We start from the raw sequence: 72,089 nt of genomic DNA on the forward strand, positions 1-72,089 counted from the left end.
TAAGGTAGTAAAGGGAGAACTATTGCAATTGTGTTTCTGGTTCGTCCGGTCAAGCACCTCAGCAGAGAAAGCCGAAAACTAACTATCATGATGCGGCGAGAGCTGGTCAGCAATTCGGTGACTTACTAAATCTCTAGTGATTTCTTCCATATTACATGAAGGACCGGCTCTTTCTAGTCACGCGCTTAAGGCATCCAAGTCCGGATAGCCGCATACGCACCAGGGGCTACCTTACAGTCCAATTTTCAAACTCCTATGGCTAAGTGAAAGTGCTAAAGCCGCATAGTCTGATTGCCTGGTTCACTACGTAAATCACCTCCTTTACGGACCAAGACGTTGGGTCAAGAGTGATTACATGTTATTCCGAACACCCTCGTAGTATCTACGTGGGGGCTGAAGCCGATGACTGGCAAACTTTCAGAATAATAATATGCGGTCGCACAGGAGGAATAGTTCAGATAAATGCATAAAATATATTACACTGCCTAGGTTTATAATACATTGTCTGGGTAGCCCGCATACATTTACTAGAACATGATATCCTTCGAGCATTGACCCTCTATCAAATGGGCACCCTCAAGGACATCTTCAATATAGCGCTCCGGCTTGTGATGGTCCTTGCGTCGGGCGGACCCTCAACCGCCACGACGGCAGCCTTCATCTTCGCCCAGTGCATCTTGACACGGGCAAAGGCCATCCGCGCACCTTCTATGCACACCGAGTGCTTCACTGCCTCTACTCGGGGCAAGGCGTCGCCAAGCCGCTTGACTAGGCCGAAGTAGCTGCTCGGAATGGGTCCGGCTGGCCATAGCCGGACTATGATGTCCTTCATGGCCAAACCAGACATCCTGTGCAGCTCCGCCAGCTGCATCATCTGGTTGTTTAGCAGCGTCGGCCGCTCCGGCGCTAGGTACTACGACCAGAAGAGCTTCTTCGTCGCGTTCACTTCTTGGGCCTGGAAATATTGGGCGGCATCGGCAGCACTCCTCGGGAGATCCGCAAAGGTGTCTGGAGTACTCCATAGTAGATTTAGCAAAGCATATCTTCGACTGCCAAATATATTCTATAAAAGAAAAGGCTTACCAGACGCTATCTGTTCAGCTTGCTTGACCTCCTCGCGAGCCGCTCGAGACTCGGTCCGCGCCTCCTTTGCCTCTTGAAGAGCCTTGGTGAGTCTAGTCGCTTGGGCCTTATTACTCTCCTCCGAGGACTCACACTTGTTGGCGGAATCCTGGAGCGCTTGCTCCACTTCGGTCACCCTCTCCTCATACTGGTGGTGGGCGTCATGTTCGTCCTTTAAATTCATAGCCTCTTTGTCTGTGGCCGCTTTGCTCGCCCTCGCCTGCTCCTTGGCTTTGGCAAGAGTACTCTTGAGGGTCTCGAACTCAGTCGCGGTGCCTACAATCATACACATAGTAGCACATGAGCTTAAACTCGGAGTTTGCATTACAATTCTGGCTTGTAAGGGGTCTTTGTAAAAAGCATACCTTGGGCGTCATCGAACCACTTGTTAATACGGTCGATCTCATCATCAGCCAGCTTTAGTTTCCGTTGGAGTTCGGAAACTTCTGTGTCCTTGGCTGAAGCTGCTAACAATGAAGCATGTTTATCAAAATAGACAAGTATGTTATCTTCGGAATATTTGATCCTCTGTCCGGCCTCTTTTTCAAAAATCCGAACAGAGTCTCAAGGGCTACTATCTATACACAGGCATATTTTTTACTCATGCAAAGGCGGCTAAGAATATTATATCACATACCTCAAAGCCTATTAGCAGACTGGTGAAAGCTTTGTTCAGCCTGCTTTTTGCAGACTGAACTTTCTCAAGCACTGTACTATCAGGGTACGGTGTTCTTCCACGACGGAAGCACGTTGAAGTGCTTCCCTCAATGTGTCCGGCGCCTCCGGATTGATGGAGGTCGCCGGTGGAGTCGGTGCTCCCCCCTCCCTTACAGGGGGTTGCTCATTCAGTTCCGGAGCCATGTGGGTCTCCAGGTGTGTATTCGGCTGGGGGCCGGACTAGTCCGGGCCCGCGTCATGAGTTTCCATGAGCGTTGTGCCCCCCATGTTTTTGGAAGCCGAGGCATTACCCTCTGGTGCCGTTTCAGTAGCCTTCCGCACCTCTCCCTGGCCCGCAGAGGTCCTTTGGGACAACACCTCAGTGTCATCCGCGGCATGTGGCGGAGAGGCTCGCGGAGCCATCTCGCTCTCCATCATGTCCGGCGCCAAAGCGTTCCTCGAAGACGATGATTGTTGGGGGAGATCACGGGCCGGACTAAAATACATAAATTATATGTTATCCTACAATTTTTAAAAAGCCGGACATATGTATAGTATCTTTGAATACTTACGATTTGGCCAGGGGCTTCGCCCTGGGGCGCCACTGGGGGATGGCTTCGGCATCCGAGTCCGAGCCATCCGAGAGGGATATCTTCCCCCTTTTGGATGCCTCCGCTTCTGGATCAGCAGAGGCCGCCCTCTTCTTCTTGTTCACCTTGAGGGGAGAATTTCTCTCTTCCTCCTCCTCTTCTTCGTCTTCGTCTCCCTCATGGGAGGAAAAAGCTTCGGTATCTCCGGACACCCCGTCCGAAGTACCTTTACGGCGGAGGCCACTTCTGGCCTCCTTGCCCTTCTTCTTGGCCTTCTATTCCGGCGCCTGGTATGGCACCGGGACTAGCATCCTCGTTAGAAGAGGAATGGCTGGGTATTCGGGTAGCACAGCCAGACATTGGATCCGCTCCGCCTTCTTTGTCCAGCCTTGAGGAAGGAATGGAAGGATCAACATACTCCTTAGATTTACAAGTTGAGGTTATGTTTGGAAATCAGAAAACTTACTGGAGTGGCCGGATGAGCGCAGTCGAGGCCGAGATCTTTGGTCGTTTCCGGCCACGACATCTGGGCCTTGAAAAGTAGCTTCCAGGTCTCTTCGTGCGTCGTGCCAAAGAATCGCTGCAGGGTCCGAGGGCCGGCCGGATTGAACTCCCACATATGGTGAGTCCGGCGCTGGCTGGGGAGAATCCGGCGAAAAAGCATCACCTGGATCACATCAGCAAGACTGGTGTTCTTCTCTATCATACTCTTGACACACTTCTGTAGCATCATCACCTCGTCGGACGACGCCCAATCTAGGCCCTTGTTAATCCACGACGTAAGCCGCATTGGAGGCCAGGATTTGAACTCAGGAGTGGCGGCCCATTTGACGTCGCGAGGTTCCGTGATGTAGAACCACTCCTATTGCCATCCCTTCATGGTCTGCAGAAGGCCCCCTTGGGCCAGGTGACGTTGGGGAGCTTGCTCACCATGGCGCTGCCACACTCCGCATGTTGACCATCGACCACTTTCGGCTTCACGTTGAAGACTTTGAGCCATAGGCCGAAGTGGGGGAAATGCGGAGGAGTGCCTCAGACACGACGATGAACGTCGAAATGTCGAGGAAGGATTTGGGGCTAGATCATGGAAATCTAGCCCATAATATAACATGAGGCTATGGACAAAAGGGTGGAGGGGGAACCCTAGCCCACGGAGAAAGTGGGGGATGAACACTACCCTCTCATTAGGCTCCGGAGTGGGGATGATATGCTTTTTGGCAGGGAGCCAGTGGGCGATGTCCGCGGCCAAGTACCCCGCTTCCCGGAGTTCCTTGATGTTCCCCTCCGTGACGGAGGAAGCCATCCACTTGCCCTGCACACCAGATCCGGACATGGCTGGAGTGTTTGGTGGGGACGGAAAAGATCAAAACTTGGGCGCTGGAGCTCGAGGGTGGATGGGCTGAGGAAGAAGAAGGTGTGGGGTAAAAAGATGGATCATTATCCTCTTGTAAAGGCAGTGAATATCAGGCGACCCCCTCACGAGCCTTAAAACTCGCCTATTCCCAAGGTGTCGTGCAAACGGTACGATTGGATTACCCAAACCCGTATTGATGAGAATCCCGCAATAAGGGGACACGATCACTGCTTTGACAAGACGTGTCAACGAAGACCGCGCCTCGAAACACGAAGCGGGATGCTAAAAAACGGTTCGAAATAATAATAAGGCCAGGCGTAACGTCTCGCCGAAAAAGCTGTCAGTAGACATGACTTATTTTGTTTAAGTATTTTGCCCTTGTGGTTCAAGGTTGTAATTGTTATACGGAGCAGGATATAGTTCTCTTGTGCAACTGCTTTGGAGTATTCAGAGGAGGAAGCTGCCTTGCAATGCCGAAGACAATCTGCGCGCCGGACACATCGTCATTGAAGCCTGGTTTAGGGGCTACTGAGGGAGTCCTAGATTAGGGGGTCCCCGGGCGTCCAGGCTATGTGACATGGGCCAGACTAGAGGGTCGTGAAGATACAAGATAGAAGGCCTTTCCCCGTGTCCGGATGGGACTCTCCTTTGCGTGGATGGCAAGTTTGGCGTTCGGATGTATAGTTTCCTTCTCGGTAAACCGACTCTGTACAACCCTAGGCCCCTCCATTGTCTATATAACCTAGAGGGTTTAGTCCATAGAGGCTAAGACAAATCATACAGGCTAGACATCTAGGGTTTAGCCATTACGATCTCGAGGTAGATCAACTCTTGTAACCCCTATACTCATCAAAGTCAATCAAGCAGGAAGTAGGGTATTACCTCCATTAAGAGGGCACGGACCTGGGTAAACAGTCCCCTGCCTCCTGTTACTTTCAACCCTCAGACGCACAGTTCGGGACCCCCTACCCGAGATCGGCCGATTTTGACACCGACACTCGCTGTGCTGGCGGTCGAGCCTGAACTGAAGCGTGGCCGTGACCGCGACGAGCCCGTCAAGGATGGTCGCCCATTCTGTGTCTTCCACAACATGCACAGTCACAACACCGACGACTGCCAGGAGCTCACGGCGCTGTGGGACGAGTGCTTGGGCTGCCACCCTAAGCGCAGCGACTATGCTTTGGCTGCAGAGGTGGCTGCGACGAAGGCCGCTGGGACAACCGAAACCCTCATCAAGCCTGGCGTGACTAGCCTCGCGAGGGTGGCTAGCGCGATTAGCCTCGTGACGGCCCCTGGCGAGATCAGACTCGCAAGGCCCGTCCTCACGGCAATGCTGGCCTCCCTCCGCTGCCGCCACCACCCAGGAGGAACAATGACAACCATCAAGATGATGGGGCTAGGGGCAATCAGGAGCCTCACGCGATTGCCTGCATCCTCGGCAGTGAACAGGCACCCGCCTCAACCCGCATCTTCAAGCAGTTCTCCCATGAGGTGAATGTGTCCCCTCATGTGGTCGTAGTACGCCATAACCTTTGACTCACACCTCAGGTGCGCGGCCACTGCAGGCGCGCTCCCCATGATGTGCACACCCACCATCAGCAACGTCTCCTTCACCAAGACCCTCATCGATGGTGGCGCTGGCCTCAATATGCTCTCTTGTCGAGACCTTCGAGACTCTTCAAGTTCCCTATGACCAGCTCATGCCCATCAGGCTGTTCTTGGGGTGACTGACATCTCCACCACTCCCTTGGGCCAGGTGCGCCTTCCCGTCACCTTCGGCAAGCGTGACAACTACCACATCGATCTCATCAACTTCGACGTGCCCCACATCGGCCTGTTGTACAACGCCATCTTAGGGTACCCTGCCCTCGCCAAGTTCATGGCAGCTACCCATAATGGCTACAACGTCCTCAAGATGCCGGGATGCAGTGGCGTCTTCATGGTCGCTTGTGATGAGAAAGATGTGATCTGCTCCCCCGAGCATGCCTACCGGGTTGCAGCGGCCGAAAACTCCGACGATGAGGGTGGCATCCTACCTCCCGAGGTTACCCCGCGAAGAAGAAGCAGCTCCTCCCCAAGAGCCGCCCGGAGGCCAAGAAACACGCCGGCGACGCCTCAGGCTCCGTGCCCGCTACCGGGGTCCCTCTTCCTCCCGCATAAGAAGGCGCACCCGGCGCCTCCCTCGGGACGGGCTTGGGGGCTTCCATCTGGAGAGCCTCTGACCTGACCAGTGCGATGAGGGAGGTGCTCGGGCACCACTTGGAGGTGTGTCTTGACCCGCACCCCCACAAGCAAGGAGGTCGGCGCAAGATACCAGGAGCACGAGAGTTCATCACCAAGGTGACCGAGGAACTTCAGGAAGCTCAAGCCATGCGTGGCAAGCGCCGCCCCGCACGTCCCGCCAGTGCAGCTGCCACCCCGGCATAGGCGACGGGCCGCGGGTCTGCGTTGATGCTCCGGGCCTCAACAGGGTCGCTTCGCAGCACCTCTTCTAGCCGTCGCGCGTCAGCCGGGGCGAGGGCTTCCCCTGCAACTATGTCTGCATGCCGTTTGTCCTGCTGCACGTTGGCACCTCATACCAGCGCCTGGCATAGTGCGCTATGGCGTCTCACGAGGCCCGACACTTGGTGGTTAAGTCTCAGGAGGCCCCGGACCCTCGTGAGCCCGTCGGGCGTTGCGAGCCTCCTAAGCCTCCGGAGTCGTCTGGCTCATAAGGATCATGCCTCCATGGCATACTTCACTGACTACCTTGACGCTTCCACAACACCGGTGCCATGTGACTCTTTGGTTTGTTCAATTGAGGGCGCCCCCTGGGCTGCATTATCCTCAAGCTGTTAAGGGCCCGCCCCTGCAGCCATATCGTCTTGCTCATGTATCAGAACTGGCCATGCCTTGATGAAATTTTCCCGGTAATTTAACCTGTGTGCCCGGTGCTTCGTCACCATGAATGTCGTCGTGCCCTCGCAATCCCGCCCTCGACTGCCTCATGATTAAGGGCTGGCACGGCGTCTCTGTTCGAGTCCGTCCTTGCAGCGTTGTTAAATCCAAGCGATCGAGATCTATCTTGCAGGCCAGCTCCCGTGCACGTCACCTCCTGGGGTCCTTGGTGCCTTGTCCTCACATGAGCTAATCGTGAGTGGGTGAGTGAGGGCGCGAGTCCCGGTTCGTACAACCGCAATCCGGCGCCTCACTGCCGCGGGAGCCACGCACCGGGTGTTCTTCCTTAGATTGTCGCATGAGAAGACTTGGCACGACGTCTGTGCTCGGGTCCGTCCCTGCAGCGTTGATAAACCCAAGCGACCGAGCTCTGTCTAGCGGGCTGGCCCCGTACACGTCACCTCCTATGGGTCCTTTGTGTTTGGCCTTCTCATGCGATGACCTCTGGACGTTCGCTCGGCGCAGGCTGCCCTCATCACTCAGGTTACATAAGCATGCCTCGCGCCCAAGACTAGGCATAACCCGCCTTGAGGTAGGACCTCCTGAGCCCCACGCTGGCTCACGAGTATCCAGATACACCCCCTCAAAGTTCTACCATGCCAGCCACGCGTACGAACGAAACAGGGTGGTACATGCCCAGAGACTCTAGCACAGAGCTCCTTACCCACGCCCAGTTGAAGCCCCATACTCAGCGCTGGCAGATACAATCGCAATACGACCATGCCCACGCCCAGTGGAAGCCCCATGCTTCGCACTGGTGGATAAACAACTGAGGGTGCCCTACGGGTAGCATTAACCTCAGGATGGCCTCTTGGCTCTCCAGGCGACACTGCTCGCAGCCTTCCCCTGGGCTGCATGCGGCCGGGGGCTAGACACGGTGCCTACACTCAGGCCAAGCCTTGGCTTACAGACCTAGCCCCCGCATGCCACCTCATCATATTCCTGGTGTTTGGTCTTCTCGCGTCCCCCCAGGCGTAGACTGACGAGAAAAAGGTATGAGGGGCCTCGGGTTAACCTCGTTGTCGCCCAAGTTTCCTTCACGCGGGCCGCTCGCACGTTAAGGCAGACCCTTGAGTATCGCGACTCAGGGGCCTCACTAGTCACGTAGCCCCTGGCCCCTTGGCTTTGTCCAGGTATCATGACCTGAGATCCCAACAGGGGTCGAGCTATGCTCGGGGTTGGGCCCTGCTAATGCAGAGCACAAAGGCAAGCGGGAAGAAACCAAGCACGAAAAGGAAATGACCGAGTTCAAACAGTTATTACAGGCACCAAATGTATCGCAAATTAAAGCAAAGTCTTACGCCTCCACGAGGCACGATTAGTCGTTGCAGGATAAACACTAGGAGGAATGACCATTGATGCCATTGCCGTCATCACCACCGCCCGCTTCAGTCTCGACAGGCCCATCTTCGATGTCGCTGTCGTAGCCGCCGCCGCTCATGTCGGCTGCGGCAGATCTATCGTCGGTGCAGGTGAACTTCCCAAGTAGCATGGCCATGTGGCCCTACACATGTTCCGCCATATCGGCGCGGAACTCGCGAGGAACGGGGCCTATCACCATGCCGAAGTCGAAGCTGGCGTCGCTGAGGTAAAGGTGGTTGAAGACGCGCATCGCATCCACGGAGAAGAGATCATGACACTCCTCCGCCAGGAGGCGTTCACCTTGGCACCGATGCCTTCGAGCTCCGCGGTTAGCCTGGAGGACAACTCTGCATAGCCGTCCTCGGGGGTCGCGAGCGGACCCTCGAATCCTCCCCTGTAGATCGACTTCAGCGCTTGGCAAGCCCTAAGCTCGAGAGAAGAGAAGGCGCCGCGGTCCGCCACCACCTTCGTGTCGGCATCAGCAAGGATCTTCTTCTCCCGGGCGTCTAGCTGAGCCGTCGCCTCGGAAACATGCTTGGTGTGGGATGATTGGGCCTCGACAACCTCCTTTTGCAGCTTGTCCTAGCGCTCATGGTCTCTGGCCTGCTCGACAACCACCTTCGATAGCACGGAGTCACGGTCCGCAAGCTTTGCCTCGCAAGCCTTGAGGTCATCCTCCCGCTGCTGGAGTAGCTGCGAGCGCGTGGCCTGTTCCTCCCGAAGCGCCTTCAGTCTGGCCTCCGCCTCGCTGCAGCGCTTGTTGGCCGCCGCTGCTTTAGCCAGTGCATCGTCGCGAGCCACCCTTGCATTGGCGGCCTCTTCCCTGCTCACCCTAGCAGTGGCCTCGGACTGGCTCCAGGCCTCCTTGGTTGCCTTCACAAACTGGATCCATGCTGAGGACAGCCCCAAGCGGTCCCTCTCGAGACGCTTGTCAGTGTCTCGGAGGTTCACCTCGAACCGGCCGAGCATGGTGTAAGCATCAGCCAAGGCCCCGTGCCTGATCAGGGCACCGCAGTTCGCAAGCACGAGGACCTGGCAAGGGAGCGGCGCTGGCATGTCAGTTGGGATCATGGCCAATTAGGCCGTGGTATGATCAACTTGGGGCGCCAGGGGCTCCGGGTCCTTCTCCGCACGGCCCAGCTCCTGCGACATGGCAAAAGCGACCGACGCCTCGCCTGGTGGGTTACGTGGATCGGCACTACCTGAGGCTGCGGCAGCGCACCCTGAGTCGGACTCGGCCAGGGGGGATGGGGCGTCGTTCCCTCGCCCATGACTGGGGTGCGGTAGCCGCGGCAAGAAGCGCTACTCGGCGAGCCCCCGGGTCCTGGTTGGCCGGCCCTTCGGGCGGCGCCGGTGAAGCACCGGGAGGAGGAGGCACGCTAGTATGCCCTGGTGCACTACTGCCCATGCGCCCGAGAGTTACGTTGGGCCGGCGTGGCGCGCCCCCTCGCCCGCCAAGGCCGCGACCGAGCGTGGAGGCCGACCTCAGGACGATGGGCACCTTCGCGTCGGTAGTCGACTTCTTCTTCTCTACGCCGTTGCCCCTGTTCAGTGCAATGAGGGGCTATATGAGCGGATGGACTGCGAATGCGCGATCAGGAGGTAAGGCAAGGATACTTACTGTATGATGAGGGGCTATATGAGCGGACGGACTATGAATGCGCGATCAGGAGGTAAGGCAAGGATACATACTGGTCTGGTACAGCCCACTTTCTTTTCTTCTCCTCGAAGGCCAACGCGCCCCCGCTCCTCTTCGGCGTGGCCCTGGGCTCGCACCGGGGGCTGATAGGGTGGCTCCCACCGGGTCCTGCAGCAGCACCACCATCTAAAGAGACAAGGGTGTCCCCCTGGTGGGTCTTGGTTGGCGAAGCCGTGACCCCCTCGCCGGAGGTTGCCGCAACCGATGACTGCCCGTCCTGCAGCGATGAGCCGGTCTCCTCGGCTACCTTAGTAGGACGTGCGGGGCCTTCCGGAGGGGGGTACAGCTGCTCCCTCGCCCGAGGCCGCCTGGTCGGACGCTCACGCGATCGGGGGACCAAACTCCGCTCTCCTGGACACCCTGATGGAGCATGGGGAATCCGTGGCTGGGAGGTCATTAGCGTCAGCTTCGTCGTCCTCGTAGTCAAGGAGATGCCGGCGTCGCGACAATGGGACTCCTCCTCAAGGTCGTCATCCTCCATTTCCTCTGAGTCCTCGTCGCTGCCACTATCACCGGGGTAGAGCACCACGAGCGATCCAGGGTGGTTGGTCGGCTCAAGTCCCCACTCGTTGAAGATGGGCATGGCCTCAAGCAGCTCCTCCCTGTCGTCGTGGCTCTACAGTGGGGCAGCAATGTCTAGGATGTCCTCTGGGCTCACGCCGAGCAAGGCGACCAAGGCCACGTCCAGTTCCTCGCCCGTCAGGCTAGGGACACGTAGCCTCACCGCATCCTCCACGCTCGTGTACTCCCACAGGGGCATTGTATGCGACTTGAGCAGTGCTATGCGGTGCGCCAGGAATTCCTTCATGATACTTGCCCTTGTCAGCAGCTTTGCCTTCATTTCCGAGGCTATCTTCTTCAGGACGGGCCTCGCCTGGGAATCGGTGAGCTTCACGAAGCCCCACTAGGGGATTGCTCGGGCAGCGCCGTCGGAAGCTCTAAGCGCGGGTCGATGCCGCGGGAGTCCAGGAAGACCCAGCGCCGTCGGAAACCTTCCGCCTTCTTCCCCATCTTCAGGAGTGTGTTCCCTCTGGACATGGCGATGAAGGAGATGCACTCGGACGCATGGGTCCGAACGGTGAACCACAGGCTGAAGAAGTGGCGGAAGAGCGCTGCCGAGGGATTCACACCCACGAAAGCCTCGTAATAGAAGGCAAAGACGGACAAGAGAAGAATGGAGTTGGGCTGGAGGTCAAGGGCATGGATCTTGTAGTGCACCAGGATGGCGAAGAAGAACACAGAGAAAGGCGGGACCAGCCCGGCGAAGACGCTGTGAAGGAAGAAGGGGTAGGCGGACTTCGTGAGGCTGCTTCACGTAGCGGAACCGAGCCAGATCAAGGTCTCACCCCACTCGCTCATGTCGCCCGCCGTCAGTGGGATCACCGGGCCGAAGTCCTCCTCCTTGGCGATGTTGGAGGCTGCGAGCGTCGGCGCAAGGGGGAGGAGCTCGCGACCTAGGTTGCGGGCTTTGATTTCTCGCCGGACGCCATCGGAGGAAACGGACGCACCAGCGGGGGAGAAGCAAAGTTCGTGCTATCTGGATCTGGAGGAGCTTCTCGCGAGAGAAAGGGGATCGCGGCAGGTTGAGGAAGAAGTAAGGTGGGGAGCAATGATGGCTCGCAGCGCGTGCACCAGGCTTTTTGTCAGCCTGGGCAGTTGCCAAAACGACGTGGGGAAGTGGAGGCGACTGTGTCCCGTCTTGTGCCACGTGTCAAGCCTGCACCGCAAGTGATTGGGGCCCGCGTAGCTTCAACCTTCCTTTGTTTCCTTCGGCTCAAAGCCAGGCCGAGCGCGCCATGGGACTGGGGGCTACTATCCGTGTTCTGCTATCGGGGGTACCCAGCCCTACCTGCCTAAGGCCCAGCGCGTGGCTCCATCGATGGCCCAGCGCGGCCCAACTCCAAGACTCCATGAACAAGACCCTCGCGAGGGCCCCCGCCTCATGAGGCGAACGATGTCAAGGCCTTCCAAGGAGCGCCCCCAAGGCAGCCTCCAGAGGAGCGGATATCTCTAGGTAAGCACCCCACCTCGCGAAGCGCACGGTGACGTGAGATGTGATGACCAAGGTCAGGAAGGCACCAGCGGGCACAAGAGAGGATTGTTTCCTCTTTAGTGCTAAGGAGGCAAGGACGTACACGGGTTCCTAAGGAATCCCCCAAAGGTTTCCATTCCGGTGCAACAAGACCAAGACCGCTGGCTCGGCAGGACGCAGGTCATCACCGAGCCCACATCTGCGTCATGATGAGAAGCTTTGCACGCGAAGACCACCTTTAGTCAGGATAGGTGTACTCTTGTCCCCCTTCAAAATTGGCCACTATGGTATCCCTTCCCACCTAAGACATGAGGGAAGAGGACCAAGGCCACTATAAATATAGACTAGTTTCCATCGTAGAGAGGGATAGAACCTGGAGAGATCCTTTAGCCATTGAGCTCTCCCAGGGCAGCCCACACTTGTACTAGTTCATACTCATCCTCCTCGCAAGGCAATCCACCCCAAAGAAGCAGTAGGGTTTTACACCGCAAGGCGACCCGAACCTGGGTAAACCACCGTGTGCATTTGCTTCCCTCCTCACACGAGCTCGACGAGGCATCGCCACGAGGTAGCGAGCGGCAAGTAGTGTCTCATTGAGGTTCTTCGTGCACACCCCAGAGTTCGAACCTTGTTTGGGTCCGCGGAGCCCTGATTTAGACAGAGACTAATCGAAAGTGTCCACAAAAGTTTGCTAGTTGCGTAGCTCTTAATCGAGTGAGCGGACGAGGTGCATTGATGCTATCAATTATCTTCTGAGTCTGAACATCATTAGCAACATGCGAATAAACAGGGCGAAGACTTTGCTGTTGCCGATCATTGTCCTCATCTTCACCATTGTCCTCAGTCTCAGAATTGTCTTCATGTTGAACAAGGGTTGGAATCACAACTTCTTCATCGCCTTGTTCCTCAATGGGTATGATTTCTCCAGTACCCATTAGCTTGTTAGCTTCACTAGCTGGAAACTTCAGCTAGCACATTTGGCAGGTGCTCTCTTTGTAAGCCGTTAGTCTCATCGAACCGCACATCTACAGTTTCAACCACTTTATAGTGAAAGAGGTTGAAGACCCTGTAGATGTGTGAATGCTTTCTGTAACCAAGCATAAAACCTCCATGTGCTTTCAGTGCAAATTTGGAAGTGTGATGTGGATCCCTTCTCCAACACCTAGCACCGAAGACTTTGAAATAACTTACATTTGGCTTCTTACCAGTGAGTAATTCATAACATGTCTTCTTGAAGAACTTGTGAAGATATACTATGTTCATGATGTGGCATGCAGTAGTAGTAAGGGTAGAATAGTGAGTTGGGCCAAATAAGTCCATGTGTAGCAGTTCGAAGGGACTAGAGGTCATCATGATTGTCTTCGAGGGATGTTTTCCCTAGTCATCTTTCCAGCTTTGCAAGCACCACACAGATGGTCCTTCTTGAACTTGACGCCCTCGATGCCCATGATGTGCTTTTTCTTCACAAGAGTGTGCAATTTCCTCATGCCCGCATGTCCTAGCCTTTGATGCCAAAGCCAGCACTCTGAAGCTTTTGCTAGAAGACATACGACAAGATGTGGTCCTACGGAGAAATCTACCATATATAGATCACCTCTTCGATAACCTTTGAAGACATGAGATTTGTAAAAGGCCATTAGCACAAGACATCGATATTTTCCCAATATCATAATCATGTATAGATCACAAAGCATTGAGATAGACATTAGATTGTCTCCAAGGGATTTAACAAGCATCACTTTATCCATGTGTTGATCCTTTGAGATAGCGACCCTACCTAGACCCTATACCTTGCTTTTACCAGTGTCCGCAAATGTGATATGGCTTTTTGTAGATGGTCGAAGAGTAGATTTCATGAGAAGACTTCGATCACCAGTCATGTGGTTAGTGCATCCACTATCCATGATCCATTCAGTAGCTTTCAAAGTTGTACCCTACAGAGCAGTTAGTAGGATAGTCTTCACCAAGAGTGTTGTGAAGAACAAACATGTATCGATAGAGGCGTTCATCAGGGGTAAGAACAGTTGAGGATATGGTAGGACGGTCATCAAGAAAACCATGGGCAAAATAAATGGTAAGACCATTTTGACATTTTATATTGCGCCCAACAAGATTTTTCAGGTCCCCCGCATTGTCTTCACAAGTCAATGATTTTAGGCTGGAGACCCGACCCTCTAAGAGTAGTTAATTCTTCTTAACCACCCACATCTCGAGGGGTGGCTTAGAAGTAATGAGTCTAAGTGCAACATCTGAGAATTTTGACTTTCAAGCCCTACCAAATAGTTTCGCAGTAGGTGAATAGTACTCAAGTGAATAAGCAGAAAAGTTCTTCAATTTGTGAACATAGTGGTTCGAAGAAACATGCCCATATTCATGAGCCTGATGATAGTTTTCCTACAAAACATGGGCGTTAGGGTGACCATTTGAGGTCCTTTGTCTGTATGAAGCCTTTGGGCCATATGAAGCCTTTGGTCTGGGGTTTGTCTTCCTCCTTGGTGGTGTCATGATGACATTCACAGGAAGCTTTTCAAGACGACTTTTAGGAACCTAGATCTTCTTCATTGATGGCCCATTCCTGCAATTAGTTCCAATAAACCTGGCAAACACTTCACCATTCTAATTTCTGAACAGTTTATAGTTAGAGTCAAAGGCCTCGTCAATGGTGATAGGATTAGCACATTTAAAACCAGATAAGGTGGATGGATCCATAGAAGGGCCCTTTGCAGCAACCCATGTGGTGTTGGGGTACTGGTCAGGTTTCCAGTAGGAGCCATCGACATTCATTTTCCGCTCGAAACCAACACCCTCTTTACTAGGATTTCGGTTCAGAATCTGCTTCCTGAGGACATCACACAGAGTTTGATGCCCTTTGAGGCTTTTGTACATGTCTGTTTCAAGCAGTGTCTTCAACCTGGCATTATCATCAACAATAGTGGTGGCATCCTCAGAAGAGGGGTTAGTTACCACATCAGCAATTGAAGATATTGTAACTTCAGAAGCATTTGACCATTCAGCAGTAGAGATAGCATTATCACGCTCAAGACATTTTAAGCAAGGTGGCACAAACTCTTCCTCAGCAGAACTGATCTGTTGAGCGAGTAGTGAATCATTTTCCTTTTGAAGATTATCATGAGACGCTCTGAGTTTTTCTAGATCTTCTTCCTTTGAAGGTAATCATAGGAAAGCTTCTCATGATCAGCTGAGAGGGTATCATGACAACTTTCAGTTTCTCATACTTAACCTGAAGATTTTTTATGTCTTCAATTAAGGACTGACTTCGATTCATTTCCTCGTCCAATAGATCGCTTTTGTCTAACCGTTTTTGAATATTTTCCATAGCAGTTTGTTGCTCAGTTGCAATTTTAGCAAGAGTTTTATAGCTGGGTTTGGATTCACATCCAGAGTCATCTTCACTAGAGGTCTAAAAGTAAGCATCGTGTGAGTTTACCTTAGCACCTCTTGCCATGAAGTAGTAGGTAGGAGCAGAGTCGTTGTCATCATTAGCTTTAGCGTCGGCGACGTGACCATTGTCTTCACTGTTGAAGACGGGCTTGGAGATGAATGCCGAAGCTGATTTTGACGACGACACCGAAGACAATGGTCACGTCACCGATGCTGAAGCCAATGATAACGACAACTCTACTCCTACCTAGTACTTCATGGCAAGAGGTGCTTGTAACATCCCAAATTTTTAATTTGGAATGTTATACATTAGATCATCATGCATATCATATTTTATTGCATTTTGATTTGCGATCCTAGAAATTTCACGCAACTCAAGGACCCACGGAGAGAGTTGAGGATTTCGTTATTTTCATATTTGGGTTTTCTCAAATTTTGGAAATAGGATCATTTGTTTTAATTATTTTTCTCCCGAAAATATTTCATATCAAAATATATGAGAGAGGATAAAATGACTTCTCCACAAATAATGAAATATTGGAGGAAAAAGATTAAAAACAAATATTTGATTTTATTTGGATTTTATTCGAATTAGGAAAAATATGCGTTTTTCAAAATTGCATTTTAGGCCAAAATAAATGTTCATCTTCTCCGGCTTATTTTTAGAGGACGGGAAAAATTTATTTCGAGATTTTTGGAGTCTATTTAGTATTTCTTTTCTTACTTTTTCTACACGTCCGAATTTTTTTTTATAAAAAAAGTCAACCACCTTACGGGCCGTGTCCGACCCGGACACCTCAGCCCGGCCGGCCTTTAAAGCCGCGGCCCGAGCCCCACCTCAGCCCAAGTCGCCGCCGCCCCGAAACCCTAGCCGCCGCTGCCGCCGCCCCGCGCCGCCCGCCGCCTGACCCGCCACCCGCCGGAGCCCCGCCGCCGCCCGCCAGAGCCCCGCCGCCTCTTGCCCGACGCCGCCACCTGCCGGAGCCGCTCGCCGCCGCTGCCGTCACGCGAACCGAGGTAGCCGCCGGTTTTTTCTTGAAAAACCGTTCGGTTTTATTTCGAAACCGAGATGCGTTTTCTTATATTAGATCTTTTTTTTTCCGGTTTAGTTAAATAGCGAACGCCCGTTCGTTCGTTCGTTTTAACGAATGGTTTTCGTTTTTTTACAGACAGCGAACGTTCGATCGTTAGCCTGTTCGTCAGTTTTTCTTTTCTCGGATTTTTCGCGATTATTTTCGATCGTGATTTCCGATCTGTTTTTCGTTTTAGTATAACTTTTCGCTCGTTTATCGGAATCAGGCGATTCAAGCGCCTAGAGTTTCGTCTCGAAATTCTCTTTCCGTTTAACCAACTCAAACAAGTTTTTGCTACAGTAAAATTTGACTTAGATCCAGATTAGTAAACGAAGCTTGTTTCTTTCGCCGTTTGACCTTCGTTGCTTCGTTTGAATTGATTCTTTTTGCAAACCGGAGTTCTTAAGTTGAACTTTCTGGTTCGATCTCTTATTTTGAGTTTTATTTCGTGCACCCTTGCATGATTGCTTATGTATGTATTGTTTGTTTGCGATAGAGTACCCGGAGTGCGAAGCGTGCTACTACGAATCTCTAGGTTTCACGGATCATCAGCAAGGCAAGTAACACTTTGATCATACTTTTCATCACCCAGTTTTATTGCATTAGATCAATCCTCAAACAGTTGCATGATTAGGATCTGATTAATATGTGGGTTTTGGGAAGTAGATGAGGTAGTACCTATTGTCCTGTTTACTATCAAACCATTGGGAGTTACTTCTACGTTTGCTTATATTGCTATGCTATGCTCGTAGACGTGGATTGGGTTTGAGTGAATTCTTCATGACAGATGTGAGATTATTAATTTATGGTTCAACTTAAGGTGGCTACTTTAATTTACATCTGGGTGGATTGAGGCACCTGGAGAAATCAGTGTTGTCTGTATTTTTGGATATCCCGGAGTACCCGTGTGATCATCCTATGGACCGCCACCCAGACTCAAAGAGATCATGAGATTATTCATGCTAGAAACTTCCGTGTGCAGCCACAAGCTATTATGGGCTCTAGCATAGTTGAGTAGGTTACATGACCTCTTGAAGAGGTGGGCTAGCAGATGTAGGGGAAAGTAGGTGTAACTGTCCACCCGGAGTAAAGAGTAGTGTTTCTGAAAGACTGTGTCTCGGTCATCCATTTCTCAAACACTGTGTAGTGCGAGAAATCAAGCGGAGGCGATCGAGTCTTGTGGGGAAAAGTGCACAAACCTCTGCAGAGTGTACAAACTAATCATGATTAGCCGTGTCCCCGGTTATGGACATCTTGAGTATCTAGTTCTTGGATTATCATGTGAATCTCATCATCATGTTACTTAATTTAATTTGATTGGGTTAATCACGTTCTTAATTGGGATTGAGTTGGAGGTATCTTCTCAATGTTTAACAACCACCATGATAGTTAAATAAAATTTATTCCTTTGTGGTAGGAAAAAGTTGGCTTTTCGCAAAACTGTAACCATAGAGTTTTCCACCAGCCAAATATGCATGTAGTGATAGCATTATTCTGTTCATTACTCTCTATGTGTTACTTTGCCAGCATATTCCATGTGCTGACCCGTTTTCGGGCTGCAACGTATCATGTTGCAGGCTTTTCAGACGACGAGTAAGGAGCCTTAGGTCGTGGTCTTATACTCAGTGATGCCATTGGAGTTGATGGACTCACTTTATCTTCCAAGCCTTCCGCTGTTATCGTATTTTAGATGGCCTTAAGCCATATTTATTGTATTGAGTTCTCTTGAACTATTCGATGTAATAAGTGTGAGATTGCTTCTCTATTATAAATCCTTCAAAGTACTGTGCGTGTCAGCATTACCGATCCAGGGATGACACTGATGCACGGAGACTAGACTGTTTGAGGTCTGGTCGCTACAGTGCTAAGGTAAACTCACGTGATGCTTACTTTTAGACTTCTAGTGAAGATGCCTTTGAATGTGAATCCAAATCCAGCTATAAAACTCTTGTTAAAATTCCAACTGATCAACAAACAACTATGGAAAAGATTCAAATATTTCTAGACAAGAGCGATGACCTGTTGGATGAGGAAATGAATCAAACTCAGTCCTTAATCAAAGACATAAAAAATCTTTGAGTTAAGTATGAGGAACTTGCAAGTCGTCATCAAACCCTATCAGCTGATCATGAGAAACTCTCCTATGATTATGTTCAAAGTAAGCAAGATCTAGAGAAACTGAGAGCGTCTCATGAAGATCTTCAAAAGGAAAATAACACTACTTGCTCAACAGATCAGTTCCGCTCAGGAAGAGTTTGTGCCTCCTTGCTTAAAATGTCTTGAGCGTGATAATGCTATCTCTACTGCTGAATGTTCAAATGCTTCTGAAGTTGCAATATCTTGAACTGCTGATGTGGTAACTAACCCCTCTTCTTAGGATACCACTACTATTGCTGATGAGAATACCAGGTTGAAGACATTTCTTGAAACAGGCATGTATAAAAGCCTCAAAGGGCATCAGACTCTATGTGATGTCCTCAAGAAGCAGAATCTCAACCGAAATCCTAGGAAAGAGGGTATTGATTTTGAGAGGAAAATGAATGTTGATGGATCCTACTAGAAGCCTGATCAGTACCCCAACACCACATGGGTTGCTGCAAAGGGCCCTTCATTGGACCCATCCACCTTATCTGGTTTCACTTCTGCTAACCCTATTATCACTAGTAGAATGCCCATGCGTTGCCACTGGCCTTTTGTTGTATATAAATCTTAGTGAGTTTTGTAGCCCTTCCAACGACATCGCCTCAACATACTTGTCGATGGATTCTTTTTGAACGTTGACATAATCCATCTCCATCTTTCATATTCCGCAAAATAAATATATATATATGAACACAACTTTTGTATTATCATGCGCAATAAATATATAAAGAACAATTATTTGTATACACCTTTTTTGATTGTGTAAAACACGATGATTTTTCAACCCGATCCATCAGCTTTGTCAATCAATAGCATATGTTTTCAAAGCATCATCGGAAGCCATCAATTTTGGTCTGTGTAAACATATAAACAATGTTCAAATAAAAAAACTGACATACAATATATATTCATTGGTCAAATGCTAAATGTGAGTAGGTTATCGGTTATAGTCGGAGTGAGTGGCATTATCATTTTTAGTAGAGTGAATCACATTCCAATTTGAATAAACTATAAGCTCACTTATATATCACTTGTTGATGATATCTCTAGAAATGACTTGTTTAAGGTATCTAATATTTTTCACAATATAAAAGTATTTCTCTCATACCAAACAAATGCCCCCCCCCCCCAAAAGGAAAATGCCGCTCCTTTTCTTCTTATTTAAAAAAGGTAATTCACTCTCTCATTCTCTCACTACATGGCAAAACACTCACACTCACACTCACACCTCATTCCCCCGACCTACTCTCCTTGTTGATATCATTGCAATCTTTCCCCGCCATGATGTTCAGTCCACACCTTCCTCTCAGCGCCGTCACCCTTCCCGACCATGGCATCCCCTCCCCTCCTCACCCCTCTACGACATCCAATGTCAATTCCTAGTGCCAAGGAATGCACACCATCATAGCCGAGGGTGACCACCACGACGTTTTTGCTACCTGATATGCAAAATGGTATATATCATGCTATCCTTTGGCATATACATTTCTAAAATAACTATTGTCGATTTCAACATCAAAAGAAATAGGAAAATTTATAATGTTGCTTATATTCATTATTATATCAAGATTGGATGCTTGCATTTCCATCCTGAAGATAGCTAATATCTTATTTATAAGTATGCTTGCATTTCCACCCTCAAGATTGCTAATATGTTATTTAGAAGGATGCTTACCTTTGCTGCTCACCAATGGACAGATCAATAAATTTGTTCTTTGCATGTTGAGTTTCTTAGATATTCAAAATTGAACGTTTGTGTGTCCTTATGTTCACTTCCCAGCATCATATGCAAACTTGTTGCAACTGAGAAATATGTAAATAGATTGAAAAAGGTGGATGAACAACCTGCAAATTTGAATTCTCTAGTTGAATAACCATGCATTGCCATGGACTGAAAAAACATAGCGATCGAATAATTGACTCAATGCAGAAATGTGTTAGACAAGATGGCACGTGGTTTCCATCCATACAGTACTAGACCGATTCTCTCTCTGTTTCTTGTCATTTCTTCGTAACCATCATCTCCTCGCAAGAAGACCAAACAAAATATAATCTTCTCCCCACCCTCCTCCCGCTTTACAGAGCCTTGATTAACTAAAATGTCCCTTTTCCCCATTTCTTAAACTCGTCACACGCTACTTGCTCCATTCTCCCCGTGGCCATGCAACCATGCCTACCTCTGACCATGAAAATCAATCAATCATTAAAATTCATAATTTGATTATACCTTTTGCAAGATAAATAAAATCCATGTCAAGTAAAATATAATTAAAAACATGTCATTTGTGCACTATACCAGTGATACATTATCATACGGGCCATTTTAGAGTACTCGTACCATGAATAAAGAAGGCACACAACATCTGGCACTATCATGAAATCATACTTGCACACTTTACCGCCAGTAGGAAGATAAACAAGGTGGACATCAGATTTAAAAAGCATGATTAGGAAGCAAGGCAAACTCTTTTCCAGGTTCAGAAAGAAAAAGACCAAGTGCAAGAATTGGAACAGATAAGAAGCTTACCAGGGTATGATGCCATTGGGCTAGATGTCATGCAGCCAATAGAGCTCCCTCCCTCTCTCGCACGAATGTTTATCCCAACAAAGGATCATGAACTCCCTAGATACACTATCTGAGGCTCATTCCCTTTGCTTGAGGCACTATCATAGGAACAACTTCAGAGTAGGTCAAAGTGCGATGTACATTGTTGCATGGCAGAAGAGCAATCATGAAAATCAGCGCAAATATGCTAAGGGTTATTTCGATGGGCACTCACTTGCTAGAGCGGGAACGCCATGTACCTCCCACAATATTGAATTTGCTATTTTTTTTCTCAAAATAGAACTTTTTGAATAGTAGGACATTATAGAATCAATAGTATCTCAACAGCATTACTTATGCATGCACGTCTATTGTTGGAATAAGCCACGGCGTCTGCTGCGGCCGGGCTCGTCGGATGCGTCAGGTGCACGTGGGACGTGTGGGATGCAGCGCCGTGGTGAGTGTGCGTGCTGGTGGAACTGGGCACCTGTTCGTGGCCGTGCCCGGCCTGTAGGTGTACGTAGTTTGAGTTAGACTCCAGTTTGTTAGTTTCACGCGACATGCAAGTCTGTTAGTGCTGATTGGTCAAGGTAGTGGTTGAGTCCCCTTGATCTGGAGAGATTCCAGGAAGAGGTGGACGTGCCGTAGTGCATGGATTAGGACTAGTGGGTTAGTGGCCGTGAGTGCCAGCTAGTTAGCGCATGAGGCAAACCTCTCATGTGTATACAAGCATTGCATTCAGTTAGTGAAAAGGTAGGGCCGTGAGGGCTGAAGCAAAATCAATGTAGTCATTGTGGCACACCAGGGAGAGAAAGCCTCGTTGCAAAGCTAGTTGGGTTCTTCCTGGGTGCGTGTGTGTGTAGAGTTTCATGTGTTCTTGTGTTCTTGAGAGAAACCATGAGAGAAGAGAGTTGTGGGAGGCAGCATAAGGAAGAAGAAGCGGCGCTGTGCAAGGAGATGGCGCCAACAATTGGCATCAGAGCGACCAGGTTCGAGGGGCGGTAGTGTCGTGCGGCGACGTCCGCGGCGCGCGCGGCGAGGGCGGCGGACATGGAGGCATCGGCTGCGGTGCACGGCGAGTCCGCGGTGATGCTGTGTGATGCCGTGCACGCAACGAGCGGCGGCGGTCGCGGAGGACCTGCGTGGTGGCGCAGAGGCCACGGCGGCTCGGCGCGACGACCGTGGAGGCCTAGTGGCGCATGGCATGGAGATGCGGCGCGTCGGCAGAGGCCGCGGCGGTGAGGTACTACGTCATGAAGCAACGTCCGGAAAGACTTGCGTTTGAGCACGATGGCCTCGACGGCGTTTGTCGCCGACGGACGCCAGGCGTGTGTCGCCGGTGGGGAAAGAGCTCGGTGTATGTTGTGGAGGTGTGACGGAACATGGTGCGACCAGCGTCAGTGCGCCAAGTCGGGTCCATGGCGGTACGATCGGCGTCAGTGCGCCAGGTCGGGTCCGCGGGCTGGGTCACGATCGTGGCGACGACATCGACATGAGCTACTCCGGCGACGACGAGGCTGTGGCTTAGGGGGTGTGTGTTGGAATAAGCCACGGCGTCTGATGCAGTCGGGCTCATCGGAAACGTCAGGTGCGCGTGGGACGTGCGGGACGCAGCGCCGTGGCGAATGTGCGTGCTGGTGGAACTGGGCATCGGTTCGTGGCTGTGCCAAGCCTGTAGGTGTACGTAGTTTGAGTTAGACTCCGGTTTGTTAGTTGCATGCGACATGCAAGTATGTCAGTGCTGATTGGTCAAGGTAGTTGTTGAGTCCCCTTGATCTGGAGAGATTCCAGGAAGAGGTGGACGTGCCGTAGTGCATGGATTAGGACTAGTGGGTTAGTGGCCGTGATTGCCGGCTAGTTAGCGCATGAGGCAAACCTCTCCTGTGTATATAAGCATTGCATTTAGTTAATGAAAAGGTAGGGCCGTGAGGGCTGAGGCAAAATCAATGTAGTCATTGTGGCACATTAGGGAGAGAAAGCCTCGTTGCAAACCTAGTTGGGTTCTTCCTTGGTGCGTGTGTGTATAGAGTTTCATGTGTTGTTGTGTTCTTGAGAGAAACCATGAGATAAGAGAGTTGTGCGAGGGAGCACAAGGAAGAAGAAGCGGCGATGCGCAAGGAGGCGGCGCCAACATCTATTAGACCAATAATGCTTTGACATAGAATAATCATTACAACCCTTTCACTTGTGGTCATTTTACCAGGATTATAGTAATTCTAAAACATAAAAATACAAGTTTTATCTACAAAAACAATTAACTAATGATTCAAACAAGCACGGGTATTCCCAATTACATTAATCTCATGGAAAATGGTACAAGAAAAACTTTAGAAAATTTGATATGGCAAAGGAACGTTCAATGAAGTTGTAGAGGAAATAAGCTATTTCAGTTAGTGCACGGTATGACCTTGACATAAGAATATTTATTTAGTTTCAACATCAGTGAATTAACTGTAGGCATACCAGCTCCATCCTTTTTATTGCTTTTAATTCACAGTAAAGCTTGCAATACTGAGAAGAAGAAAAGCAAGCAAGCAGCCACGCCTTAATTTATTAGTAGGACCTCAGTACCGCACTTAGAAGCTTGCATAATGCGATGAAGAAAGTCAGCGAGCATGTTGTAGGTACAAGAAGCAAGCAAATAGCCAGCTTTATTAATTAGTAGTCCTCGATCTCTTAGAGTAATTCAATTGTAGCTGGAAGACACAAGACCAATTACATGCAGGCTGCATCTCCGTGGTTGCAGAAACATTTGCAACTTTCTCCCTTGAACATCATTCACAGATTTGCAGCTGTCGGCATTGTCCTTATTTACATATTTCTCTCTCGAACATCATAGGGACGTTTAACTATCTTCTCAAGGTACGGCTGAATTAATGGGACTGGCAGATTGCAAGAACATACTGTTGGTGCTCCATTTGGTTGAATAGCAGCCCGCCCATTAGAGGATAAAAATGACCGTTCCCTGACCAAACAATCTCTGGAGACAACGGTGAGAGATGGTGGCTTGGCAATTCAAGTACCATTTGGTCGTTCCTTCGTAGGCCTCGCCGGTCTGGCACAAGCAACAACTCATCATTGCTGCTGAGCTCGGCAACGCTTCCTCTAGCCGCCTACGCACCCTCCTGACCTTGAGTAGTATATGAGAGCCTTTTCCCACATTAATATATCTGAAACTGAGCCCAACAGAGAATGCGATTTTCAGCAGAGAATCTACAATGGCAATATAGTTTGAGAAAATAGACATCGTACTCGCCAATTATATTAAGAAATAATAAACTATACAACATTTACCTTATGCTTGGAAAGAGCCTTTCCAATCATCTTTATTGGTCGTATGGCTCTAGTAAAGAAGAATCAAACTTTCATATCCAGGTATGTAGAGGTGATTTGAGCATACCTTTCAAGAAAGCACAAAAAATCTTGAAAACCCTGTAACTTTTTGCATATGGAAAGAGGATGTTATCAATATATGATAGCCCTAAGCAGAACTAGTGATAAAACATATATCAAGTTAATCTTCACATGGATATTAGTCTGTTACTGAATTATGGGGTGAAAAGGTGCAATTCTAAGAAAGCATGGTCGCCCGAACGCCATTCAAAATCAACAAAAAATGACTACAAACTGTGCTCTAAAAGCAACTGGGCAACACTCTAACTAAACTATACTCTTAGTAGCCTTGAACCAACTCTTGACACTCACACTTCTCTAAAAGACTGAAACTGAATAACCCTCCTAGTTAACTTCACTCTAATTTGTTACTACTTACCACTATTGAATGCTAACTCTTCCTACTTCCTATATTAATCAGTGCACCATTGTCTCCGCAAAAAAAATCAGTATACCATTGCTCAAATCACACAGTATTCGCACCAAAATTGCTTATGCAGTGTACATGGAAGTGGTCACTAAACTCCTAATTTACTAAAATGGTTGCATTCAATGCAACTTCAAACTTAAGGTATGATCCGAGCGGCATTCCTTGGCTCTCAATCAACTCCATTATCCTCTTCCTCTCCTTGCGGGCCAAATCCTCCACCAGTGCCGCACCAGTGCTCACTGATACGTCTCTAACGTATCTATAATTTTTGATTGCTTCATGCTATATTATCTTCTGTTTTGGACATTATTGGGCTTTATTATCCACTTTTATATTATTTTTGGGACTAACCTATTAACGGAGGCCCAGCCCAGAATTGCTGTTTTTTGCCTATTTCAGAGTTTCACAGAAAAAGAATATCAAACGGAGTCCAAACAGAATGAAACCTTCGGGAATGTGATTTTCGGAATGAACATGATCCAGGAGACTTGGACCCTATGTCAAGCAACCAATAGGGAAGCCACGAGGTAGGGGGCGCGCCTACCCCCCCCCCCCAGGGCGCGCCCTCCACCCTCGTGGGCTCCCTATTGCTCCACCGACGTACTTCTTCCTCCTATATATACCTATGTACCCCCAAACGATCAGATATGGAGCCAAAAACCTAATTCCACCGCCGCAACCTTCTGTACCCACGAGATCCCATCTTGGGGCCTGTTCCGGAGCTCCGCCGGAGGGGGCATCGATCACGGAGGGTTTCTACATCAACACCATAGCCTCTCCGATGAAGTGTGAGTAGTTTACCTCAGACCTTCGGGTCCATAGTTAGTAGCTAGATGGCTTCTTCTCTCTTTTTGGATCTCAATACAATGTTCTCCCCCTCTCTCGTGGAGATCTATTCGATGTAATCTTCTTTTGCGATGTGTTTGTTGAGACCGATGAATTGTGGGTTTATGATCAAGTTTATCTATGAACAATATTTGAATCTTCTCTGAATTATTTTATGTATGATTGGTTATCTTTGCAAGTCTCTTCGAATTATCAGTTTGGTTTGGCCTACTAGATTGATCTTTCTTGCAATGGGAGAAGTGCTTAGCTTTGGGTTCAATCTTGCGGTGTCCTTTCCCAGCGACAGTAGGGGTAGCAAGGCACGTATTGTATTGTTGCCATCGAGGATAACAAGATGGGTTTTTTTTATCATATTGCATGAATTTATCCCTCTACATCATGTCATCTTGCTTAAGGCGTTACTCTGTTCTTATGAACTTAATACTCTAGATGCATGCTGGATAGCGGTCGATGTGTGGAGTAATAGTAGTAGATGCAGGCAGGAGTCGGTCTACTTGTCTCGGACGTGATGCCTATATACATGATCATACCTAGATATTCTCATAACTATGCTCAATTCTGTCAATTGCTCAACAGTAATTTGTTCACCCACCGTGAAATACTTATGCTCTTGAGAGAATCCACTAGTGAAACCTATGGCCCCGGGGTCTATCTTCATCATATTAATCTTCCAACACTTAGTTATTTCCGTTGCTTTTTACTTTGCTTTTATTTTACTTTGCATCTTTATCATAAAAATGTCAAAAATATTGTCCTATCATATCTATCAGTTCTCACTCTCGTAAGTGACCGTGTAGGGATTGACAAACCCTTATCGCGTTGGTTGCGAGGATTTATTTGTTTTGTGTAGGTGCGAGGGACTCGCGTGTAACCTCCTACTGGATTGATACCTTGGTTCTCAAAAACTGAGGGAAATACTTACGCTACTTTGCTGCATCACCCCTTCCTCTTCAAGGGAAAACGAACGCAGTGCTCAAGAGGTAGCAAGAAGGATTTCTGGCGCTGTTGCCGGGGAGGTCTACGCAAAAGTCAACATACCAAGTACCCATCACAAACCCGTATCTCCCGCATTACATTATTTGCCATTTGCCTCTCGTTTTCCTCTCCCCCACTTCACCCTTGCCGTTTTATTCGCCCTCTCTTTTTCGTTCGCCTCTTTTTCTTTTGTTTGCCTTGTCGTCATGGCTAGTCCTTTACCTTCTCCGTTGTCTCCCAAAATGAAGTTCTCAATTTTAAACAAAGGGAGGGAGAAAATCTAAAAGATGCTTGGTATAGAATTTGCAATGCTCAAAATAGATCTACCAGGAAGCAATCTACTTCCGTTCTTCTCCGCAATTTTTATGTAGGCGCTAATCCTTGGTATAGATATATTCTTGATACCATTACCGGAGGGAATTTCTTGGGTAGCCATACTTTTGACTCTTATAATGCTATGATAGATTTATTTGGCTCACCACCTCTCTTGGTTAATGGAACTATGTTAACTTTGGAGCATGTAATGCAAAGACTTGAAATTATTGAAAACAAAGTTGCTACCATAGAGTTAATTGAAAATCTTGATAAAAAGATCCACAACCAAATTACTCAATATGGATCTAAGGTAGGAGTCACTTTGAAAAATATTAAGGAGAAGGAACCCATAGTTAATGAAAGAATAAAACAAGATTCCACTAGAATCGATAAACTTGAGGGTATCATTACCAACTTGGGAACCGCTTTTTCTTCCGTAAAGAGTACTCCAAGTCCTCCAACTAAAATTGCCAAGCTTATGTATGTTCCTAAAAATAAGGGTGAATCCTCTAGTAAAGAAACTGCGGATCTTAAATCTATAAACATTCATCCCAATCTTTTTGCTATCATTAAGGAACCATTTGCTACAAATGAATTTTTCGATCTTGTGCCTAAAAGTTTGATAATTACTAAAAAGAAAGAAATTCCTAAGGATGATAGATGTCTCATTGAAGAATTGCCTACCAAAGATGGCAATACCTAGATCTATCCTTACTTTTATGCCTAGCTAGGGGCGTTAAACGATAGCGCTTGTTGGGAGGCAACCCAATTTTATTTTCAATTTTTTGCTTTTTGCTTCTGTTTAGGAATAAATATTTGTTCTAGCCTCTGTTTAGATGTGTTTTTATGTTTTAATTAGTGTTTGTGCCAAGTTAAACCTATAGGATCTTCTTGGATGATAGTTATTTGATTTTGCAGAAATTTCCAGAAACTTTCTGTTCACGCAAACAATTGTTAAAAATCACCAGAACGTGATAAAATATTGATTCCAATTGCTGCTGATCAATAAACAAATTGTCTAGGTCGTCCTATTTTGTCTGATTTTTTGGAGTTCCAGAAGTTTGCGTTAGTTACAGATTACTACAGACTGTTCTGTTTTGACAGATTCTGTTTCTCGTGTGTTGTTTGCTTATTTTGATGAATCTATGGCTAGTAAAAGAGTTTATAAACCATAGATAAGTTGGAATACAGTAGGTTTAACACCAATATAAATAAAGAATAAGTTCATTACAGTACCTTGAAGTGGTCTTTTGTTTTCTTTCGCTAACGGAGCTCACGAGATTTTCTGCTGAGTTTTGTGTTGTGAAGTTTTCAAGTTTTGGGTGACAGATTTGATGGTTATGGAACAAGGAGTGGCAAGAGCCTAAGCTTGGGGATGCCCATGGCACCCTCAAGATAATCTAAGGACACCAAAAAGCCAAAGCTTGGGGATGCCCCGGAAGGCATCCCCTCTTTCGTCTACTTCCATCGGTAACTTTACTTGGAGCTATATTTTTATTCGCCACATGATATGTGTTTTGCTTGGAGTGTCTTGTATGATTTGAGTCTTTGCTTTTTAGTTTACCACAATCATCCTTGATGTACACACCTTTTGAGAGAGACACACATGATTCGGAAATTATTAGAATACTCTATGTGCTTCACTTATATCTTTTGAGTTATATAGTTTTTGCTCTAGTACTTCACTTATATCTTTTAGTGCACAGTGGTGATTTTGTTTTATAGAAACTATTGATCTCTCATGCTTCACTTAGATTATTTTGAGAGTCTTAAATAGCATGGTAATTTGCTTAAATAATCCTAATATGCTAGGTATTCAAGAATAGTAAAAATTCTTATGAGTCTGTTGAATACTATGAGAAGTTTGGTGCTTGATAATTGTTTTGAGATATGAAGATGGTGATATTAGAGTCATGCTAGTTGAGTAGTTGTGAATTTGAGAAATACTTGTGTTAAAGTTTGTGATTCCCGTAGCATGCACGTATGGTGAACCGTTATGTGATGAAGTCGGGGCATGATTTATTTATTGATTGTCTTCCTTATGAGTGGCGGTCGGGGACGAGCGATGGTCTTTTCCTACCAATCTACCCCCCTAGGAGTATGCGCGTAATACTTTGCTTTGGTAACTTGTATATTTTTGCAATAAGTATATGAGTTCTTTATGACTAATGTTGAGTCCATGGATTATACGCACTTTTCCTCCTTCCACCATTGCTAGCCTCTCTAATACCGCGCACTTTTCGCCGGTATCATACACCCACCATATACCTTCCTCAAAACAGCCACCATACCTACCTATCATGGCATTTCCATAGCCATTCCGAGATATATTTCCATGCAACTTACCACCGTTCCGTTTACTATGACACGCTCCATCATTGTCATATTGCTTTGCATGATCATGTAGTTGACATTGTATTTGTGGCAAAGCTACCGTTCATAATTCTTTCATACATGTCACTCTTGATTCATTGCATATCCCGGTACACCGTCGGAGGCATTCACCTAGAGTCATATTTTGTTCTAAGTATCGAGTTGTAATTGTTAAGTTGTAAGAAAATAAAAGTGTGATGATCATCATTTTTGGAGCATTGTCCCAAGTGAGGAAAGGATGATGGAGACTATGATTCCCCCACAAGTCGGGATGAGACTCCGGACGATAAAAAAAAGAGGCCATGAAAAAGAAGAAAAGGCCCAGATAAAAAAATGAGAGAAAAAGAGAGAAGGGACAATGTTACTATTCTTTTACCACACTTGTGCTTCAAAGTAGCACCATGATCTTCATGATAGAGAGTCTCCTATGATATCACTTTCATATACTAGTGGGAATTTTTCATTATAGAACTTGGCTTGTATATTCCAATGATGGGCTTCCTCAAAATGCCCTAGGTCTTCGGGAGCAAGCGAGTTGGATGCACACCCACTTAGTTTCTTTTGTTGAGCTTTCATATACTTATAGCTCTAGTGCATCCGTTGCATGGCAATCCCTACTCACTCACATTGATATCTATTGATGGGCATCTCCATAGCCCGTTGATACGCCTAGTTGATGTGAGACTATCTTCTCCTTTTTGTCTTCTCCACAACCACCATTCTATTCCACATATAGTGCTATGTCCATGGCTCACGCTCATGTATTGCGTGAAGATTGAAAAAGTTTGAGAACGTCAAAAGTATGAAACAATTGCTTGGCTTGTCATCGGGGTTGTGCATGATTTAAATATTTTGTGTGGTGAAGATAGAGCATAGCCAGACTATATGATTTTGTAGGGATAACTTTCTTTGGCCATATTATTTTGAGAAGACATAATTGCTTAGTTAGTATGCTTGAAGTATTATTATTTTTATGTCAATATGAACTTTTGTCTTGAATCTTTCGGATCTGAATATTCATACCACAATTAAGAAGAATTACATTGAAATTATGCCAAGTAGCACTCCGCATCAAAAAATTTGTTTTTATCATTTACCTACTCGAGGACGAGCAGGAATTAAGCTTGGGGATGCTTGATACGTCTCCAACATATCTATAATTTTTGATTGCTTCATGCTATATTATCTTCTGTTTTGGACATTATTGGGCTTTATTATCCACTTTTATATTATTTTTGGGACTAACCTATTAACCGGAGGCCCAGCCCAGAATTGCTGTTTTTTGCCTATTTTAGAGTTTCGCAGAAAAAGAATATCAAACGGATTCCAAACGGAATGAAACCTTTGGGAACGTGATTTTCGGAACGAACATGATCCAGGAGACTTGGACCCTACGTCAAGCAACCAACATGGAAGCCACGAGGTAGGGGGGCGCGCCTACCCCCCAAGGCGCGCCCTCCACCCTCGTGGGCCCCCTGTTGCTCCACCGACGTACTTCTTCCTCCTATATATACCTACGTACCCCCAAACGACCAGATACGGAGCCAAAAACCTAATTCCATCGCCGCAACCTTCTGTACCCATGAGATCCCATCTTGGGGCCTGTTCCGGAGCTCCGCCGCAGGGGGCATCGATGACGGAGGGCTTCTACATCAACACCATAGCTTCTCCGATGAAGTGTGAGTAGTTTACCTCAGACCTTCGGGTCCATAGTTAGTAGCTAGATGGCTTCTTCTCTCTTTTTGGATCTCAATACAATGTTCTCCCCCTCTCTCGTGGAGATCTATTCGATGTAATCTTCTTTTGTGGTGTGTTTGTTGAGACCGATGAATTATGGGTTTATGATCAAGTTTATCTATGAACAATATTTGAATCTTCTCTGAATTATTTTATGTATGATTGGTTATCTTTGCAAGTCTCTTTGAATTATCAGTTTGGTTTGGCCTACTAGATTGATCTTTCTTGCAATGGGAGAAGTGCTTAGCTTTGGGTTCAATCTTGCGGTGTCCTTTCCTAGTGACAGTAGGGGCAGCAAGGCATGTATTGTATTGTTGCCATCGAGGATAACAAGATGGTTTTTTTATCATATTGCATGAATGTATCCCTCTACATCATGTCATCTTGCTTAAGGCGTTACTCTGTTCTTATGAACTTAATACTGTAGATGCATGCTGGATAGCGGTCGATGTGTGGAGTAATAGTAGTAGATGCAGGCAGGAGTCGGTCTACTTGTCTCGGACGTGATGCCTATATACATGATCATACCTAGATATTCTCATAACTATGCTCAATTCTGTCAATTGCTTAACAGTAATTTGTTCACCCACCGTGAAATACTTATGCTCTTGAGAGAAGCCACTAGTGAAACCTATGGCCCCCAGGTCTATCTTCATCATATTAATCTTCCAACACTTAGTTATTTCCGTTGCTTTTTACTTTGCTTTTATTTTACTTTGCATCTTTATCATACAAATACCAAAAATATTATCCTATCATATCTATCAGTTCTCACTCTCGTAAGTGACCGTGTAGGGATTGACAACCCCTTATCGCGTTGGTTGCGAGGATTTATTTCTTTTGTGTAGGTGCGAGGGACTCGCACGTAGCCTCCTACTGGATTGGTACCTTGGTTCTCAAAAACTGAGGGAAATACCTACGCTACTTTGTTGCATCACCCTTTCCTCTTCAAGGGAAAACCAACGCAGTGCTCAAGAGGTAGCACTCACCACAGCGTAAACCATTTTCTGTAAACACATATCAAACTCAATTGTATTCTCTAAAAAAAAGAAAGCTTGGATATACAGGCCAAAAAACGCTCCTCCTCATTTGCACCAGTGTCGGCCACCGTCACGCAAGTGCGGCCGTGCCGGCAGCGAATAAGACGTCATTCCTCATGGATCACGCGTGCAATTTTGTATTGTGGAAACCTAGGCGCGACCATAGTGCTACAGAAGAACATTTCTATGACTGGTAACAGATCATCGTATAAAAGCAAGGTTAGTAGGCATACAAGTACAAAAAAGCTAGCATGCCTGATTGATACTTCAGTTTAACATAAGTGGTTGAATTAGCAAGGTCTAGTAAGCATACGCGTACACGGCTTCATATCAAAGGGGTTGACTTACCATTGTGTATTAATCAGTGTACGTATGTGACATCATGGGGAAGAAGAAGACACAAAATGAGAAAAATGAGTAAAAAACCTGGACTGCCAATTCACATGCCATCGTTGGTTGGACCAAACCCTGTGCCCAGGAGCTACGGTCAGTGACCACGCGTAAGGGTGATCGAGGAGTTGTGTGGTGCGAAGGGTCATGTGTCTGCACGGTACGCGGCCACACCGGCGGATGGGGGACGACCGGGCCTTTCTCATCTTAGAAGGGAACCATAGGTAGGGAGGGGAAATACCACGCCGGTAATTCTGGCGGCTGCTATTGGCCGATGGCCATCACCGTCACGGCTGAGATTGGGAAGGATGAGCAGTAGAGCCAACTTGGTTTTTCTAAAAAAATTATGCGTGTATGTAAGAACGGAGGAAAAATATGGGAACGAAAGGTGGGGGATCTTTTGAGGAAAATCTCTATGGCGGAGGAGGGGTGGAATTATTGATAGATTTTTTTGGAGCTAAAACGCCCTTTCGGCTCTTTATTCATTAGGCGCTAGCATGCCTGACTGTATAGTTTCAGTCAGCCATCCAGGGATTACATCATACACAAGCATAGATACAGAAAGCTTTAAAGCATGCCTAGCTACACGGTGGGCTGCCGAATTTGAACGATGACTAGCGAACCGTAACTTGAATCCCTGGAAAAGATTACTCATATCCTGCATCTCTCTGAAGAGATGAAAACAATTTGACTTCTGTGGAGCTTCCCATAGGCTCTGAATTTGTTGACAGTCCGTCTCAACCTCAACATACTGAAGCCCTAAGTCATGCGCTGTCGCTAGCGCATCCCTGCAAGCGAGGATCTCGATCGTGAGGGGGTCAGTAACTCCGTCGTAGCGTGAACACCCCGCTCTCATGAACGACCCCTGGTGGTTTCGGACGACAAAACCCGCTCCACCTCTGCCATGCTCCGAGTCCGTAGCCCCATCTGTATTGATTTTCACCCATCCATCAACCGGTGGCTGCCATCTTGGTTGGACAGTAGGTTGAGGTCTACCGTTTGCTGGAACTTCTAGAGCTCGGACAATCTCCTCTATAGTAACCATGGACTGCACTGGTTGATACTCCTGCTCTCCATGTGTGTAGCTATTTCGAGAATGTCACACCGCCCACATCACTGTGATCATAATTGCCGCCACCTCTTTCTTTATCATGCTATGGTCCAGTAAATCCCGCGACCAAGTAATTGGATGTAGCCTCGGCTTGTCTATATCAAAGAAATGCTCAGCCGCCTCCCAGAAGCGACTAACATGGTCACACTCCATCAAAGAATGAAATAACGTTTCATTTTCATGGCCACACATTGGGCAGATTGGTAGCTGCTTGATATGCCGACGCTGAAGTTCCCCATAGCAGGGTAGGAAACCCTTTAGCACCCCCACCAGAATACCCTAATCTTAGGAAGAACATTCAGCTTCCATAGGAATTATTGATAGATTGATCTCTCATAATCATACAAGATCAGTTTCGGCACAAACAATGAAGGAAGTTGTGAACGTGATGCGAAAGGAAGCAAAACGTTATGAATAAGGATTGATAGATTAGATGGATACATTAGGAAAGTGTGGTCGGGGATAGATTAGGAAAGCATGGCCAGGGATAGGAAAGCGTGGTCAGGGATTGACGGTTTGTGGTTTTTGTCTCCCTCGTTATTTGCCCACCGGTTTTGGAGCGGAGATGAAAAAAATTTGGTGGGATGGCATCGTTAGGTGGGGAAGGCATCGTTCGATGGGAGGCTAACGAGACAAAATTACAACGGACTCTCCCATTGGAAGTAGAGATGAGAAACTACCAACTCCCCCTTTAGGAGTATAGATTCCTATTTCTAATTATCTACTAGCTTAATTAACTATCAGCGTAATTAATTAATTTCATTAATAACTCAGTATTCAAATTGATTCCGTACTAAAAAATTCCTATTGAAATGCACTTAATTAATTGCATAAATAATTAACAATCTGGTAATTAATTGCATTAATGGCTTGATTATTGTTTTGGCATTCGTTTCCAAACTATTATCGTCGTCCTCGAAGGGGCGGTCAAAACCTTTTTATCGTCAGTGATTGGTTGTCCTCGAGCACCTGTTGACCTCACCTGCGAATGTTTAGCAATTGTGAGCGTATGGGCGTCCTACAGAGCATGGTCATCATCCATCTTACCAACCGCTTGGTCGCCCACATCGAAAGCGCGTCGTGGCTGTTGTCCATATTCGGAAGTGCTGGTCGATGATGTCGCTGAAAGCCACTGACAGTCGATGAGAGCCTGCTGGCCACCCTTACCAGCGAGCGCTTTCAAATTGTTGGACACGCTTAACTGTCTACCTAGTTAATTAATTGCATGCCTAATTATCAAAAGGCCGAATTAATTACCTACCTAATTAATTAATTTCCTGCCAAATTGGAATAAAATTCTACTTCCAATTATCTACAGGGCTAATTAAATGTATGTTTAATGAATTAATTGCATTAATGGCTCGGTTTCAAAATTGCTTACGTGTGAAAAATCCTTTTAACTTGCACCCATAATTAGCAATCAAGTAATTAATTGCAATAATGGTTAGATTTGTTAATTGATTCAGCACTCGGTTTCCAAACTTTTTCGCATTAATGACTACATGCGAACCAACCAAACAATATACGGACTCCCCCATTAGTGTAGAGATTGATGAGTCATTTGACTCCAACAATAAACTGTTCAAAAATCAGAACAGTGAAGTGTTTTCCAGGTTTATTGGAACTAACTGCAGGAATGTGTTCCCTTTGAAGAAAATCTGGGTTCCTAAATGTTGTCTTGAGAAGATTCCCGTGCATGTCATCATGACACACCAGGGAAGAAGACTAACCCCAGATCAAAGGCTTCAATTGGCCCAAAGGCTTCATACAGATTGAGGACCTCATATATATGGTCACCCTAACGTCAATGTTTTGCAGGGAGGCTATCATCAGGCTCATGAATATGAGCATGTTTCTTCGAACCGCTATGTTTATAAATCGAAGAACTTTTCTACTTATTCATTTGAGTACTATTCACCTCCTGCAAAACTATTTGATAGGGCTTCAAAGCCAAAATTCTCAAATTTTGCACTTAGACTCATAACTTCTAAGGCACCTCTTCAGTAGTGGGTGGTTAAGAAGAATTAACTTCTCTTGCAGGGTCGGGTATCTAGCCGAAAATCACTGACTTCCGAGGACAATGTTGGGGACCGGAAAAATCTTGTGGGGCACAAGATAAAATGTCAAAATCGTCTTACCATTTGCTTCGTCCATGGATTTCTTGATGAACATCCTATCTTACCCTCAATTAATCTTACATTTCATAGCCTATGTCATCAAATGTTTTCGCTTCACAATTCTCTCCTTGAAGCCTATCCAACTAACTGCATTGTAGGGTACAACTCCGAAAGCTACTGAATGGATCATGGATAGTGAATGCACTAACCACATGACTGGTGATCGAAGTCTTCTTCTAGATTCTACTCTTCGACCATCTACAAAAAGCCATATTACATTTGCTGAAACTGGTAAAAGCAAGGTATTGGGTCTAGGTAGGGTTGCTATATCAAAGGATCAACACATGGATAAAGTGATGCTTGTTGAATCCCTTGGATACAACCTAATGTCTGTCTCAATGCTTTGTGATCTTGACATGATTGTGATATTTGGAAAATATCGGTGTCTTGTGCTAATGGCTTCTGACAAAACTTGAGTCTTCGAAGGTTATCGAAGAGGTGATATGTATATGGTAGATTTCTCTGTAGGACCACAACTTGCCGTATGTCTTCGATCAAAAGCTTCAGTGTGCCGGCTTTGGCGTGGAAGGCTAGGACATGGGGGCATGAGGAACTTGCACACTCTTGTGAAGAAGAAGCACATCATTGGCATCAAGAGCGTCAAGTTCAAGAAGGACCATTTATGTGCTGCTTGCGAAGCCGGGAAGATGAATAGGGCAAAACATCCCTCAAAGACAATCATGACGACTTCACGTCCCTTTGAGCTGCTACACATGGACTTATTTGGCCCTACTCACTACTGTACCCTTACTACTACTGCACATCTTTATGACTTCGTGATTGTTGATGATTACTCTAGATATACTTGGGTGCACATAATTCTCTATAAGACTGAAGTGCAGGATTTCTTCAGACAATTTGCCAATCGTGCCATGACCAGTCATGGCATCAAGATGAAGCACATCAGGAGTGACATTGGCACATAATTCAATAACACTGGCCTCGGCACTTATCTTGATACACTCGGCATTACTCGTGAGCTATCCGCTCCATACACTCCTCAGTAGAATGGCATCGTGGAGTGCAAGAACATGACTCTTATTGAGATGGCCCGTACGATGCATGATGAATACAAGACTACGCAGAAGTTCTAGCCTAAAGCCGTTGATAATGCATGCCACATTGTCAACAGAGTATATCTTCATAAATTCTTCAAGAAGACATCTTATGAACTACTCACTGGTAAGAAATCAAATGTAAGTTATTTCAAAGTCTTCGATGCTGGGTGCTGGATAAGGGATCCACATCACACTCCAAATTTGCACCGAAAGCACATGAGGGTTTTATGCCTGGTTATGGAAAGGATTCGCACACCTACAGGGTCTTCAACCTCTTTCACTATAAAATGGTTGAAACTGTAGATGTGCGGTTCGATGAGACTAATGGCTTACAAAGAGAGCACCTGCCAAATGTGCTAACTGAAGTTTCGAGCTAGTGAAGCTAACAAGCTAATGGGTATTGGAGAAATCATACCCATTAAGGAACAAGGCGATGATAAGTTGTGATTCCAACCCTTGTTCAACATGAAGACAATGCTGAGACTGAATACAATGGTGAAGATGAGGACAATGATCGGCAACAGCAAAGTCTTTGCCCTGTTTATTCGCATGTTGCTAATGATGTTCAGATTCAGAAGATAATTGATAGCATCAATGCAACTGGGCCACTTAGTCGATCAAGAGCTATGCAACTAGCAAACTTCTGTGGGCACTGCATTCGTCTCCATATCCGAACCCAAAAAGGTTGATGAAGCTTTCATGGAACCATAATGTTTTCAAGCTATGCAAGAAGAGCTTCAACATTTTGAGCTAAATAATGTGAGAGATCTTGTCAAACATCCTGATCTGGGCAAGCACAATATTATTGGCACCAAATGGATCTACCGCGAAAACAAGATGAACATGGTCAAGTAGTCAAAAACAAAGCTCGTCTCGTTGCTCAAGGTTACACACAAGTAGAAAGATTTGACTCCGATGAAACCTTTGCTCCTGTGTCTAGACTTGAAGCCATTTGCATACCGCTAGCCTATGCAAATCACAATGACATCCTCCTGTACGAAATGGATGTGAAGAGCACTTTCCTCAATGGCAAAATTGAAGAAGAAGTCTATGTTGCTCAACCACCTGGTTTTGAAGATCCCAAGCATCCTGACATGGTCTACAAGCTCAACAAGGCATTGTATGGCCTCAAACAAGCACCTCGAGCTTGGTATGAAACACTCAAAGAATTCCTGAAGAGAAAAGGCTTCAAACCTAGTTCTCTACATCCCAATCTCTTCACGAAGACATATGATGGAGAACTGTTTGTATGGCAAATCTATGTGGATGACATTATCTTCGGCTGCAGTGACAAAAGATACAATGATAAATTCAGTCGCATGATGCAAGAACGGTATCATATGTCCATGATGAATCAAGTCACATGATGCCAAATCTATGTGGAAGACATTATTTTCGGCTGCACTAAAATTATCCTACTTGGTCTTCAAATCTGCCAACAATGCAATGGCATCTTCATATCCCAAGAAAAACATCTGAAAAATTGTCTGAAGAAGGTTGGAATACAGGAATGCAAGGCTACAAGACGCCAATGCCAACCAACGGTCAATTAGGCTCCGACGACAATGGTAAAGAGTTCAATCAAAAGGTATACCGCTTCATGATAGGTTCTTTATTGTACTTATATGCATCTAGGCCAGATATAGTGCTTAACATTTGCATGTGCGCCCGATTCCAAGCGGCACCAAAGGAGTCGCATCACCTCACGGTGAACTGTATACTTCGATATTTGGCTCACACCCCAACACTAGGATTATGGTATCCAAAGGACCCAGATTTTGTTCTAGTTGGATTCTCAGATGCTGATTATGCCAGTGACAAGGTGGATCGCAAGTCTACATCAGGCACATGCCATTTTCTTGGTCGATCAGTTGTCTGTTGGTCTTCAAAGAAGCAGAACTGTGTGTCACACTCCACTGCAGAAGCTGAATACATTGCTGCTGAATCTTGCTCCGCTCAACTTCTCTGGATGAAGAAATCCTCAAGGACTATGTCATCAACAAGAAGATGGTGCTCCTCTACTGCGACAATGAAAGCACCATCAAGATTGCACACAATTCTATTCAGCACTCAAAGACAAAGGACATTCAGATTCGTCATCATTTTCTCAGAAATTATGTGTTGAAGGAAGACACACACACACACACACACACACACACACACACACACACACACACACACATATATATATATATATATATATATATATATATATATAGGGTCGCGCTATTCGTCACCCTGGGTGAGGAATAGTTATTCTTCACCCCCTCTCTATTTTGACATCAATGCACCGTATTTTTACGTTTTGTAAATTTTGTCTTATTTCATACATAAAAAAAAGAACGTAAGAAAATATGTACTCGCCGTAAAAAATATTTTATGTTACATAAAATTACAAATGTAAAAACATATTGTAAAACATACATAAAATGTGATTTTTCTGATCTTATAACTTTTTTTAGACCAAATTTTACATATTGAATTAATGTGCATGTAACTATTTATATTCTAAACGTAATTTATTTAGGAAGTGATCGTAAGATTATCTCGGGTGAAGAATAACTTATTCTGCATCCTGGGTGATGAATAGTAACACTATATATAGGACGACAGTTTGGGACACCTAGGTGCCCAGGCACCTTGCCTATCCGTCGTTGAATCGTGTTCAGCGACTGATTTGGCAACAAATGTAAATGCCTTAATTACTAGTTAATTTGGCAGGCTTTAATTCTTTAACCATCCATGCATGCATGTCACCTCATAGAAAAGGAAGGAGATTAAAATACCATACTGAATAAAAATTAGCACTTATTGTTTCGTAGAATAAGTCACTAGGTATGTAAATACTCGTGTATTTTACGTAATTTCAGTAGTAGGCATAGACATACACACCACATATTTGGGTATATACATACTCGTACATATACTTTTTTGCATGGTAACCACATACATACATAATTTCGTTACTTGGTATATGCATACCCACGTATGTAAATAATTTTTTTAGTAGGTATATGCATACCCACGTATGTATATAATTTTGTTAGTAGGTATATGCATACCCGCGTAGGTATATAATTTTGTTAGTAGGTATATGCATACCCGCGTATGTATATAATTTCGTTACTAGCTAGAACATAGAATAATTTATTATATACATACCCGCGTATTAGATAAAAAAAAGAACATAGTAGTTCAGAAAATAATTTATTAGGTATATAATACCCGCTTATGTGCATAATTTCGTTAGTAAGTATTTGATACCCGTATTAGATAGTTAGGAGACAAAAGTACGTGTATTAGATACCCATAGTAGGTAAAAAAAAACAATAATATGATTTATTGTATGGCAAGTCTTGCATGCCTAATATTTAAAAATGAAAACAAAATGTAAGAATGGAAAGCTTTGCATGAAGAATAGTTAGGAAAGAAATCAAACAATCATTGTGCAGCGATACCTACCTAAAACGAGCAAGGTGCCCAAGCACCTAGGTGTGTGTATATATATATATATATACCGCCCACCTCCTTCACGGCGCCGGCCGCCTGCCTCCACCACGCGCCGCCCTCCTCCTTCCCATGCGCCGGCCACCTACATCCATTGCGCAGATCCCGCCGCAGCCCCAAAACCTAAACGGCGCCGCTGTTGTCGTCCCGCACTGGATCGACCCGCCGCTATCGCTCTGCTGCCGTGTACACGCGGTTCAACGCCTCAGCCCCAGGCCGTTCAATGCCTAGCCGGCCTGCGGCTCCTCCATGGACACCTAGCTCCTCTACAAGAGCCGCCGCGGCCCACGGCAGCCCATGGTGGCGGAGTTCGTTGCGTCCATCAGTCCAACCCCATGGCTTCAGGGTGCCCGAGTTTTGTCGCGGCCGTCAGTTCGGACACCTCCGTCACTGTGTGCGTTGCTACCACGGCCATTTGCGTCACTGCGTGCTCCGTCACCGGCCTCATGCGCACCGTGACCCCTGGCGCACTCCTTCCTCTCCCTGACGATGTTCGTGCCCTCCCACGCTTGATCTCCTGCTGCAGCGATGAGCTCTTCTACATTGCTGAAGTTCCGTACCTGACGGCACCAGCACGAGGATGCAGCAGCCAGGCTGGACCCCAGTTCGTGCCTCCCTCTCTCTCCCTTAGCTACATCATCACTGTTGAAGTGCTGCTGATTGATTTCTTGTAGTGAACTTGGTGCTCCGTAGGTGCCTGCTGGTATATGCAAGTGAGGGCCAGCATTTTTTTCTTCAGATTCTTGTGTTTGTACAAGGGCTAAAAGTATTTAGTTGTACAAATTGAAATTCCACATAATCCTCTGACTGCAAGTTTTACTTGTGACTTTGATGCTTCGTAGGTGCTTAAAAGTATTTAGGTGGGTGGTCCGACACCGCTGCTTCCAGCAGTCCAAGATCGCCACCGGAGGCCTTCACTGTCGCAATGCCTACTTTCGCCCGCGCCTCCTTCCCGGTCATCGTGAGGTACACCCTGCTCGAAATCTCTCTTCTCCATCTCCCGACGGTGAAGATCTCCATGCCTCATGTTTGAACTGACATTTTATTTTGAATTGAACTAGTGCTGCTTTGATTCAGACCTGATGGAAGAAGGCAGAACCTCTCTCTCGTACGTAGTAATATTGCTCTCTCATCTCTCATCTCGTAGGCAGTAATATTGCTCTCTCATCTCTCATCTCGTAGGTAGTAATATTTTGATGAATGTGTTACAAAACAAATGTCGTGTTGACATTCAGTAGCTTTGTGAGAGTAGCACAGAGAAACGTAGTTGTGTTGTGGATGACAAAGAACACATGTGACAGCAAGTCCAGGTATTACTACATCGGGAGTACAAAATTACTTTTACTGAGAGATCACTTGAATCCTTGATAGCTACTAGCCATAGGAACTTAACCCAGAAAAAAATGTGCGAAAAAGAAACATTTTGTACTACCATTAGTCATCGATGGCGTGTAATGTTATATTTTCTTGCTTCCCTAGCGTTGAATTAGAACAACATTTTCAAGAGCTGCATTAGCTCATTACTTATCTCTTGTACTGTTAATTTTATTTTCAAAACCGAACTTGTACTGGGTACATGAGTTCCGATAGTAGCTTATCTTTCACAAATTTTACATAATCAAGCATTCTTGATGTGCTGCCTTTCTTCCAGATATATAGATTCAGTTTTGAATCCGATTCTCAAATCAGACAATCATAATTCTATTGCCAGTTCTGAAACAAAGAAATGTTTGCGTAACAGTCCCATAAACAGCACCAAAACGAATCCCCATCCTTGGTAACTTGCTGGCTTTGATCTTCCAGGGTAGCATGAATGATCAGTACTCCCTTTAATAAATGTGCGCTCATCGAAAAAAATCAGCAGAATTGGTACTATGAACTTCTGTGCTGGTCGGTCTTGTGTGTTACTTTAATGTTGGACTCAGGAATTTGGCATTAAAATGAAATCATACACAAGCTGAAACATAGAGCTCGCAGCTTCTGTTTGTAGTTTGAACTTAGGCTCGTCTCTCTCCCTCTGTCGTACTTCAATCGTTCTTTGCCATGATGTTGAATCAGGTAACTGTTCTTGCATTGCAGCAGTAATGTTTATTTGGTGCAGAAAGCTCACAAAAAAAACCATCTCGATTAATTAGCATTTTGGAAGTGCATGCTTTGGCAATTAACTGCTGAGTGCATCTATCTTTCCCCTGCAATATGTATAGTGTGGTGTAGTCAGTATGCTGAAGATGAAGTTTCTTGTCGAACTTTTCCAGTTAATATACATGGTACTTGGTCATATATTTCACATGTACTTACATCATTGTTAAGCATCTTTCCATCTAAACTTCCATTCCTACAGGTGAAGAATACATAGCAGGATCTGCCCCAGCAAACCACATGTCGCCGGGGGCGCTCTGCCTCTCCTATGCACCCCCTGCTTCCATCTCCCTCCACCGCCGCCCTCCCTTACCCCTCCGCAGTTCTTGGCACCGCGGCTGTTGCCCCGCACTGGATCGACGCGCCGCTATTGCTCTGTCGCTGCGTACAGAGAGTTCAACGCCGCAACCCCCGTCCGTTCAATGTCGCCGCCATGGCCGTGCCCCACTCCAACTCCCTCGCCTGTGCTTCCATGGCGAAACAGTGCAACCTGCAGGAGGAACCGTGGGGGGTCGAGGACGTCCAGCTCGGCAGTCCAACTCAGCATGATTCACGTCATCGTTGGCCCCATGTTCGCTGGCAAGACCACCGCGCTTCTCCGACGGCACCGGCAGGTACTCACCCCCGTCCCGTCTCTTGCTTACTGCTTCATTTCACGTTGCTAAAAACAAAATACAAGCAAGTTCAAATTGAAAATAATGAGAAGCTAGATGTTTAAAAAAATCAGAAGTTATTTTAGTGAATCTCTTTTGAAAATTAGCTCACGTTTTAGTGAATCAGAAGTAGTTTGTATTTTTTTGCTTGATGTGTGTTCTTGAGCAGTTCAAAACATGTACTTGTTCCGTGGTTTGCTATAGCACTTGTTAGATTGCTCTCCAAAAAAAATCATGTATTCATGAATTTGCAACTGGTGTAGCAGCCTGTATGTATTTTATCATCAGTTCATAAAGAAAAGTTGAAACAGTGCAGTGTGCGTGTTAAAAAAATAATTCAGTTTTATATTGTGTGGTAGTTTTCACTTCATAGAAAATTTCCAACAGTTCGGCCAAAATAAAGTTTGCATAGTTCATACTCGAGAGGCAGTACTGTTCTGACAGAAAACATCAGTTCAAATATATATGCAGGAGGTTGAGAGCCAAAAAAACTGATTTTTTTGTGTTTAATTTTTCAGCTGTAAGATAGAAAATTTTCTCTCTTGTCTATCTTGGTTCTCAGGAAAATTGGGTTGGGAGTCGACAAGCCGGGCAAAATGTGTTGCTACTTCTACAATATCAAAGATGATGAGATTCTGGTCTTGCTCGTCGAGGACCCAATCACAGGGCAGTCTGTCGCTGCTGCAATGCATTAGGAAAAGTTCAAGTTTCCTATTAGATTTAGTTCTATTGGAAAAGGGCCGCCCTCACCGCGCTTATCCCCGTCGCCGGAGGGTCGGCGTGCAGGGGTTGGGCCATAGCCGACAGTTCCGGTCGTCCCCTGCCACTGCTCAATCTTCTCGCCTAACCCCCTTCCTCCCCGATCTGCTACTGATGTACCCCAACTACCACTGGAGCTTCGGGGAGCACTCCTCCGTCCAAGTTGAGCATTGGGCGCCGTCCGAGTAGAGCACTGCACCCCGTCCAAGTTCCCATCTAATGTTGAACGTTAAATTTTGTCATGTTGAAATAATATAGCACTGAGCACCCTACAATTTTTTTTGCTTGAGCGCTGAGCAAACAGTGGGGCCTGGAGGAGTCACAGGGTCGAGGACCTCCTGCTCAACAGTACAACTTCTTGTTTTGTGGCCAGTCGCTCAAGGAGCTGAGTGCAGGCCGCAGTAAGTACATGATTACTAATATTAGGATATGTATGTGGTCCCAGTAAGTACATGAGTATTAATTAGCAAGTTTGGTCGCTTCTGAAAACTGTAAAATGTCAGCTTGTACTGATGCATTCCAAAAATGTGTTGTGTTTTCAGGAAAAAACATTTGTCGGGTTTTTGGTGGCCAAATATTGTTGATATGGAGATGAATAACTATGCGGATGCGCTCCTGTTGTTTTTCTGGAAAAAAAGATGCCATGTTTACACATCCATATTTAATTTTGGAAGGTTCACACATCCATATTAGAGAGATTCATCGGACATAATTTTGTAAGGTCAGAAAAAGCAATTGCTCAGTACATCACAGCAACTCTTCGATGCAAAAAGGGTGGCTCTTCTCAAGTCAGCAGCTAACCAAACTGGGTAAGTTTTCAGAAATTCATTCTAGTGTCAAACGTTGGTGAGATTCTGATTAAGACTTTTGTCCATTCCAGCAACTTCAGGGTAGCTCAGTCAAATATGGCAGCTGTGTAGTAAACAATTTCAGTTGAGAAATCAGCAAGGTGTAATGCATATTATCTTCTATAACTCATTTCACTTCACGATTTCTTCACCTATTTGTTGTTTCCTAATTATCCTAATTCCTAAATGTCCTACTCAACTTCAGCGCCATGCTCAGTCCAACCCCGTGGCTTCAGGGTGGCCGAGTTCGTAGTGACCATCAGTTTGGAGACCTGCGTCACTGCGCGTGTCGCTACCATGGCCCCCTGTGTCACTGCATGCTCCGTCAACAGCCTCCTACACAAGGAAAAGCAACAGGAGTAGAGGCGTCTGAGATGCTCTGTTCTACAGAGGTGGCTGATTACGTTTGTCAGTTTGTAATACTTTGGCCGCAGTGTACTTATGTATCTTTTTCTGGCCGGAGCACGACCAGAGCTTATGTCAGTACGAACTTTGATTGTAATGGTACTACAAACTCTATGAAAACACCAGCAATCCATTTTTACTGGTACTTACCTTTTATACAGTCCACATGGATTGTGCCCCTATTACCAATTGTGGTACAAAAATGCACTGTGCTCACCATTTTATTTTAGTTCATCAGTTTGTAATACTTTAAAAAGAGAAGGTAAAAGTGAACCATTTAGTTTTGTATTATAAAAAGTGTTAATGTGAGAAACTTCAAAAACATCTTGTTTAATAAGTTCTGCTTGTTCTGTGCAAAAATGGTATGGTTCATACATTCTCGTCGATCTCGTTGTAATCGTCCTTGTTTTTGTGAGTTTCTTGATGCAAGTTTTGTGGTCAGTCCAGATGGGAGAAAGTGATCCGTCCAAAGCGTAATCATGTGACGTTGACGTCCAGGTTCTACAACTGATCCGTACAAATAAAAATGGTGGTCCGTTCTATAAATGAAAAATGGTTTAATTAAAAATATTGATCAGTACAAGTTAAAAACGGTGGTCCGTTCGGAATTCAGAATAAAAGAAATGACTGAAATTCAAATTGTAAAAGTTCAAGCAAAAGAAAACCCCATGCAATTCAAATGGTAAAAGTACAAGTCCAGAACATCGTTGTAAAAAAATGTAGTTCAGAAAAAAGAATTAAAAACATTTTCTTTTTGAAAAAAATATCATTCAGTTCAATGATACAAACCATGCAAGTATAGGGCGCGACGATATAGTAAACCGTTGAAAACTTACGAGTAAAAATATTACCAAAAACAGATCAAAGTCTAGTTAGTGAAAACACGCTTAGTACAAACCCATGCAAATATCAGTACAAGTACTCTTTTTTCAGAATCATTCAAAATTACTCTACAAAAAATAGCTCAGTACAAACACATACATATATCAGTACGAGTACTCTGTTTTTCAGATGGGAAAACAGCAGGATCCGTCTTGCCGTATTCAAAATTACTCTTTAACGATTGCGAATTTGAGAAAATGTTCAACATGAATAAGTTTCGCATTTTCAATAGATTTCCAATGGTATATTATTTGCCCCATTTTAATAAACTTTTTAACAAAATCACGTTCAAAACTAATTTTAACTGTATTTGAATTCGTACCTAAATCGTAAGGAATTAGAAAAAACTTTCTATACGCAAAAGTTGCAAATTTTCCATAGCTTTCCAATGTCATATCATTTGCATCAATCCGACAAACCGTTTGAAATAAACAGCGAAAATACGTTTCACCCAGAATTTCACCATTTTTCAAATTACTTTTAAATCATATAGAATTTGAAAAAATAGTAGATATATGGAAGATGCGGATTTTAACAAGCTTTCCAACGCCATCTCATTTGCTCAATTCTGACAAACCGTTTGAAAACTAAGTCCAAAATACGATTCACGTTTTTGGTTTTTTTAAAAATGTTTTTTTCAAAACTGCTCTTAAACCATAATTTTTTTGCAAAAACAAATTATATGATTGTAATGTAGATGGCAAGAGCTTTCCAACAATATATTATACGCCCCATTTCGACAAAAAATTGCAAAAAAATTGAACTAAAGAAGACGATTTTCAACGGATAATGAAAGTATCAGTTCAACCGCTCGAATTCATCAGTTCAAGTAGGGTAACAGAATAATATTCTGTTACGCGAAATAGAATAGCCCAGATGCCAGATGTATATATATATATATATATATATATATATATATATATATATATATATATATATATATATAGGGTGGGTCTATTATAATAACACCTTTTAAGACCTTATTCTGCTAACACCTCACCCGACGTACAGTGCCCAACGCATACCGAACCTCCCCATCCCCCACGACCCAACCCACCTCCACCATCTTCCTCCTTCTGCCTCATCCCCAACTTCCTCCCCAACCCGCCCCGCACCCGTGCTCCACCCCGAGCCGCCGCCCCTACTATCCCCACCTTCTCCGACGCACGCACGCACCCCACCCTAGCCACCATCTCCGTCACGACGCGGCCCACCCGAGCCGCCGTCCCACAATCCCCACCTTCTCCGGCGTGGCCCACCCCACCTGAGCCACCACCCACCCTCCCACCTTCTCCGGTGTGGCCTGCCCCACCCGAGACGTCGTCTCACCTCCCACCTTCCCCGGCGGGATCCTCCTCCCACCCCTGCCCAGCGACCAACCCCAGCCGCGCGACCGCCGGATCCGGTGGGATCCTTCCTCCCGTGCATGCCCGACGACGCGTGCATCGCAAACAGAGGCGATGTGGCCCCTCACCCCGGCCCCCCGAGCCCCTCCCCGCGACGGCGCGCCCCGGTGGTCGCCGAACCCGGGCGCCTCCATCTTCCAAAGGTCCACGGCTTTGCCCCTACCTTGTTTTAATTACTGGATCCGGCTTCCGTCTCACCCGTGGGCACCTACGCCCGCCGCGTCGACCAGGGGAGAAAAAGGAGTACGCCCCCATTCCCTTACCCATCGAACTGCATCTCCGCATGTACAGTGCAGACGCCCTGTCCTCGTCTAGATCGGGGCCATGGCTGCCTCCCCCAAGCTCCTCCTTCCCTCGCCGGCGAAAGAGCACGAGAGTCATGCTGTAATTTTTTCTGGCCAGAGCCGCCGTTGACCGCAGTGCAGTCCACATGTGTTCTGATTGAATTTTGTTTTTTGCATCGGCTGCAGTTTACTCAAGCAGAGAAGTTCACTTTCTTCTTGAAAGCTTTTGTGCAGCTCATCGCCGGCGGCAGCGTGCGGTTTTGATTCGAGGAGCGTGCAGTTTGATTCTGAGTCAGGGAGCCACGCCGCAGCGCCTCTAGCCGTGCGTCCCCTTGCTGGGATTTTCTTGTATGAGAGGTGTACGAAGGCCACCCGACAAGGCGGACGAGTCTGCTGTCTCTGGCCAAGGCGAGGATGGCCACACGGTGAGGTGTACGCCAACCTATAGTCCACCTCGTGCGTGTGGTTTCGGTGCTGCTCCTCGTCTTCTTTTTTTGAATTTGTGCCATGCAGTTTGCTGTGAAATGTTTGTGTTCTAATAATAGGTGCAGTTTGTTGTAAATCCCTCTGTGGTTCACTTTGTGTAAAAAGGAGAAAAAGAAAAAAATTGCATTGACATTGAAGTGCGATTTTGGTCGCATGGCGGTACATTTTAGGTGGTTATGCAGTGCGGGGTGCAGTCCAGCGGTGTGCGGAGGGCAAAGGCATAGGGGCGCGAGGGCACAGTCCCGCGACAGGCAACGCAGTAGTCGGATTTTCAATTTGACTGATGTTTATTGTACAGTGCACCTGCTCTATCTATGGCGTATTGCTCGGCGTGCACTTGGTTTTGTGGCCGGTAGGTATTAAATTTGTTTTAGAATAATCGCAAAAGTGCTTCTGCCTCTCGATGTCATAGCCGTGCAGTCCGGAAGCGCCCCATTGCAGTTTGGTATTACTTTTCTTGCAGATAGTTGTCTCGGTGCAGTTTGGCTCGATCGGCAATGCAGTTCAGCTGGTTTGTGGATGCAGGTTTCTGTGTGCACTGCTTCTGTTAAAGAATGATATGTGAAAATTTGTAGGGACTTGTTCTGTAAGAAAATGTTACCCAGGATGTTGTTTAGTTTAAAATTCCTTCGTGGTTCATTTTGTAAAGCGAGAAAAAAGAAAAAGAAAAATAAGAAATGGATATGTATGTTTTGAAGCTGAGTTTGTTGTCTCACAAAGTTTGCTATAAAACTCCTCTGTTGTCCACTTGGTAAACACAAAACAAAAAAGATCTCAAAATGAAGCTCGCTTCTATATTAGATGTAGTTCACTCGCTTAGTCCCTGCGGTCCACTCGCTTGGTCAACGCGCGTAAAAAAATTAATAAGTATGAAAAAATACAACAAAAACTCATGAGGTTCACTTTTTATAGTGTTGCGGTTCATTTTCGGGAGTGTTGCGGTCCACTCTCGTTCATAAAAAAGTTGAAAAAAAGACAACAAAAACTTATGCGAGAAAGTTTATGTCCGACAAAAAGAAATCATGAAGTTCACTTGACTGCCTGCTGCAGTGCGGTTTTCCGTTTGAAGCAGTGCCTTCTTCTGTCCGATGAAAGGTCCACTCGCTTGGTCAACGCGCGTAAAAAAATAATAAGTATGAAAAAAATACAACAAAAACTCATGAGGTTCACTTTTGGTAGTGTTTCGGTTCACTTTCGGAAGTGTTGCGGTCCACTCTCGCTAAAAAAAGTTGAAAGAAAGACAACAAAAACTTGTGCAAAAAAGTTTACGTCCGACAAAAAGAAATCATGAAGTTCACTTGACTGTCTGTTGTAGTGCGGTTTTCAGTTTGAAGCAGTGCGTTCTTCTGTCCGATGAAGTACACACGATGATTTTGGTCTCGCGAAAAAAGTGTCCGCTTTTCGGTAAATTTAAAACTGCTCTTAAACCGTAAGGAATTAGAGAGAGTGTTCTACATGAAGAAGTTGCATCTCGTCGATATCTTTCCAACGGCATATCATTTGAATCATTCCGACCAGCGGTTTGTAAAAAAAATCCCGGAAAACGGCCGCAGCCACTCATCGTGCGCCGCACGATTTTCAAAATTAACTTAAAACTGTAAGGAATCTCAAAACCATTTCTACATATGAAAGTTGCGCCTTGTCCATAGCTTTCCAACGACGTATTACACGCCTCGTTTCGACAAACGGTTAAAAAACTGGAGCGAAAACAGTACCGAAAATTTGAATTTTTTTGAAAAACAGAATTGCGCGATTTACTAAATTTGAAACTGCTCTTAAACCGTAACGAATTAGAGAAAATAATAGATATGAAAAAGATGCGCCTCGATGATATCTTCCCAACGGTGTATCATTCGCTTTATTCCGAAAAGCGGTTTAGAAAAAAACGCGAAAAAACGCTCACTGCCACTCGTCATCCGCCCCACTATTTTTGAAACTGATCTTAAACCGAGAGGAATCTCGAAAAGTGTTCAACATGGCGAAGTTGCGCCTAATCAATATCTTTCCAATGGTATATTACACGCCTTGTTTCGACAAATGGTTAAAAAACTAGAGTGAAAACAGTACCAAAAAACTCTGCGTGCAGTTTTTTGCGACGGGAAGTTCACTCACGTGAGTACTGCAGCACACTTGGTTCAAACAATGACGTGCACTTGCGTTGAGCATGCAGTGCGGAAGTGTTACAGAATAGTTATTCTGCTAATATTAGCAGAATAGACCGGCTGTATATATATATATATATATATATATATATATATATATATATATATATATATATATATATATATATATATATATATATATTCTGTCCTCAACATCATTCACTTATAGCTCTGTCCTCAAATTGCCATTCTCTGCAATAAGTGAATGTCATCGGACCCCATCTGTGCTTATTGCTCCTACTCTCACTACTTCATATGCATTCTACTGACATGTGTTGATTGCCTTCACTATGTCCTTCTCAGTCGAAGATTTTGAGACCAACATTTAAAACAGTTTTATTATCTTTTCCATTTTGCCAAAATCCGTAGAAGTCGGCCCGCCCGCCAGACCAGCTATGTGGTGGGGTCGTGGCACAATTGTTTAAAGTGTGCATGCATGCCACACGTCGCGTAGATGTGAACCGCCAGGGGTAGCGCAGTAAATTCACAGCGCAACGCTCCTTCTTATAAATACAACGCCCCCGGGTCATTAATTCATCTACTCCCATCACCATCTCGCTCGCAACCATAGCGCCATCTCTAGCCTTCATCGTCGCCGGAGAAGAAATGCTTAGCTGCCTTGACTTCACCGACTTCGTACTCACGCCGGCTGCAGTCATCTTCGCCCCGCTGCCACCGTAGCTATCATCCGCCGCCAAGTTAGGGTGCTGGAGATTGAACTGCTCGACCTCCTCTCTGACTCGTCTTGCAATTCGTTCCTTGTTCTTGACCGGTAAATAAAATCTCATTTTTTACTGTCTGTTTGATCTGTTAAACTTCCTATATCTTTAGAAAGTTGTTTTGTCACTTCCAAATTTGGATCTTCTATCTATGGTATCTCATGATTCGCCAAGTACTTTCACTTATGCTTCACAAATAGTGTGATTCCTCACTTGTACTTATTCATGGATTCGTACAAATCTAGGATCAACATATCCCAGTAAGTGAATGTCTTTTCATTGTGAGGTCAGTGTCTTCAAACTAATTTAATCTTCAAAATCCTCTAAGAATGTATATGACCTCTCCTGCTTCCCTCGCATCTCTAATGCTTTAATAGGTACATGTCCGTGGGTGAGTCTCTTGGTTCTCATACTCTGAATTCATTTGCAAACTTCCTACAACTTCACCTTGACTCTCATGAAGCTAGTTCCTGTATACCAAGCAGAGTGAAGCTAATCATCACTGTGAAGCCAATGGCTGGAGGAAAGTCATAAAAGAAAGGGGACAGGCAGTGCAGAGAGAACACTGCACTGGATCTGCCTCCAGAGCTCTATGATATGTACAAGTCTGATCCGGAGGAAACATATGGGGAGCGCAAATAGCGCGTTCAATGGATTTGCAGGTACTGGGCTGAACAGTGGTTTCAATATAAGTCTGTGAACTCAGAGTACGCTGCCAAGAATGATGTGGGACCACCGTGGGCTGATATCGTCTACAAGAAGCTTCATGCGCAGACAAAGGTTAAAGCCATTTAGTTGAAATTCTTCCCATGCATGGTGAGAAGGCCAATGCCCCAAGATGCTGATCCAACAAGCATACTATGGTGCCGAGATGGTGGTCACTTCGAAGCCAACTATCAACTTGCCAGGTGCTCTGCTGCCCAAAACAAAAAGGACTATGGGATTGACTTCAATCCAGGTCCTGCTGAACCAAGCCCAGATGGCACCCGCGAAGCTGAACCCAATAGCATTGGTCCCGTTGATGACCTTGCTGCCTATCTTGCACACTGCACTGAGCAAAGGGCAAGCGTTGCAGCTGCTCAAGAATAAACTGCCACTCCTAAGTCCCCGAAGACTACCAAGGAGGAAAAGGCTTCAAAGGCTCTATCTGCACCGAAAGCTTCAAAACTGAAGCCTCTGAAAATTGTACCTCCTAATCTAGTGTGCATTTGACAAAGAAAATCTCAGGGCAAGGCCTTACACCTGCAAGCATTTTGCGTAATAATGATGACATCATAGATTTGTCCAGTGACGAAGATCTTGCTGATGATGCGCTGGAGCTGCTGATCAAGAGCAACCAGGAGGCTAAAATCTTCAAGGATCTGCCTCTGTTTGATGCTGACATTCTGAACAATTTCATTGATGAGTAGTTCGAAGATACGACCCTCACTATTGATGATCTGCAGCTACCCATTGGCATAAGTGTCACCCTTCCAGGGCTGCATTGCGAAGGAACTTGCGATTGCTCAGAAGGTTATTGAGCAGAAGAACTACATTGACTACGAGAAGGCCGTCTTCAAGAAGCATATGGAAAAGCTCAGTGTTTCAAATGTTCATCAAATTAAGTTGATGATGGCTGACCTGAAGGTAGAATTTCAAAAGCGTCGTGATGGAGCCAAGGGATCTCATGAGTGCCAAGTACTATGCTGATAAGTGTGTTCAGGCTCACAATGAAGCCTTGAAGATAAATGCACTTGGTAGCCTAGGCATCGACCCTAATATTGTTAAGAAGAACAAGAATAAGCCCTTCGTACCCAAAGCTAAGGCTTCACGGCAAGAAATGCCTAAGATTATCTTCCCACCAAGCTTCACTGCTTCGAAGCCGAACACTCCATCTGTTGCTTCTGAAAGGAAGAAGACAAAGCATATTGAAGCCGAAGCCAAGAAGCGCAAACACGAAGAAGCTTCTGATGTCCCTTCTTCATTGAAGCGGCAGAAGAAGTCTTCAAAGGCTTCATGAAGGGCACAAGCTCAAGTTACTACACTAGTGCTTGATACCCCCAAGCAACACCAGAAGACATGGAGAAGACAATGCCATCCCCTCAAGCATCGCTTGCATTCCGCAAGCTACGTAAAGGCCCAAGGCCCTTTGTCTCCATGTCTAGTATCCTTGAAGAGGATGTTGATAATCCAAAAGTATAGGGGATCGCAACAGTTTTGAGGGTAGAGTATTCAACCCAAATTTATAGATTCGACACAAGGGGAGCCAAAGAATATTTGAAGGTGTTAGTAGCTGAGTTGTCAATTCAACCACACCTGGAGATTAATTATCTACAACAAAGTGATCAGTAGCAAAGTAGTTTGATAGTTTTGATAGTAGTGACAGCAGCAACGTAACAGTAACAGTGATAGCAGTAATTTTGTAACAAGTGTAACAGTGATGATAGCAATAGTAACGTAGAAAAAACAATAAGGTTAAATTCGTAGGCATTGGATCGGTGACTTGTTGGATGATATTCATCATGCGACAGTTATAACCTAGGGCGATACGGCACTAGCTCCAGTTCATCGATGTAAATAATGTAGGCATGTATTCCGTAAATAGTCATACGTGCTTTATTAAAAGAACTTGCATGACATCTTTTGTCCTACCCTCCCGTGGCAGTGGGGTCCATATTGGAAACTAAGGGATATTAAGGTCCTCCTTTTAATAGAGAACTGGAACAAAGCATTAACACATAGTGAATACATGAACTCCTCAAACTACGGTCATCACCGAGAGTGGGCCCGGTTGTTGTCACTCCGGGGTTGTCGGATCATAACCGTAGTAGGTGACTATAACTTGCAAGATCGGATCTAAAACATGGATATAATGATGAATTCATAAACGGTTCAGATCTGAGTTCATGGCACCCGGGCCCAAAGTGACAAGCATTAAGCATAGCAAAGTCATAGCAACATCAATCTAAGAACATAGTGGATACTAGGGATCAGACCCTAACAAAACTAGCTCGATTACATGATGAATCTCATCCAACTCCTCACCGACCAGCGAGCCTACGAAGGAATTACTCACTCCCGGTGGGGAGCATCATGGAATTGGCGATGGAGATGGTTGGTGATGACGAAGAACGAAGATCCCCCTCTCCGGAGCCCCAAACAGACTCCAGATCTGCCCTCCCGAGGAAGAACAGGGCTTGGTTGCGGCTCCGTGTCGTGGATCATGATAATTCTTTCTCCCTGATTTTTTTTTCTGAAATAATGTGATTTTATAGTATCAGGGGGGTCATCAGCAGGGCCACCAGGTTCGTACAACCCACCTGGGCGCGCCAGGAGAGGGGGCGCGCCCTGGTGGGTTGTGCCCACCCAGGGGCCCGTCTCTGGTGGGTCTTGGCTCCAAAAATCCTTATTATTGATATAAAAAATCCTTACAAAGTTTTGTTTCATTTCGAGAACTTTCATTTCTGCACAAAAACAACACCATGGTAGTTTTACTGAAAACAACGTCAGTCCAGAGTTAGTTTCATTCAAATCATGCTAATTAGAGTCCAAAACAAGAGCAAAAGCTTGAGAAAAAGTAGATATGTTGGAGACGTATCAACTCCCCCAAGCTTAAACCTTTGCTTGTCCTCTAGCAATTCAGTTGATAAACTGAAAGTGAGAAAGAAAAACTTTTACGAACTCTTTTGCTCTTGTTTGCACAAATAAGCTTAAACAGCACCCAGGTTTTCAGCCAACATTATAACTAACCATGTCAACAATAACTCTTAAAATTATAATGATTCATATCAATGTCATAATCAGCTAGCGAGCAATAGTAAGATATCTCAAACAGCAACATGTTGTCAAAACAACCATGATATAATATGGCAATAGTGGTATCTCGCTAGCCCTTTCTAAGACCGCAAAACATAAATGCAGATCACCTCCAAAGTTCAAGAAGCGACTAAAAATTGTAATTCATGGTAGAAAAGATCCAGTCATGATGCACCCAACATTAGCTATATACAATGCATAAATCATGACAGCTGTGATCTACTCAGTTTCTGGCGCTTGTTTTTAGAAGGTGGTGACACAACGTAAAAGTAAATAGAAAGTCCCTTCGCAGAGAGAAGCAGTGATTTGCAGAGGTGCCAGAGCTCAATTTTTAAAACAGAGATAAATGATATTTTGAGACATGCACCCTTCTTCATTCACTTCACGACCATCAGTTATCAACATCTTCCATGCTAAGCACGCTAGTGGCGGTTCCCAAGCGGAAAGTAAAGGTTTTGACTCCATTGGAAGTTTTTGTTTGATTATTCAAGAGATGAACTATTTTTCATGTTTGCAGTTTGGGACTGGGCATCCCTATTACCGCCCATTTCCTCGTGCGATGGCGAGTGAATAAACACTCGACCTAAGGATAACCCGCTTAGCACGGAAGATATCGGCCACCTCCTGTCGTTCCATGAACGATCCAGGCACACAAAACGGATAATTTTTAGAAGTTTTTAGAGGTGGCACATGCAAATTTACTTAGGACGGCAGGGTAATACCAAATATAGGTAGGTATGGTGGACTCATCTGGAATAACTTTGGGTTTAAGGTTTTGATGTACAAGCAGAATTCCCAGTTAGTATAGGCGAAGGCTAGCAATTAAGATTGGGAAGCGGCCAGGTAGAGAGCAACAACGATCATGACCAGGCATTATGCATAAGTAACATTGGACACTAGCATGAGTAGGATATGAACACCATGAACATAAAAATTATAGAGGCTATGTTGGTTTTGATTCAACTACATGCATGAACATGCACCAAGTGAAGCCACTCGAACATTTGGAGGAGGATACCATATCATCATACTACATCACAATCATCTTAACGGTATGTTGACATCCAAGATAAATCATTATCAATTCCCAGGTACTTATGCATGGCATGAGAAACTATAATCTCTAATTGTCATTGCAAACATGTTTAATCATAATGGGTTGAAGCCTGGATACTAGGTTAAACATATTTATACAAACAGAACAAGTCGAGTTCGTACAAGTTTCTCTTTGCCACGGCTAGTTCATCGAATGTCGTCATTATTGCCATTCACTTGCATGACCGAACGATATAAAAATAATAATAGTGCAAGAGTGCCGTGGACTAAACTGGAACCTGCAAACATTTTATTCAACAGGAGAAGACAAGGTAAAATGGGCTCTTTATTAGTTTAACATTTATTCATATGAGAGCCACTCAACATTTTCATCGTGGTCTTCTCCTCGGTATAACTCGAATAAAAAGAAAAGAAAATCAGAGAAACACACTGAAATATTTTTGTAGTTTTTGGTTTTCTTCAACAAGCAAATAAAACGGAAAAGCAAAAACGAGAAAAACTATTTACACGGGAAAGCTCCCAACAAGCAAAAGAAGAACAAGGAAATCTTTTTGGATTTTCTTTTAGTACTACTACTAAGCATGCATAGAAAGTAATTTACTAAAACTAATTTTTTTTGGTTTTTCTAAAGTTTTTCAAACACACAAGAAGAAAGCAAGAAAATAAATCTAAGCATGGATGATACAATGAAAAAGTGTGAGCACCAACAACTAGAATAATATGTGAACATGAATATAATGTCAGTGAGAAATACGTACTCCCCCAAGCTTAGGCTTTTGGCCTAAGTTGGTAATCGATCGGTAGCCTGGAGGGTAGTAGGGATCCTCAGGAGCGGGCATCCACTCATCCCACTGCGGAGGTGCCTGTGTAGCCTCGGTAGCAGCCTGAGCGTTCCAGTAAGCGAGGATGCCTGCAGGCATAATCTGGTATCCACCCCTGGCAACAGAATCAAACAAAGCAGGTGCAGGCAAGGGGATAACATCACGAGTGTCAACACTATAGACTAAGTTATAAGGAATGGCAATATCAGAACGATCATGTGCAAGAAAGTGATGGTGATACATGGCTGCACGGTCTAGGTAAACTGTGGTAAGAGGGACATCATGGGGGCGTATCACAACCTCAAAGTGAGCCGCCAAACGAGTAGCAAAAATACCACCTTGTATTTTCCCTTGAGATTTATTAAGATGGAGGCGACGAGCCACAATAGCTCCCAAGCTATAGGTGTTGTCGCCCTCTATTGCACGACGTAAAACAGCAAGGTCTGGTGAACTAAGTGCACCCACCTTTCCCTAGCAAGCAAGCATTTGGTAATGAAGAGTGCAAATTAACGAACAACAGGAAAATATAAGCCACCGTAGTGATGGCTGACACTCTCCTCTCATCACCCAATGTCAAAGTGCGACAGAAATCCTCAAACTCAGCCGGCCTAGGCTCAGCCAAGCTCCCATCAGACGAGATCATGCATATGTCACAAAATTCAGTAAGTGGTATCTGGTGGTTTTCAGCATATAAATCAAAGCTCACTTCAGGAGGATTATTTCTAGGCAGGAATGTAAAGCTTTGAACAAAGACATTTGTGAGGATTTGGTGCTGGTCACACTCGTCTGCGATGAAGTTGGTGAGACCGGCATTGGCAATGAATTGCATGAACTCCTCATGAATTCCAGCTTCTTGAAGGAATGGGATGTGCGGCCATTCGCACGGCCGTACCTCCGCCAACCTCCGAGGGTGGACATCATTGTCAGAAGACTCCCCAATAACACCCTTGGAGTTCTTCTTAGAGCCAAATTTCCTGAAGATATTCATGTCCGCGTACAATTTTTCCTATGAACAAAAATCTGAATTTTTAGTTCACAAATTTTTTCCAACAAAACTTCACAAAATTGATAGCAATTACTCATAGGGATACATAGAGGCCATAACAAGCATTCAAACTACTTAGAACACTAAGAATTGAACGTGCAAGCACACCTACAGCAGCACCAAGAGTAGCTATTTATTCAAAGTATAAACCACTAGAACAAAAACTAATTGGACAAATGATGGAGTCACATACCAAGCAACAATCCCCCGAAACAGTCAGAAACGGAGCTTCGAGCAAAGAGATTGAAATCCGCAGGTTTGAGCTCAAGAACACGGGAGAGAGAGCAATGGGGACTTTTTCTGGAGGTGAGTGATGATGTGGGATGAAGAGGTAAGTGAGGGGGCCCACGTGGGTACCACAACCCACCAGGGCGCGCTTGGGGGCTCTGATGTGCCCAGGTGGGTTGTGCCCACCTGGTGCACCTCCCTCTGGTAAATTTTGCACAAAAAATTCTTAAATATTCAGAAAAAATTCATATAAATTTTTTAGGGCATTCTGAGAACTTTTATTTTTGGGTCATTTTTTTATTGAACGAGAAATTCAGAAAACAGACAAAACATGGCATTTTATTTTATTTAACTAAAAAACAGAGAATAAAAAGTAGGGACAGAACATAGTGCTTACTAAATTCATCAACTTCATACCGTTCAAAAATGATTCATTAATAAGGTTGATCAGGTCTTATTAACAACCACTTTCGATTAGCATGAAACCGAAGAACTTTCGTAAATCACTAAGTTACCTCAATGGGGATATGCATTTCCCCAACAATAAGCATTTCATATTTCTTTTTGACAGTAGGTAGAGGTATTTGAAAACTTCCAATAGTGATTGTCGGAGATTTTTCAATAACATTAATACGATTCACTTGGAATTGTTTCTTCGGAAAGTGCACCGTATGCTCATTACCATTAATATGAAAAGTGACCTTGCTTTTATTGCAATCAATAACAGCCCCTACAGTATTCAAGAAGGGTCTACCAAGGATAATCAACATGTTGTCGTCCTCGGGCATCTCAAGTATAACAAAGTCAGTCAAAATAGTAACATTAGCAACAACAACGGGCACATCATCACAGACACCGATTGGTATGGCAGTTGATTTGTCAGCCATTTGCAAAAGATATTTCAGTAGGTGTGAGTTTATTCAAGTCAAGTCTTTTATATAAAGAGAAAGGCATAACACTAACACCAGCTCCTAAATCACACAAGGCAGTTTTCACATAATTCTTTTTGATAGAGCAAGGTATAGTTAGTATTCCCGGATCTCCAAGTTTTTTAGGTACTCCATCTTTAAAAGTATAATTAGCAAGCATAGTGGAGATTTCAGCTTCTGGTATTTTTCTCTTATTAGTGATGATTTCTTTCATGTATTTTGCATAAGGAGGCATTTTCAAGATATTAGTCAAGCGAGTATGCAAAAAGACTGGCCTCAGCATTTAAGCAAAGTGTTCAAATTCTTCATCATCTTTCCTTTTAGTTGACTTGGGTGGAAAAGGCATAGGTTTTTGAACCCACGGTTCTCTTTCTTTACCATGTTTTCTAGCAACAAAGTCTCTTTTATCATATCTTTTATTCTTAGGTTGTGGGTTATCAAGATCAACAGGTGGTTCTATCTCAACATCATTATCTGGTTCTTTTTCATTATTCAGTTGAGTGTTTTCATGAACCTCATCATTATCTTTTTCATTATCACTAGGTGAATGTTCATTACCAGATTGAGTTTTAGCATCAAAGATAGAAGTTTCATTTTCATTATCAGGAGGTTTCTCTATTTCAGGTTCACTTGAAGTGTGCAAAGTCCTATCATTTTTTCTTTTTCTTTTTAGAAGGACTAGGTGCACTAGTGTTAGCTCTTTGTTAATCTTGTTCAATTCTTTTTGGGTGTCCCTCGGGATAAAGTGGTTCCTGAGTCTTTTTACCTCCTCTAGTTGCAACTCTAACAGCAAAGTCATGCATATTATGATTCATTTCATCAAGTAATTCTCTTTGTGATTTAGCAACTTGTTCTAACTGAGTTTGAACCATAGAAGCGTGTTTTCCAACACCTCTAACATCATTTGAGATTCTAAATAACAAGTCACTCAAGCGAGCAATATATCAGAATTATATGTCAATTGTTTCATAACATTTGCATTGAAGTGATCTTGTTTTCTGATATAGTTTTCAAACTTATAAAGGCATTGGCTAAGATGCATATTGTGAGGATATCATTATCATTAAACTTCATAAGAGAATTTACCTCTAGCACCTTAGGCAGTGGCGGTGTATTAAGCCCATGTATTTCTTCAATAGGAGGTAAATTTTTAACATCCTCAGCTTTAATACCTTTTTTCCTTCATAGATTTCTTTGCCTCTTGCATATCTTCAGGATTGAGATATGATGTACCCCTCTTCTTTGGAGTGGGTTTAGCCGGTGGTTCAGGAATAGTCCAATCATCATAATTTTCCAATATGTTATTCAATAAATCTTCAGCTTGAGCAATAGTTCGTTCCCTGTAAACACAACCAGCACAACTATCTAGGAAATCCCTAGAAGCATCGGTTAGTCCATTATAGAAGATATCAAGTATTTCATTTTTCTTAAGAGGATGATCAGGCAAAGCATTAAGTAATTTGCAAAGCCTCCCCCAAGCTTGTGGGAGACTCTCTTCTTTAGTTTGCACAAAGTTAAATATTTCCTATAAGGCAGCTTGTTTCATATGAGCAGGAAAATATTTTTCAGAGAAGTAATAAATCATATCCTGGGGACTACGCACACAACACAGAGCAAGAGTATTATACCAAGCTTTAGCATCACCCTTTAATGAGAAAGGAAATAATTTGAGAATAACGTCATAGCGAGTTTTCTCATCATGAGTAAAAAGGGTGGCTATATCATTCAACTTAGTAAGATGTGCCACAACAGTTTCAGTTTCATAACCATGGAAAGGATCAGATTTAACCAAAGTAATTAACTCTGGGTCGACAGAGAATTCATAATCCTTATCAGCAATACAGATAGGTGAAGTAGCAAACTTAGGATCACATTTCATTCTAGCATTCAGAGATTTTTCTTTGTACTTGCATAATAATTTTTCTAGATTATCTCTATCATTGCAAGCAAGAATCTCTAGTTGCTTCTTCACTCATAACATAACCTTCCGGTACCTTAGGCAATTCATATCTAGGAAGGCTAGTTCTAGCAGGTGTTTCAGGAGTTTCAGTTTCAAGCTCATCATCAGATTCAACAACATCATGTTGTATAACTCTAGCAATTTGTTTATCAAGAAAATCACCAAGTGGCACATCATCATTATCAAGCAAGGTACTAGCATCATCATAAGCATCATTCATAGTAGAAGTAGCATCATCGATAACTTGCGACGTATCAGGATTAATAGCATGTGGTGGTGTTGCAACTTTACTCATAACAGAAGGTGAATCTAAAGCAGAACTGGATGGCAGTTTCTTACCTCCCCTCGTACTTGAGGGTAATATCTTCGGTTTAGGATCCTTCAGATTCTTCATAGTGATAATATGATAATAATCCCAATTGACTCAACAAATATAGCTATGCTCCCCGGCAACGGCGCTAGAAAAAGGTCTTGATAACCCACAAGTATAGGGGATCGCAACGGTTTTCGAGGGTAGAGTATTCAACCCAAATTTATAGATTCGACACAAGGGGAGCCAAAGAATATTTGAAGGTGTTAGCAGCTGAGTTGTAAATTCAACCACACCTAGAGATTAATTATCTATAGCAAAGTGATCAGTAGCAAAGTAGTTTGATAGTTTTGATAGTAGTGACAGCAGCAATGGTAACAGTAACAGTGATAGCAGTAATTTTGTAGCAACTGTAACAGTGACGATAACAATAGTAACGCAGCAAAAACAATAAGGATAAATTCGTAGGCATTGGATCGGTGACTTGGATGATATTCATCATGCGACAGTTATAACCTAGGGCGATACGGCACTAACTCCAGTTCATCGATGTAATGTAGGCATGTATTCCGTAAATAGTCATACGTGATTTATTAAAAGAACTTGCATGACATCTTTTGTCCTACCTTCCCGTGGCAGCGGGGTCCATATTGGAAACTAAGGGATATTAAGGCCTCCTTTTAATAGAGAACCGGAACAAAGCATTAACACATAGTGAATACATGAACTCCTCAAACTACGGTCATCACCGAGAGTGGGCCCGGTTGTTGTCACTCCGGGGTTGTCGGATCATAACCGTAGTAGGTGACTATAACTTGCAAGATCGGATCTAAAACATGGATATAATGATGAACTCATAAATGGTTCAGATCTGAGTTCATGGCACCCGGGCCCAAAGTGACAAGCATTAAGCATAGCGAAGTCATAGCAACATCAATCTAAGAACAAAGTGGATACTAGGGATCAGGCCCTAACAAAACTTACTTGATTACATGATGAATCTCATCCAACTCCTCACCGACCAGCGAGCCTATGAAGGAATTACTCACTCCCGGTGGGGAGCATCATGGAATTGGCGATGGAGATTGGTTAGTGATGACGAAGAACGAAGATTTCCCTCTCCGGAGCCCCAAACGGACTCCAGATCTGCCCTCCCGAGGAAGAACAGGGCTTGGCGGCAGCTCCATCTCATGGATCGTGATAATTCTTTCTCCCTGATTTTTTTCTGGAATAATGTGATTTTATAGTATCCGAGGGGTCATCAGCGAGGCCACCAGGTGGGTACAACCCACCTAGGCGTGGCAGGAGAGGGGGGCGCGCCCTGGTGGGTTGTGCCCTCCCAGGGGCCCCTCTCTAGTGGGTCTTGGCTCCAAAAATCCTTATTATTGATATAAAAAAATCCTCGCAAAGTTTCGTTCCATTACGAGAACTTTCATTTCTGCACAAAAACAACACCATGGTAGTTCTACTGAAAACAACGTCAGTCCGGGGTTAGTTTCATTCAAATCATGCAAATTAGAGTCCAAAACAAGAGGAAAAGCGTGAGAAAAAGTAGATACGTTGGAGACGTATCAGATGTGCAAACCACAAGCTCAGTCGCACATGAGGTGTTTCCTGAAGCCATCCCTTCACATACTGCACAAGAGTTTGAAGCCAAAGAGGCTGAAGATATTTCGACTGCATCTGCCGATGACAACAAAAGAGAAGAACATGTTGAGATACCTGCTACTGACAATGTTGCACTTCCAAAAATAAATCTTCCTGACCCCCTATCGTTGAAGCTACTGCTGCTACCACCGTTACTGAAGCCAGTGATGTCATCATGGCTGAAGCCAATTGGCAGCCTAAAGCCAATCTGCACCATGAAGCCAATACCGCCACCGAAGACAGTCAACCATCCACCTGTGATGTTGCTGCTGCTGCACCTGTATCGCATACAATGGCAAGGGCCTTCAATCATGAAGGACAATTGGTCAGTGTAAGATGGCCTGTTCTTACATCACTAAAAGTACATGGGCCTCTGTATGAGTACCATGTCGAGCAAAGGACTCAAACGTAGAAGCTAATGCCAAGAATACCAAGGCTTCTAAGTGCTACCACCATTGAGGGCTCCTTCAGCGTGTTAAGCTTCAGGCAGCGCAATACCTTCTTTGACAGATCCAAGAATCCTTTCAAGAAGCAATAGATGTCTTCGGACAGATTTTGGAGCCATTTGAAGTGCAGCTACTATATGTGCATCCTATACAACCAGGAGATGATATTTCCTCACAAGCACCTCTGTTGTGATGCCATGGCTGGCCTGCCCTACTTGGAAGAAGCTCTAGATTGCTTTAGAGACGTTGGCTTGCATCCCTTTGTCGTCGACAAGGAGCAGTGGAATGAGGAGCTGCTACTCCAATTCTTCGATACACTACACATCTCCGGCTACAACAAGGATCTGAAGACATGGGTCCTTGAGTGGATGACAGGTGACATTCATCATGAAGCTAAAGCTCAAGATATCCTCGAGCTCACATCCCTGCCCACTCCTGGTGATCTGTATGAGCCAGGTTGTGAAGCCTATCAGAAGGGGTTAGAAAGCATCTTCCAGAAGCCAGAACCCAACATGAGCCAGATGCTATCAATGATGAACCCATTGCCTGCTGATGCTGAGTACCCCACTCACTTCTATGTCAGTGACCTCGAGTGTTGGAGATATGTCCTAGAGACAATCATGTATGATGATATTTCCTATGTGTTTATGAATAAAGATAGTCCTTGGACATTATCAATGATGTGTATCAGCAAGTATGTGACTTGTTTGTGGGACTATGCATCGTATGATGACTGTCCTAAAAGTTCCCTAGTCGAAAGGGCTATGTGGACGGGCGGTCGACTAGACTAGCATATGACACGGTTGATGGCTTGGTCTCACTAGCCATCGAGCATTGGATCCTAACCGGATAATATGGACTCGGAAGGATCTAGTTGGATTCAACATAGTTGGATCCAAGTTGACATAAGGTCCGAGTCGGACAGACCCAACTATGAGACACGACGATATGTCATCTGTGAGTCTCTAGTACTACATACGTTCTATGTCCTAAGACCTAAGCTGGCGAATGTGCTCGGGGTGGTGATAGACCTGCTTTGGGCCGACCAAATGCTACTCCATGACTGGGTAATTAGAAAGGTAGGTTTCGGGCTTGTCTAGACCCATGCTGTGAGACATGGTCGAGCAAGATGGGATTTTCCCCTCCGATCAGAAGATATATACTCTCGGCCACTCGTGTTATCCGACCAAGATAAGCATGGCCATGCGACAAGGATTATGAGATAATCCGGTGAGTGGTCGGCATCGCTGGAATGAGAAAGAGGTCGGGCTAGTAGAAGGATGACAAACTCACCTTGAACCCGACAACATATATCGTGTGGTAAAAGGAATAGAAGTGTGATGTACAGGTTCGCCTAACCAGCTTCATCGGACACTTAGTTGGCACACTTTGCTAGAGGCCACTACCGACTAGCCGAGCCGAATGTGATCTGACTCGGGACCAAGTGAACGAGAACCTAAGGGGTCGCGCGCTTAAGGGAAGGAACATGTAAGGTCGGATCCGACTCCACAACTTAGGTGTGAACCTACTCGGACTCGAATCCACACTACAAAAAAAAGACACATCCATGAAATTTTGGGCCGAACGAATTTTTTTGTCATGCTAATGACACTTGTATGAAGATAATTGTGACAAAACCTGGTATCATCATAGATGTGGTGGGCTCCTACTTCTATGACAAAAACTCGTGACAGAAAATGGCCTTTTTGTCCTGGCGGGCCGGAGACGCAGCTGCATGACATTCTTTGGGCCGTCCATGACGGAAACAACTGTGGTAGAAGCGAGGCGAGGAAAATATCGGGGAGTTCCCGGTTACGGTGGGTGGTCGGGGCAGAGTGATGCACGGGGGTTTGCGTGTTTCTCTTGTACATGTACGCGCATGTGTGCGAGGCGTTGGGCTCTAACTGAACCCGAGCGAGGCGTTCGCCTAGTGAACCCGAGCGATTGCACTGGCTACGCGTTACTGAACCCGAGCAATTGATCGATCCCTGGCTGTTAAGTGAACCCAATCGAGGGATTCCTTCGCTACTGCTGCTAACTGAAGCCGATCGAACCTGCTGCCTCTTGATGAACAGTGAGCATTGTTGGGAGTTGGATGAATAGTTCCCGATGTGGGTTGGATGAACAGGACCCCTTGGTAGTAGTGGCTGTTGCCGCTGGATGACCAAGACCCCGATCGAGAGGAGGCCGCCACACATCTGAGCCGGTTGGGGGTCGATGAACAGGACCCCGTGGAGGGCTGGTTGAACAGGACCCCATGTGGAGGGCTGGTTGAACAGTAGCCGGTGGAGGATGGATGAACAGGACCCCATGGAGGGCTGGTTGAATAGTAGCCGGTGGAGGCATGATGAACAGGAGCCCGTGGGGGCCGGAGGGAGACGTCGTGGAGGTCGGAACAGTGGCAGGTGGAGGCTGGAGGAGGTCGACGGTGGATGAACAGTAGCCCGTGAAGGCTGGAGCAAGGTAGTAGACGGTGGATGAACAGTAGCCCGTGGAGTCCCTTTTGCGGTATGCCACACCCTTCCTGATGAAGAGGACCCCGTTTCAACCGTAGGAGGTCGAAGAGAAGTCTGTTTCCTCCGTTTTGCGGTACGCCACACCCCTCCAGGACCCCATTTCGACCGTAGGAAGTCGAAGAGAAGTCCGTTTCCTCCGTTTTAAGGTACGCCAGACCCCTCCCGATGCACAGGATCCTGTTTCGACCGTAGGCGGTTGACCAGAAGGCCGTTTCCTCCATTTTGCGGTACGTGAGGCCTCGTTTCGGCTGTTCTGTCCAAGCCGGTTGGCTCCCGATGAATAGGATGGATTCCATTGCCTCCTGATAAACACGACGCAGTTTCTCTATTCCGACCCAGCCGGTTGGTTGCCGATGAACATGACGTCGTTGCTGCCCTCCGCTGCCTCTCCATGTACACGAGCCCTGGCCGTACGTATGCGCGAGTAGGCGTTTGAGACCCCGCCCGTATGTATGTGGTCGTATTTACATTCTTGCACCCTGGCTGTACGTACATGTACGCGATATAGACGGGACTGCGTGACATGCTACGTCCGCGCCTCTACTACGACACGTGCCCTTCCTTACTCGGCCACAGTTCATCGCTGCAGCCTGCAGATGGACCGATCGACCAATATGTACATACACGTTCGCGAACAGACAGACAACCCTACGCATGGTTCGACTGGGTGGGTCCCAGCTGTCAGGGAGGTAAGGAGACACTTCCTTGCGTGCGAAGATATAGCTGGTGGGTCCCAGCTGTCAGGGGGAGAATCATATTTTTTACCCGTAATATGGACGCACTTCCTTGCGTGCGAAGTTGTAGCTGGTGGGTCCCAGCAGTCAGGGGGAAACATTATTTTCATGAAATACGGCGGCCCGTCCGGTGGATCCCTGTTGTCAGGTGGAGGAATCATTATTTTGCGCGTAATAAGGAGGCACTTCCTTACTGCGGCCGTGGACCCAGCTGTCAGCCTCTCCACGTGAATTTCTCTCCGGATGGAAGTCGTTCCTTGACCACATTGACCACGGCGCACCGAGAGCACCAAAGCGGTGGACGATGGCGAGGCCTAGGAAGGGGACGATGCGGAGCCAGGGAAGACACGACAGTGGATGCCCATGCGGAGAGGAGTACGAGGGTTGACTGGTTCGGCTGCGGTGTGAGGCTGTCGTCGCCGCAGAATAACAGGGGTTGGGTTTGAGTAGAGGGATGGCCTGGCCAGAGGTTGGAGTAGGGTGGGGCGGTGAGGCCTGCGCGGCAGCAAAGCCAGCCATGGGAGGCAGGAGCAGGCGGCACCAACGCTGGTTTGGGCAGCTGGAGCAAGAAGACCAGAGGTTGAAGGAAGTACTACGGCCATTGGATGGACATCATACGGTCACTGGAGCTAGAATCGTTCATTATTGACTAAGTTGACAAAGCCCTATGTCCGCGTCAACTTAGTAGGCCACAAGTCAGCCTCCCACTATGTGTGGGTCCCAGCTAGTAGGGGGAGTATTCATTTTTTGTGCGTAATAATGTGGCACTTCTTGCGTGCGAAGATATAGCTGGTGGGTATGAGCTGTCATCAGGGGAACGTTTTTCGAAATACAGAGGCCCTTCTGATGGGTCCCAGCTGTCAGGTGGAGGAATCATTATTTTGCGCGTAATAAGGAAGCACTTCCTTGCGTGCGGCCGTGGACCCAGCTGTCAGCCTCTCCACGTACAGTCCTCTTCTGATGGATGTCGTTCGTTGACCATGTTGACCATGCCGCGCCGAGAGCACCAGGGCGGTGGATGACGGCGAGGCCTGGGAAGGGAATAACACAGAGCCAGGGAAGACTCGGGAGTTGTTTCCCGTGCGGAGGAGAGTAAGGGTTTTACTGGTTCATCTGCCGTAGCCGGAGAATAACAGTAGGTGTGGGTGAGTAGAGGGATGGCCAAGCCAGCGATGGGAGTAGGGTGGGGCAGTGAGGCCTGCGCAGTAGCACAGGCGGCCACGGGAGGAGGGAGCAGGCAGTCCCGCCAGCGCTTGTTTGAGCGGCTGGAGCAGGAAGAGCAGAGAGTGAAGAAGCACGACGGCCGTTGGATGAACATCCAGCAGTCATTGCTCTTGTGTGTTGACTAAGTTGACACGGCGTTGCGTGTGCGTCACCCTTTTTTTAGGAAAGCGTACGCGTCAACCTATAGTAGGTGCACAAGTCGGCCTCAAATCTGTGGAAAACAGCATACAACCCATCTGCCATTATTTCTAATAATTTATAGCCCATTTGCTAATTCTTAAGGTTTTTTTGGAGCCCATATTCCTTTTGTTTGCATTACAGCCCATATTGTGGCCACGGTTAAAAAATTATACGAAATTTTGCATATTTCGGTAAGGTCCGAACTGTTTTTAATCCCGAAATTTCGAGTCACATTCAAATTAATTTGAAAAAAAAATTATATCAATATAAATCCAAATAATTGTGCATGCATAAAAATCAATGGAATTTAAAATCTCAAAATGAAGAAAAATTGAAACTAATTGCCGGTTTGATGTGTTTTATAAATGTACAGCCCATTTCTCATTACTGATAGCCCATTTTCTGGACAAGCCGAATGAAGCTCTCCTCGTCTTGAAAGATTTGCAGCCCAGTAGGGCTGACAAAGCAAGTAGGCCTCGGTTGGGTATTCTGCAAAAGAACAAAAAAACTGGGCTAGCCATTTTCAGAAAGAAAAAAACTACTGGGTTGGTCTGGTGGTAAACATAAAAGAAAAGGCTGGCTAGACAGGCCAGAGTGCCCCGCACAGCCCAGTTGACACCCTGCTTCTGTCTTAAAAACAAAAATAAGTAGGCGAGCTGCTGGGTCCCTAGTGTCAGCCGCTCATTGTGCAATTCTCTCATTTATTGACTATGTTGACAATGGCATGGGACCCAGATGTCCGAAATCCATTAGGAGGAACCATTTTTTTGGCTTGAAATAAGGAGGCGCGTGCTTGCGTACTGCCATGACCCTTGTGGGTCCCTGCTGTCATCCTCTCCACGTATAATCATCTCCTGATTATGTACACGTCAACCTAGTAGGCCCACAAGTCAGCCTCTAAACCCGTGGCAGACAAATACAACCCATTTAAAAAATAACAACCCATTCCATACGTTCAAACGGAAAGTTCAACATTCAGAGCAAAGTAACAGGTCTGATCCAGATATAGAGTACTGAACTTCCACGTTGACAACCATCATAGCTAAGTTAACTATCTACTCCCACTAATACTCTAGTAGTGTACAAGTACTAACTTACTCTTAGCTAACTAGACGATGCCGGCCGCCATCTGTGGTACACGCTAATCGCCAGCACCAGCGTCCTCCTCCTCGCCTTGGACTTGCCGAGGTGCGATAGGGCACGTAAGTCGCGCGCTTTGGCCCTTTCCATGTCGACGTGGTCCACCGAAGCTTCGGCTTCTAAGCAGGAAACCCACTTGACGAGCTGGTAGTAAAATTCAGCATCATGAACGTGTGCGTGCCCGACAGCCTCCAGGGCTATTTGCCGGGCGCTGACCTCCACGTAGTCGGCCCAGTTGCGGGCGCTCTGCTTGCGACTCAGAGCGTCGGTGCTCTGCTCCATGCCTCGCTGGTGGCACAAATCGGCAATATACTGCTCCTCCGCCAGGCGGTCGCGCTCCAACAAGTCCTCATACTCTGCATTGCCTTCTAAAGACCGATAGAATGCCTCCTCCCTCCGTCTGCCTTCCGGTGAAAAACAGAACACTAGTTCTGGCGGTGACCGCCTCCGGCGTCGCCTATTGCGGACAGGCGGGGGCATGATGGACGTGGCGAGAGCGAGGATAAGTAGCGAGCAATGTCGGGCCGGTGGGGGCTTATGAGGATAGAGCGAGTTGGGTGATGGTGCCACCGGAGAATGCCGGGAACCAGTAATTATAGGCGGAAGGTAGGTGAACCAGCGTATCGCGGGAAAGGTGACGGTCATCGCGGTCATCAGAATTCAATGCATAAGACGACATGGCTTAGCACGCCAGCTTGCCATGGATAACTAGAAAAACTAAAATTATGATTGTGCCGTCCAGTCCCGTCCTGTTAGTGGTGCTTCCTGTCCGTGCTGGGTCGCACATCGTCATGACGGTCAAACGAGTGCGCTCAATTCATCGAGATGAGGTATGTGCGTGATCCGCTGGTTATTCGCGTAGGATCGAGTCGGTCGGATAGTGTATGTGTAGGATCGCAATAGTTGATGAACGTTCGCTGGGAGATAAGGCATTTGCGAACGTTTTTGCTGGCAGTTTCTTCAGATTCGCATGGCATTTTCTTTAGAACAACATGTCAGTTTCTTCAGAGGTAGGCATTTTTATTCAAAAAACTGCCACCTTCGGATCTTGCGTCACAATTAAAACTGCCTGGAGCGTATTAGTAGGCTAGCTAGTGATCAATCAGTAACTTGTAAACACTGAGCGAACAAAAATAAGGAACTGCTAGTAACTTGTAAACACTGAGAACACAGAAATAAGGATCATGCTGTGCACAGTAGTAAGAGCCGATCCGTTCGAAATGTTCAAACAAGACTCACAGGCCTAACATTGTAATATGTTCATATTAGTAGCCAAAATTCACAATCAACTAGTACGATTCCCATACATGAGATCAACATGTTAATGCATCTCAATGATTCACAGAGCATATACAAATATGTAGCTCCAAAATCAAAGATCTATAAAAAACATATGTTCTTCCTACTAACATGGATGCTTCTCTGGGCCAACATTCAGTACAGAGTGAAAGAAAAATTTGTTTGTGAAGTCTACAATTCCTCTTGCAAATGTAAGTGGTTTCACCAACAGCTGGAACCATGAGAATGAACCACACATGATGGAGGAACATCCACTGCAATATGATTTGGTCTTCTCTCGATCACACGGCGAGACTATTTTCGGAATACAAACTTTAACTTAGGCAAAATGAATGCCCATTATATAATCAGACCAAAGCAATGAAGCACCTAGTGTTGGCCAATAAATAGTACAGTACTACTTTTGTGCAGTCCATGAAGTGACTATCCAATCTTTCTGTGTCTATTTTCAAATGGCACTGCATGCAGTGCCTATACTATTCTCTTGTGCAGTTCCACCAAAATTGCGGTCACTTTGTTTGTTTGACAAATAGCAACGGGTAGACATTTGTCTGCACAAATATCAAGCAGCTAGTAAACATATACCCCACCTTGTATTTTCGGTTTAAACACGTCTCTTCCGCTTAGCATCTGTCATGTTTTGCACTGGACAATTTGATACTGTCATGTTTTGCCCTGGACAATTTCGTACTGAATTGATTTGCTGGTACAGAGCAGAAATATAGCGCCTATTCTTCATCAGACCAAGGATATCCATGTTCGCAGTGATGGAAGAGGTGAAATCGATACAACCGAAATTGAGCATCCAATCATTGAATCATGTCTTGCACCTCCAATGTAGGTCCACCCTGCCAATAAATTCACATGCAATCCACTAATATTACTATCTAATGACAGTACAAAAAGAGTAGCAAGATAGTCGCAAACCATGTACCTTCATAATGAACAACTCATAGTGCCACCAATTGGATATAACGGTTTGGAAGAAAACATGCTCCTAATGTTGAACCATTTGGACTTTTGTGCAGTTCCACTAAAATCGAGCATCCCTGTTTGCACACATATTGAAAGTGTGATTACTATGAAAGTGGCACTAGTTGAAGCATAGACTCACAAATATAAGCATTCCAATTTCTTAATGGGAAAAGGTAGCAAGACTGTTTCTAACCACCTGTTTGAAGGAATAAATAAGGCAACTGCGGCTGATGTCAGGAAGGCATACATAGTATTCTCTTAGAAACTGAACCATTCCTGAACTTTCCTCTTCTTTTAAGCATATTTTGTGCAGTTCAACTAAAATAAAATGCCATCACCGCCTTGACAATTTAGTGGCACTGTACGAAAAGAAATGACTTACGATTACATCATGATGTCAGGTATGTAATCGATAGGCATTAGAGACAAACATACAGACCTCCTCCGATAACATAATGAACATTAATTTTAACAAAGGTGTGACTAGCTTTACCGGGATAATTTGAGTGAACTCTACACCCTCTGTTCCTTAATATAAGACGTTTTCGCATTTCAATTTAAAGTACCCAAATGTCTAGTATTTAGAAAAACAGGTAGTAGTTTTCTTGAGCACATATCTGGGAAAGCTTGCCACACTTTATATATGTCCATACGCTAATGCAACACCATTCGAATAGTACAAATATACACTAATCCAGTGGCTAGTGCAACAGTAGAGTAGTTTTTTTATTACGGGGTACAGTACAATGGTTTTACTGAACAGATTTCCATAAG

At 45.4% G+C, this 72,089-nt stretch overlaps 1 long non-coding RNA gene across 8 annotated transcripts; it reads left to right on the plus strand.

The window, feature by feature from the left end:
* Positions 1 to 40,294: 40,294 nt before the first annotated feature.
* LOC123052780 (uncharacterized) lies at positions 40,295 to 45,276 on the plus strand. 8 transcript variants are annotated; one of them, XR_006425052.1, is made up of 9 exons: positions 40,295 to 40,871; positions 40,942 to 40,980; positions 41,110 to 41,233; positions 41,329 to 41,375; positions 42,609 to 43,020; positions 43,622 to 44,262; positions 44,361 to 44,627; positions 44,699 to 44,767; positions 44,872 to 45,276. It is a non-coding gene; the product is annotated as an uncharacterized lncRNA (long non-coding RNA). The 8 variants fall into 8 exon arrangements; XR_006425051.1 differs by having other exon boundaries at positions 40,942 to 41,233; XR_006425049.1 differs by having other exon boundaries at positions 40,295 to 40,980; positions 44,872 to 45,275.
* The last annotated feature ends 26,813 nt before the right edge of the window (positions 45,277 to 72,089 follow it).

This window comes from Triticum aestivum, chromosome 2D (genome assembly GCF_018294505.1).
Source record: "Triticum aestivum cultivar Chinese Spring chromosome 2D, IWGSC CS RefSeq v2.1, whole genome shotgun sequence".
In the NCBI taxonomy this organism is placed as follows: Eukaryota; Viridiplantae; Streptophyta; class Magnoliopsida; order Poales; family Poaceae; genus Triticum; species Triticum aestivum.